Source organism: Crotalus tigris, unplaced genomic scaffold (genome assembly GCF_016545835.1).
Source record: "Crotalus tigris isolate CLP2741 ecotype Arizona unplaced genomic scaffold, ASM1654583v1 scf7180000024386.1433019, whole genome shotgun sequence".
NCBI lineage: Eukaryota > Metazoa > Chordata > Lepidosauria > Squamata > Viperidae > Crotalus > Crotalus tigris.
This window is the reverse complement of record NW_024100556.1, coordinates 384,445-456,533: the sequence shown is the minus strand read 5'-3', so window position 1 is coordinate 456,533 and position 72,089 is coordinate 384,445. Positions and strand designations below refer to the sequence as shown.

The 72,089-nt window shown below is 37.7% G+C and overlaps 1 protein-coding gene across 1 annotated transcript; it reads left to right on the top strand.

Moving 5' to 3' along the window:
• The first annotated feature begins 28,126 nt into the window (after window positions 1-28,126).
• SHOC1 (shortage in chiasmata 1) lies at window positions 28,127-71,836 on the top strand. Its single transcript, XM_039328980.1, has 25 exons — window positions 28,127-28,134; window positions 28,794-28,978; window positions 33,444-33,606; window positions 35,446-35,539; window positions 36,975-37,128; window positions 37,290-37,397; window positions 38,315-38,432; window positions 40,014-40,108; window positions 41,284-41,526; window positions 46,853-47,305; window positions 50,307-50,459; window positions 51,529-51,696; window positions 53,441-53,548; window positions 53,923-54,104; window positions 56,182-56,254; window positions 57,417-57,486; window positions 57,607-57,791; window positions 58,651-58,768; window positions 60,123-60,234; window positions 61,358-61,479; window positions 61,972-62,065; window positions 63,928-64,059; window positions 65,231-65,380; window positions 67,020-67,944; window positions 71,563-71,836. Exons 1-25 carry the CDS (start codon window positions 28,127-28,129, stop codon window positions 71,661-71,663), a joined length of 4,314 nt encoding a protein of 1,437 aa, XP_039184914.1. The 3' UTR covers window positions 71,664-71,836.
• The last annotated feature ends 253 nt before the right edge of the window (window positions 71,837-72,089 follow it).

Genomic DNA, 72,089 nt, shown 5'->3' with positions numbered 1-72,089 from the left:
AATCTCTTTCCACCTGAGCAGAAAGGAAACCGCCCCAATAGCAGAGGAACAAAAGATCAACTCCTAATAGACAAAATGATCTTGGAAAACTGCAAGAGAAGGAAGACCAACCTGAATGTGGCATGGATTGACTACAAAAAGGCATTTGACTCTCTGCCACATGATTGGATAATAAAGTGCCTAGAAATAACAGGAGTCAGTAGAAACATCAGAAAATTTGTGCAAAGATCAATGGCACAATGGAAGACACAGTTGCAGATCAATGGTGAGAGGCTGGGAGAGGTTAATATCAAGAGAGGAATATTTCAAGGAGATTCATTATCACCATTACTATTTGTTATTGCACTGTTTCCTCTGTCAACAATACTGAATAACTCAGGACATGGCTATCAAACATCAAAAACATCTGCCAGACTATTCCACCTCCTTTATATGGATGATCTGAAGCTGTATGGAAAAACATCATCTGAAATAGAATTGCTGCTCAACACTGTCCGTATATATAGCCAAGATATTGTAATGGAGTTTGGCTTGGACAAATGTGCCACACTTACTATCAAACAAGGAAAAATAGTGAAAACTGAAGGAATCAAGATGCCCCACGAAAATAACATTAAGAGTCTGGATGAGGAAGAGTACTACAAATACTTGGGTATCCTTCAAGCTGACAACATCAAGCACACTGAAGTCAAGAAAAAGATTAGAGGTGAATACATCAAGAGAGTGAAGAAGATCTTAAAGTCCAAACTCAATGGAGGAAATACCATAAAGGCAATCAACACCTGGGCAATCCAGTCATTAGGTACACAGCTGGAATAGTGGACTGGACTCAAGCAGAACTAAAAGCAATGGATAGGCAGACCAGAAAAATAATGACAATGAATCATGCCTTCATCCACGCAGTGACATTGATAGACTTTATCTACCAAGGCAAATAGGTGGGCGTGGAATGCTACAAGTACATCAGATGGTTGAAGAAGAAAAAATGGCTTTGGAAGAATATCTGAAGAACAATGATGAAGATGCACTGAAATTAGTATATCAGGAAGGCTTACTAACTACTGGAGAGACCAAACTGGCCTACAAGAAAGACCAAATGAAGAACAGAATAGAGGCATGGGAAGACAAAGCACTACATGGCCAATACATGAAAAAAATAGCTGGGAAAGCAGATAATAATAAAACCTGGCAATGGCTAAGAGCAGGAAAATTGAAGAAAGAGACCGAGGGACTAATTCTGGCTGCACAAGACCAAGCCTTAAGGACAAATGCATACAAAGTCAAAATTGAGAAGACAGCAACAGACAGTAAGTGCCGCCTATGCAAAGAAGCTGAAGAAACAGTGGACCACTTGGTAAGCTGTTGCAAGAAGATTGCACAAACTGATTACAAGCAGCGGCATGACAAAGTAGCAACAATGGTGCATTGGAAGATCTGCAAAAAATATCATTTGCCTGTAAGCAAAAACTGGTGGGATCATAAAATAGAGAAAGTCATAGAAAATGATAAAATTAAACTGCTCTGGGACTTCAGAATTCAAACAGACAAGCACCTGCAACATAACACCCCAGACTTAACAATTGTCGATAAGAAAGACAAAAAAGTCTGGATAGTGGACGTGGCAGTGCCTGGAGATAGCAGAATAGAAGAGAAAGAACTGGAGAAGATAACAAAATACAAAGACCTACAAATAGAAATAGAAAGACTGTGGCAAAAGCAAGCAAGGGTAGTACCAATAGTCATAGGCTCCTTGGGTGCAATCCCAAAACAACTGGAGCACCACTTGAACACCATTGGCATTGACAAATTCGCTATTAGTCAATTGCAAAAGGCGGCCTTATTAGGAACTGCTTCCATCCTGCGACGATATCTGTAATACCATCAAACATCCACATCTGCCTATCCCAGGTCCTGGATAAGGACTCGATAGGTAGACAAAATGCCAAATCCAGTCTGAACATCTGGCTGACTGTGCGATGATCGATAATAATAAAAAAAAAGTTGGAAGGGACCTTGGAGGTCTTCTAATCCAACCCCCTACTCTGGCAGGAAATCCTATACCATTTCAGACAAATGGTTATCCAGTCTCTTCTTAAAAACTTCCAGTGTTGGAGCTTTCACAATTTCTGGAGGCAAGTTGTTCCATTGATTAATTGTTCTAACTTTCAGGCAATTTCTCCTTAGTTCTAGGTCAGTGGTTCTCAACCTGTGGGTCGCGACCCCATTTGGGTCGAATGACCATTTCACAGGGGTCGCCAAACAAGGCTGTCCACCATTTTGTCCCCCTTTTCTTTAGCTGTGCTACTCCCTCTTATTCTATTGGCTTTTGAAAGCCAATAGAATAGACTCTATTCAAGAGACTCTGTTCTATTGGCATTCGAAAGCCAACAGAATCTATTGGCTTTCAAAAGCCAATAGAATAGACTCTCTTGAATAGATTCTAATTCTATTGGCTTTCAAAAGCCAATAGGAATTGTCCAGGCTGTCTCTGCCCTGCTGAGACCGCCAAAAGCCCCAGTCTGCAAACGGTGCTGCAAGGAAAGCTTCCCTCCCTGCTGAGCAACTACTAAAAGTAAGTAAAAGAGGGCCAGGGGTGGGAGGTAGGAGGCCGGTGAGTGCAGGGAGGGTTGCTGGCGCGCGTGGGGCCCGGTGGGTGCCTTACCTGCCTTGGGCTGGGCCAGCTGGTGGCTCAGCCGGTGGTCTCCCTGCGCCGTCGCTGCCGCTTGCCGTGGCCGCCCCAGAGCACCTGGGCCTGCCTGCCGCCACCCCAAACGGGCGGCAGCCAAGGTAAGGCTAGCGGGGCAGTGGCAGGCGCAGGGAGGGTTGCTGGCACGCATGGGGTGTGTCTTACCTGCCTGGGCTGGGCCAGCCGATGGTCTCCCTGCACCGTCACTACCCCTTGCCGGCTAGGCCTTGGCCGGTGCAGGGGGCGGAACCACGCATGCGCGGCGCTCCCGGGCAAGGAAAGTCCTCGACTTACGACTGGTTGGGTAGTCCTCGACTTACAAGCGGTTGGGGGTCGCGGCATTAAAAAAGGTTGAGAACCACTGTTCTAAGTTGTTTCTCCCTTTGATTAGTTTCCATCCATTGCTTCTTGTCCTGCCTTCAAGTGCTTTGGAGAATAGGTTGACTCCCTCTTCTTTGTAGCGACCCCTGAGATATTGGAACACTGCTATCATGTCCCCCCTCGTCCTTCTCTTCATTAAACTAGACATACCCAATTCCACAAGCGTTCTTTATGTTCTAGGCTCCAGTCCTTAATGCAGGCCTTAATGCTGATTATTTTTTTAATTTGGGAGGGTCTATAACTGCAAATTTTCAAATAAATTATTTGCTAATTCTTCTAACAATGTTTAACATTTTAACATTTAATTTTCAGAAAGAGTTTGAGAACAGGCTGTCTTCTACAACTTCTTTATGGAAAAAGCACAGCAAGGAGAGGACTCAATTATCTTTTTTGCTCTGTTTGGTTCAAAAAGAAATATCTAGCTTTCCTAAAGTAAGGCAATCAATGCTCTGTATCTTTCTTGGAGTATACCTTTCTTGGAATGAACCTGAAAGATCAGATCTTCATTCTGTACTGTATTTGGGGCAACCAACAGTTTTCAGCACATCAAGGACTGAAAAGTATACTGTGGTATATTGTAGTGATACCATATGTCTCAATGTGCTATATGCCTGAAATAGCTCTATGTGAGTATTAAGATACCGTAAGAATATTTTTGTTCTAACTGGAAAGACTATGACATAGTTACTCTTTCCTGGAAATCTCAACAAGGAAGTAGATATTCTTGGCATAATTTTCCAGTTCATAGTTAGTTAACTTTGTGTGTGGTTTATTGTGGCCTATCTCATGAGTATGCTAATAATAGCAATAAGTTTTCCTTCCCATTTGACTTAGAAAAAGCACTCTCCCAACATTTCCATTGCTTGGCAAGAATAGACATCTGGATGCTATCCAATTGGCTCAAATTCTGTTTAAGCAAGATGCATGAGAGGGAGACTGAAATAAAACAGCTTTCCAAAAACCTGGCAATCAACACATCTGGCTTTCTGTCATTCATTGCTATCTGACTACAACTTGATCACCATTTAACAGTAGGAACAAACACGCTGTTCGGCATTGTTAAATGGATAAAGTACTTCATGGAAGTTCATGCCTCCTTCCTTTATCCAAACGAGTACAGCAAGAGAGGGAACCATGAAATGTAAAAATAAATACAACTTAACAGGAGCCTGCCACTTAATGGCCTAGCCTTCAAAATTTTAACAGAATAACAAAGTTGGAAGGGACCTTGGAGGTTTTCTAGTCCAACCCCCTGCTCGAGCCCTATACCATTCCAGACAAGTGGCTATCCAGTCTCTTTTTAAAACCCTCCAGTGATGGAGCACCCAAAATGTCTGAAGGCAAGCTGTTCCATCAGTTAATTGTTCTCACTGTTAGGAAGTTTCTCCTTAGTTCTAAGTTGCTTCTCTCCTTCATTAGTTTCTATCCATTGTTTCTTCTAACATGTCTTTCTATACCAGTGTTTCCCAAACTTGACAATTTTAAGGCATGTGGACTTCAACTCCCAGAATTCCACAGCCAGCATTGCTGGCTGTGGAATTCTGGGAGTTGAAGTCCACATGCCTTAAAATTGTCAAGTTTGGGAAACACTGTTCTATACTATCACAACAATATAGACAAAAATATTCCAAATTTGGTCCTAAAGATCTGGAAACCATAGAAAAGATGTTCTCTTCCAATGAATATGTTACTGGATCAGGCTTCTTTACATGTCTCCTACAAGACTATTATAGGCAGTCAGACAGGTGCACTATTTCTGTAGCTCCTGTCTCTCTATTTTAGTGATGGTTCAGACTCCAAGAAGTGACTTGTTATAGTTCTATGGACTTGAAGTATATATGTTTCCAATAAGGAGTGTTAGGCTAATCCCACAAAAGGTTCTAGATTCGTAAGAGTTTATTCTTTTTATTTTTTTTAAGAAGCTTATGGGTACATATCTGCAGTTCTATTCAATTTTTATTTCCCAGTGAATCATCCTGTGAGCTAGATTAGTTTTGCTAGAGAATGATGGTGATAAAGTCACCCAACATCTGAGATTTTTTTCACATTTAAACCCAATCAGACATTATGTGCGCTCTCTCTCTCTCTCTCTCTCTTTCTCTCTCTCCTACTGCATCACCTTTCATTCTTTTTATTTTTACTTGCCTTTTTATTATTTTTCTCTTTTATGTTCTTTACATACACAATCAAGAAAACAATGTGATAAAAAAGAGGATCTACATAGTAAGTTACATCTATCTAACCTCTTTAGGGAGTAAAGCAGTCTAAACATAAAAACAATACAAGATAACAACTCATTTAAAATATAAAAAGATGTCAGAGGTCAAGAATGTGAGAACAGGTAGAAGTGGGAAAGATCAGTTGACAGAGCAGAGAAGGTGTTTTGCATCAGATCAGACTGTTATCATAAAACTAGAGGGATCACAGTCAAATACAAGCTGTTCAGCATCAAAGTTTGCCTCCTATCATTGAACTATGGTCTCTGCTTCAGACTGATTTGTTAAGCATGTGGATGGCAAAGTTTTATTTAGTTAAATTTAAATGCATAACTTACATTAAAAGCATTCTTTAACTAAATGTTTTTATTTAAAGTGAAAACTGATTGCCCTCCTGATGGGACAAAAAGCCTTTGAAATAAGGGTGATACCTAAAAATGTTACTTAAAGTGAAGATTCTAGTATTCTTCTCATTCAACAATCACATTTCTTTCCTATACCAAATCCCAGTCCAATCCCAAATAACAGAGTTGGAAGGAACCTTGGAGGTCATCTAGTCCAACTCCTGCTCAGGCAGGAAACCCTATACCAATTCAAACAAATGGTTGTCCAATCTCTTCTTAAAAACTTCACCACTTCTGGAGGCAAAAAAAATAATTGGTTTAGTGTCACTACCAGAAGTTTTTCAACGCTGGCATCAAGACATGAGTAGCTGATAACTATCCTACTTTTTTCCCCCCAACTCTGGATTAGGTTTTGTTGTTTTTATTGTACCAACGTGAGCCGGATCTAGTTCTTGCTTAATTTCCTTGTATTGCTCAGTGTCTGTGCTTGCACAATATATCTGTGGATAACTGACCAAATTGTCTTAATTTTTATAACACTGAGTCATAATAACTATATAGAGTTATTAGATTCATACAACATGCAAAGCTAAAATAAAAACAGCAAGATGGGTTTAGCTTTTTGTATGAATATAGCAGACTTGGATTACTGTGGAAAATAAAAAAAAAGTCTAACACAGCTGCTCAGTGCTGCTTGTAGCATTAATTTTACAACCAATTAGATATTTTACACAGCCCACTGATATAAGTTCCATGGGAGAACAGTTAACCTGAACATATTCAGGTAAGCAACTAGGGAACTATTAAATTTATATTGTATAGATTCACTTAACTAGGGTAAATATTATAGATATGAAATGCAGGTTTAATATATAGGTAGCTAAATTATTGGATCTTTTTTCATTAGCCCTGGATCAGATTGGCATAGAGACTTCTCAAAGAGTCTTTACCTGCTTGCATTTACATTTCCATGGGTGAGGTTCCCATTTGCATTGCTTCCTAAAATGTTGGGAAAATTGCATGTTTGTTGGGGCGTGAGAACTATGTGAAGGAATTACAAAGAATGTTTTGGCAATTTTGTCTTTGGGTTAGGCTCAGCACAGCCTACACATTCTGGTTGCAACTGCTTGCACAATGTTTTTATGGGTAGCCTTTAATTGTCATACAATTGAAAAAGTCTTACTGCTAACACTAGGAAATACACTGCTACCTAGAAACAAATGCATTCAATGCACTGAAGAATTTCTTTCTTAATAAAACAAGAGGAATTTCTTTCTTAATAAAACAAAGTTAGCTTTTATAATATGCAGACATAATTTATTTAATGTTTATTTACTATAGTATATTAAATCAACAGTAACAGCTTAGCATCATATACAAACTATGTATTTATTTATAACCTAGCCTTGTTCTTTTTATAAATAACTGAAGGCGGCAAATATAAGTAATATTCCTTCCTCATCCTATTTTCCCCACAATGACTCTCTAAGATAGGGGTCTTCAAACTTGGTCCTTTTATGACTTGTGGACTTCAACTCCCAGAATTCCTCAGCCAACGTGATTTACATAATACGGACGTTGATAGCTTGACAAAAGTTGTAAAAAAAAAATCCAACAAGCTCCGCAAGCTGTCTAATAGGTGCTTGATACATTTTACATTTTTAACACATAACAATATATATTTATCTGTTTTTCTGTATATTCATGCACCGGATGTGCCTGATTATTTACACATACAAAACTAGAACTACATACCGATATATATCTGATCATTGTATATAGAGAGATTTGTCCCACGCCTTTTCTCATTGCTAACATCCTGTTCACATTAAATATATATCAGAGTTCATATCACCACACATTAAGTATACTACATAATCCAATGGGCTTGGCATATCAACCTAACCTGGCCATGTTCAAGACTATAGATGTTGAGAACTCAAGAAGATTGCTGAGTTCAAGTAGAGAAATTTAGCTGTCTTTGGCATCCTTCACAAAGAAAACCCTGCGGATGGGGCTTCACTTGTTTGCACAGACCTGTTCTGGCATGCCACAGACCAGTGCCAGTTCATGGACTGGGGATTGGGTACCCCTGTTCTAATCACACAGGAAATTAAAACTATAGGTATTAATACTACCTTCATTATAAGGTTACAATATCACAATTTTGCGAGTCTAGAAGTAGTTTCCTCCTCCTTGTCTTTACCTTCCAGAGAACTAGGGACGATCCCTTCTGAGACATTTTCTCTACCCCATCCCTCATTTGGGTTTAGATTTCTCTTATCAAACCATTGTCTAACTGTAGTTCTTCCTCTTGTCTCTAAGGTTATTCTCACAGCCTCATTACAGCTATTTAGTCATTGATTGGAAAAGGTTTGATATTAATAACAATAATCATATGCTCTTCTTTTCAGGCTGAAGAATATGAATATACTAAAAAATATGGGTTTCCTGCATTACATCAATTGAGTGTCAAAGCTAATCGGGTGGGTCTGACACAAACTGACGTGGATTATATCAACTCATACATCAGGTTGACACTATAATGTAATTCATTGCTGGGTGAATCTCTGATAACCATCTTCCCCTTAACAATTGGATCAAAAGGTGCAGCATTACTCACAGGAAATGCCAAGCCGCTTATTTTAAGTTACCACAACAGACAAAATTTCCCAACTTTAGCTTAGATAGCATTTTCGTAAGTCCTCTATTTTGTCCATTCCTTTAGCATTTGATCAGGAACAGAAGAGTTTATAATTTTCCCATTCCTACTTTCTTCCTTTTTTATACATTCTATGTATTTATTTACTTAATATTATGTTTACATCCCACCTTTCTTTTGTACAGTTCAACCCAGTGTACATAATACTACCACCTCCATTTCCTCCCCACAGCAATAATCCTAAGAGGTAGATTGGTCTGAGAAAAAGTGACTGGCCCAAATTCACCAGCCAGCCTTTATGCATAAGAGGGTATTAGAATTTACAAAGTCCTGTTTTCAGTCCAGCAACTTAACTATGAATTATTAATATAAATTCTCCTCACATAGCTCTTAAGCCCACCCCCAATTACTTCATCTGTTTTACAAAGAGCTTATGTCTAAAACTTCCACATGATGTATATATCTTCTATAGAAAAAAGTAAGAAAGCACTATGGTAAATATGTTTATGCAGATAAGAGTTAATGTGCTCTTTAAGGAAGTACCCTGATGTTTTTCCTAATAAATTAACCTCGTCCATACAAATGTAATTTTGAGAATACTGAATATGCATATTCAAAATTAATTATTTATTTATTTATTTATTTATTTATTTATTTATTTATTTATGAGACTTATATACCGCTTTAAGTGCAAGCACTCTCTAAGCGGTGTACACCAGTAAGCAATGTATATATATATTTACATTGCCCCCAACAATCTGGGTCCTCATTTTACCTACCCCGGAAGGATGGAAGGCTGAGTCAACCTTGAGCCGGTGAGATTTGAACCGCTGACCTGCTGAACACAGTCAGTTAAAGTGGCCTGCAGTACTGCACTCTAACTGCTGCGCCACCTCTCTTCAAGATATATGTGTCTGTATGTGCACATACAAAAATGTGCATACACGTACATACTGTACATATAGATAGATGCCATTAATTAATACTTACATTTGGAAGAGGAACATAAGGAATGTAGAAGATTGAGGGAAGACTCCTAGTGAAAGAATACACGTCAGCAAAAATCAGGTATTACAATGTATGGATATAACTGTTTTAACTTCAGGCGACAAAACTAAATCAGGTTCACCTACATAGTATTAGAAGGTGTGGAAGAGGTCTTTTAAAGGAAATGATATTGAGCCAAATGGCTTGAATGTAAACCAATGCCCATATTAAGATTCCTTTTGTAATTAAGGAACTAATCTCAAGTCAGGAACTATAGTTCATTTCAGTTGAAAACCAAACACATTAACATATTTGTTATACAAGTGAAATATAAATTAGAACTATATCTTAATGTATGAGGATCCTATTAGCACATGAAACCAAATTTTATGCCAAAAGAGTAGAATTCTGGGAGTTACACACTTTGGACATGTTGTTGCAAAATATATCTCTAAGGACAACATAACAGAGCAGTGGTACACTCCCATCTCTACTCCCAAATCCTGTTCAAAAAAAATTAATTTTTGATGGGAGAGATGTCATAGAAGGGAACATTATTAAATCCATGGAAATAATTATTTATTTTTATTTATTTATATCTGCTTTTATTATTTTTATAAACACTCAAAGCAGCACACAATACTCCTCCCTCCTCCTATTGTCCTTACAACAATAACAGGGATGGCTGAGAGAGAGTGACTGGGCCAAGATCACCCAGCTGGCTTTCATGCCTAAGGCAGGACTTGAACCCACAGTCTCCACAGTTTCTAGCCTGGTGCCTGAATCACTAGACAAACTGGCTCTAATTTTCATATTAATTTAATATTGATATTAATCTAACAATCATAGTAATTGTAGATTGTTTAAGCTTTGATTTGGTTCAATCACATTTCATTTTTATCCTGATTCCTCCCACTTTTTGGAGTTTAGCCCTGATATTTCACTCAAAGGACAAGCGCAGCCTTTAAATTGGAAAAAGTTGTTAGGGGTATTCACATAAATAAGGTGACCAACTTTTTTACAATGAAAAGGAGGACACAAATAAATTAAAGAAAAAAACATTGTAAATAAAAGAAACATTTTATTCATTGCAACAATAATACAGAATACACTATAATATGATAAATGCATAATAAAAACATTTGTAACAATAACATTTTATATTGTAATTATGCTTACATACCACGCCCCCGCCCACAGCCGCCCCGCCAGCACTGCTGCCTCGCTGTGTAGAGTGGGCCCCGCGGCTCCCAAAGCACCAGCTCTGCTGGCTCCGGCCCCGGGGGGCAGCCCACCGTCGACACATCCTGCCTGCAGCTGCCCTGCCAGCACCACCCCCCACCCTGCACAGCCCCGTGTAGAGCAGGCCCCACGACTCCCACAGCACGGGGGGCAGCCGGCCACCGCCGCCCCTCACACCCCCACCCGCAGAAGCCCCGCTGCCCCTGCTTCTTGCGCCTGCAGCCATTATTGCCCTAGCAGGGCCGAAGATCAAGAGAAAATTACCGTGGCATCGCCACTCCAGTCTCCTCCAGGTATCTTTGGGACTAACTAGGAGTTAGTCTCAGAACTACTGAATGATATTTTTCAAAGATCCTGGAGCACAGGGGAACTACCAGAGGACTGGAAAAGAGCTGATGTAGTTCCCATCTACAAAAAAGGGGAAAAAATGGACCCAGGAAATTACAGACCTATCAGCCTGACCTCAATACCTGGGAAGATTCTGGAAAAGATAATCAAACAACGAATCAGCGAACACCTAGAGGCAAACAAAGTCATTACTAAAAGCCAACATGGATTTGTCAAAAATAGATCATGCCAGACAAATCTTATTGCATTCTTTGACCAAGTGACAAAATTAGTGGATCAGAGGAATGCTGTGGACATAATTTACTTGGACTTCAGTAAGGCATTTGATAAAGTAGATCACAACCTACTACTCAACAAGATAGAAAAATATGGGGTAGACAGCACCACCACCAAATGGATCCGTAGCTGGCTGGCTGGCTGTACTCAGCGTGTGGTCCTCAATGTAACCTCCAACGTCCCTTCCAACTTTACTATTATTATTATTATTATGGTGTAGTAGCAAGGAGGGGTGCAAAGTTCCTGCCAATTCGCCTTTGCGGCAGACAATTTACATGTGCAAAGTTTGCCGGCTGGGTGTTTTGGCACACTCAGCAGCAATTCCTATTGGCTTTCGAAAGCCAATAGGGGGAGTAGCACAGCTCATGCAAAAGTTGAAAAAAAAACCATTAAAAAAAAGGTGCCGGAACGCCTTTCTGAGCGTTCTATAAGGAAAAAAAAGTCCTGCAGATTAGTCTTCAAATATCAAAAAGAAGGACATGTAGGAGGACACTTTTCGAGGGAGGACAGAACTTAAAAAAGGAGGACTGTCCTCCCTAAAGGAGGACGGTTGGTCACCTTAACATAAATATTTCAACACATGCTAAATTTAATTGTGACTACCGTATATTCCGGTGTATAAGACGACTTTTGAGAGCATCAAAACAGCCTCCGAACTCGGGGGTCATCTTATACGCCAAGTCGTCTTATACGCCGGAAATAAGGTAGTTTCTGGCGTATAAGACGACTTTCTAGGCATGCGACTCAGTGTCGATCGTCTTATATGCCAGAAATAACGTAGTTTCCGGCATATAAGACGACTTTCTAGGCATGCGACTCGGTGTCGATCGTCTTATATGCCGGAAATACCGGTAGTTTCTGGCGTATAAGACGACTTACTAGGCATGCGACTCGGCGTCGATGGTCTTGCAACTCGGCATCAATCGTCTTGCAACCCGGCGTCGAACTAGGGGGTCATCTTATACGCCGGGTCGCCCTATACGCCGGAATATACGGTATATGCAAGTAATTCAATTGCTTGATTTGCACAATACAATAAACAAAACCAATGTCACTAACCTAGCTTCACACTGAAACTACAAAAGACAACAACCACATTTACCACATTTTAGCCATTTTTTCTGGAAGCTATATCTGGGGTTTTATAAATCATCGATGAGATGGAGCAAGCAAATAAAGATAAGGACTCATAATGCTAGAATTTAAAGTAATCTGATGGAGGATGTGAAAGACAGGCCAAAAGAGATCTAGTGCAGTTAAAATATGCTTCCACTTGCATATGAAATGGTAACTCCTGATATTAATTTAGGTAATTTTAAGGCAACATTAGGCAAATGCATTGGGAATCCAGATTATCAATAGCCACAGACCCTAATCACTATGTACTATCTCTGCAAGCAAAGACAAGACCCTTCTTTTCATGTACTATGTTTCCCCGAAAATAAGACCTATCCCAAAAATAAGATCTAGCTTGATTTTTTACGTGTGCACCTAATATAAGTCCAACCCCCAAATAAGCCCTAGTTTGGGGGCAAGGGCCACATGTAAAAATCAAGCTAGGGAAGAGGTGGGGAGGTGGAGTTCTCCACGCGCCCCACACCTGCTTACCTTACGACAGACATGTCAAACACAAGGCCCAGGGGTCGGATGCAGCCCGTGAAGTGGTTTCATGTGGCCCGCGAAGCCATCCTGGAAACAGTGAGGGAACAGCCCCTGCTGCCTTGGCCCAGGCCCAGGCCGGCCGGGAGCCAATGTACAATTTTGTGGTGGCTATCTATGCTGAAATGCATTCAGTCTTAGCTCCACAAGGCCGTCTGGAAACAGCAAGGAACCAGCCCCTGCTGCATCGGCCCCGCCCCCTGGTGCATGCTGGGGAGGTATCACTCTTTGTGAGGAATGAAGAAATGCACCATCGCCTGGAAGTGGCCAGGAAATGGCCCTTGCCTACTTCACATATCTGGCTTGATAGGCTCTGGGGGAGGGGTTTCGGCAGGCAGCGGGGCACTCTCCTCACAGCACAAAGAGCTGAGCCGGGTAGCACGAATCTGATGAGAAGTGCAATGCTACCTAGTCCCCAGCCTGCCCAGTTTCCGCAGGCAGCAAGGTGCAAAGCTGGCAAGTTTTGCACTGCCCGGCTCAACCTCTTGGCGCTGTGAGGAGAGCGCCCCGCTGCCTGCCGAAACCGAGCAGGCTGGGGGCTGGGTGGCGTCGCGCTTCTTTTCAGATTCGCACCGCCTGGCTCAGCCTCTCGACACTGTGAGGCTGAGCCAGGCAGGCTGGGGGCTGGGCAGCATTGCGCAGGTAACATTGACTCTCACACTGCTCATGGCATCCCCTCCCCCAGAGCCCACCAAGCCAGATATGTGAAGTAGGTGAGGGCCATGTGCTGGCCACTTCCAGGCGATGGTGCATTTCTTCATTACTCATGAAGGGTGACACCTCCCCAGTTGCATTTCTTGCCTGTTTTTCTCCCTCCCTCATCTCAAATATTTTCCCACCACTCTGTACTTAGGAAGGAAGGAAGGAAGGAAGGAAGGAAGGAAGGAAGGAAGGAAGGAAGGAAGGAAGGAGAGGGGGGTCTGAGGGAAGTCCTGTCTTAGTCCTGCCCTGCTGCCCTTTTACCATTCCCTTGCCCCCTCCTCCTGGCCTATCCTGGGGGTCTCCCATCCTATTGCTAAGTTTGACATCCCTGCCTTGGGAGCTCTGCAGCCAGGCCTCCCATGCCCCAACACCTGTCGCGCCACTGCTCGAGTTCTTCTGTGGCTGCTTGCAGCCGCTCATGACTGGACACCATGTGGCACATCGGGCTAGTGCTCATCATGCCAATGCCACCGCTCACGGCAGGCCGTGCAGCACATTAGTGCTGCCATTTGTGTGTGCCACGTCACAATGCGCCATCAGCACGATGAGTCATGCTGCCTCCTGCTGTGAGCAGCAGCATCAGCGTGACGAGCCACATGGCCTCTTGCTGTGAGCAGCGGCACCGGCGCAATGCACCACATGGTGCCCAGCCACAAGCAGCTGCAAGTAGCTGAAGAAGAACTTAGGCAGTGGCGCAACAGGTGTCGGGATTGGGAGGCCTGGCTGCAGAGGTCCTAAGGTAAGTAGGTAAGGCATCCCACAAAAATAAGACCTGGTGCCTTTTTTGGAGGCAAAAAAAATGTAAGACTGGGTCTTATTTTCGGGAAAACACGGTATATAGGAGAGGGCTTTGGCCCTCACTTTCACATTTTGTTTGTAGGCTTCAGTGACTAGTGAATAAGCACATAACATAGAGCCAGGCTGGTGTAGTGGCTAAGGCATCAGGCTTTGAATTCTAGATCTGCCTTAAGTGTAAAACTCATTGAGTTTGGGCCAGTTCCCCCTCTGCCTTTTGCCCCTTCTAAAAACTGCAGAAGGCAGTTGCCAAAAGTCAAAAAATGACTATAAATTGCAACTTTTAAGCAGCTACAGGTAGTGCTCATTTACTGTCTTGTTTGGCAACTATTCAAAGTTACAATAATATTTAAAAAATAAGCTTTGCAACCAATTCTCACGTTTACAACCATGGTACTATCCAATGGCCAAACAACCAGCTTGTATTTACAACCATCACAGTGTCCCGTGGTCAAGGATTACCATTTTTTTGCTTCACAACCACTTTCTGACAAGCAGAGATTAGACGCAGAAGTAAAATCACAAGTTGCACACCTAATGTCTCCCTTAACAACCATGATGACTTGCTTAATGACCAAAAGCAAAAGTGGGTGATAAACCCATCATGATCATGTGATATTTCACTTAGCAAACATAACACTTAGCAACCAAGTCGCCGATCTCAACAGTTGTCACTAAGCAAGGATTACCTGTATTTGAAACACTATTATGCTTTCTAATTCCTATGCTTTCAGCAATATGCAAATATTTTAACATGTCACTATTGCCTGCAGTTGCAATTTGCTCATATACTCATATTATGGTGCACAAATTTGAACATGGTTTGGGAAGAATGCCACAGAACAACTTTTTCTCATACATGCCATGTTAGAAATTAGAGGGAATATTGGTGAGAAGTTTATAGGACAAAATACTATGTAGGAATTGGTGTATGGACTTGGTAAAAGCAAGGATAGTTTGCAAAGGTAAGAAAGCACAGAGCAATATATTATATCAACTGAACATAAGGTAGACCAGGGGTAGGCAACCTTGGCTCTTTTATGTCTCGTGGACTTCAACTCCCAGAATTCCTGAGCCAGACTGGCTCAGGAATTCTGGGAGTTGAAGTCCATGAGACATAAAAGAGCCAAGGTTGCCTACCCCTGGCTCAGGAATTCTGGGAGTTGAAGTCCATGAGATATAAAAGAGCCAAGGTTGCCTACCCCTGGTCTAGGGCAGGGATGTCAAACTACTGACCCGTGGGTCGGATGCACCCACTCCATTGCCGGCAATGGAAAAAAAAGTTGCAATATGTCGCAACACATCACGTGACGTTGCGAGTTTGACACCCCTGATCTAGGGAGAAGGAAGGCTAGGAGGGTAAAAATGGCACACACCTTAACTCCCCCTCCCAGCACTCCTAGAGCTTGAGGGAACTAATTGTCTAAGGGTATTCCTGAGACATAAACAAAACATAGGGATCTACTCATGGTTCCATTTCCATTTAGATTGGCCTTTTTTATCCTTTTTTCATGATGACATTATAGAAGTGTATAAGCACAAAAGGAGGAAGAATTAAAATTCCAAAGGCCAAATAAAAACAACAGAACCAAGGAGAAACACTGGGCAGGAGAATTTGGTGACACATTCCCCCTTCCCTTTTCCCTCCTTTTCCTCCAACCATTAGCAGCTACTTACTTATTTATGCCTTGCCTTTCATTTTCCATAGTATCTCCATTTCACCTGTTGTTTTTCTTAAGTCTTGGGATTCTTTTCTTAGGAGCCAGATTCCAAAATGTCTAAATTTAATGTGTTATGTTAATATAGGGAAGCAATCCCTACTTAAGTCTGGTTATTTTTTTTTTACATACAGACAAACACAACACATACAGTTTTCAACATTGCAGGAGCAAGATCCTGATTCTCCCTCAGACCACAGCCTTTAACGGATAGGCCGAGCTATAAGAAACAGAGCCAAACGCTGCAAGGCCTCTCACTAGGAGCGATTTGAAGAGACGTAATGTTATAGTCCAGGGTTCTTCAAACTTGGCCCTTTTATGACTTGTGGACTTCAACTCCCAGAATTCCTCAGCCAGGCACACTGGCTGAGGAATTCTGGGAATTGAAGTCTACAAGTCATAAAAGGGCCAAGTTTGAAGACTCCTTGTTATAGTCCCTCCTTCCAAAGCTTTTTTTCTTCAGAAATATTTAAGGATTCAGCTGAGCTGGAAGAGAGAAGGTAATTTAGGCCTTAGCTAGTTTGTCACAGCCTTATTGATTTAAAAGCAACCATGGGAACACTTTAGTCTCATGATCAAATCTAATTAGAATGGTAAAACTATATGTCTATGGGCCTAATGACAGTATGTGAAATGAAGCCTATGTGGCCAGTAGCATTGTGCCAATTAAATGAGGATTATGCTAAAATATGCCTGGAGCATTTTAAAATTAAAATTGTTACCACATTGTGTGTAATCCTGTTTTATCTGTAGTAGCATGAGAGATTTGAAATTATAAAACTAATTTGTTAATGTGCTTGCTGTAGCGTTCACCAATTTACCACATGAAATGTTCAATGGGTTGGGCGAGTTTTTAAATTTCAGGTAGTCCTTGTTTAGCAACCATCACTGGCTAACTCAGTCTCAAGCAAATCAGTCACTAAGAAAAATTGCAACTGTGCTTATGATTTTACTTCAGCTATCCTTTGCTTTTTAGATCTGCAAAAGTCATAAATATGATTGGTTGTAAAGTTACTTTTTTACCACAATCCTAACTGTAAACAGTGGCTAAACAAGGCAGTTGCTAAACAATAACTACCAGTATTACTGCTATTAACAGCCAATATGGAAAGAGGCTTTAGAACTAGGAGTAAGACTTAATTAATCCTTCTAACAACACAATACTGTCTTGGCAAAAATCTTTCCAAGGCAGTTTTTGGGATTTTCTATTTTTGTTTTTTTGTTTTTTTGTTTTTTTTGTTTTGTTTTGTTTTGTTTTTTGAAGAGCATGCAATTCTGAATTGTGGGATTCAGCAAGCAGCTTTTTCAAGGAATTGGGGAAACAAAAAATTCAACTGCCTTCTCTAATTGAGGAACCTTTTTCATTCATTGAAAGCTATTTCAAAAGGCTTCCTCACCTCACGCACAGAATTATGTAAGCAATGTGGTTATTACTGGCCTGTGGTTTGACTCCTAGGCTGTGGTTTATCTTTTATAATATATTATGTTACGGAATTGCTTTTAAATGTTGTCAACTGCCCAGAGCCACTCTTATGAGGCGGGTAATTTTAGAAACCAACCAAACCAAATAAACACATAAAACTAAAAAGAGCTTTCACAAAATAGATAGGTAATATGAAAGAGACCTCTCTTTCTCTTGCAGATATTTCTGCCTTAGGCAGACTAGTGTTAATTAGGTTGAGAAAATAATGATCTTTTGTATACGCTAGGTCAGGGGTGTCAAACTGCCGGCCCGTGGGCCAGACGCGTCATCCCAAAACTGCGCCCACCCCATTGCCGGCAATGGAGAAAAAGCTCCGATACATCGTGCGACGTCACGTGATGTCGCAAGTTTGACATGCCTGCTCTAGGTCTAGGGCAGTGGCTTTTAAAGGGGGCAATATGGGCCTCTCTTGGGGGTAATGGAGTAGTTTATAATTGCTTGTTTGTGATTTGAGGAATCAGTTTGGGATTAACATTACCCAGATCCTTAAGTAAAACAAAAGTGTCTGTGGTATGTCTATGAAGATTCCCAGCCATCCAGGTCATGATTGTCCCAAAGGTGTTTTTTCAAGAGGCAAGTGGATTTTCTTTGTTTTTCCTTGAAGACGTTTCCCTTCTCCAAAAAGCTTCTTCAGTTCTTGAAGAATAGGAAGGACCTGAAGAAGCTTCTTGGATGAGAAGCAAAACATCTTCAAAGAGAAAAAAAGAAAGTCCATACCTCTTGAAAAAGCACCTTTTGGACAGTATCTGCAGTATTTTTGTATGGGTAATGACATTATATGAGAGTGGGGAAAAAGGGGTAATTGAATCGTATAATTTCAGAATTATTGCTCTAGAGGTGGGTGTATTTTAATTTTGCATCATGTAATGCAAAAAAACACAGGATTTTGATAGACACTGTGATAAAGTGCTTGATTTATCCTACCTAAAATGGTTGGCTGCACCAAAAAAGCAATATCAATACTGATGAGGAACGGAGAAAAACATTAGTTTTTCTGTCTTCCTTTGCAGCTGGATTCAGATGTATTGCAACTGGGTGGAAAAAGAAAAAGATCATTTCCCATTGCCAGAACCTATCATCTTATCAAAAATTGTTCTCACTTGCTCAAAAATTAATTTTAAAGTAAAACATAGAATATGCTACACCTTCACTTTAATATATAAATTAACTCTGTTTTCTAACAACAGACCAGAACCCAATACAGGTAATCCTCGACTTACAACAGTTCATTTAGTGACCATTAGAAGTTACAATATCACTGGAAAAAATGACTTATGACCATTTTTTCATACGTAACGACCGTTACATCATCCCCATGGTGACATGATCAAAATTTGGATGCTTGGCAACTGGTTCATACTTATACACAGTTGTAGTGTCCTGGGGATTATGTGATCATCTTCTGACAAGCAAAGTCAATGGGAAAACCTGATTCACTTAACAACCATATTACTAATTGCAGTGATTCACTTAATGACTGTGGCAACAAAGATTGTAAAATGAGACAAAACTAATCTAACAACTGTCTTACTTAGTGACAGAAACGTTGGGCTCAATTGTAGATGTAAGTCGAGGACTATCTGTACTCTTAATTTATTGGCAAGGAACTAAAAATCTTCCTTCTAAGGAAAGAATTCTAGTATTCTAATACTGTATTTGGTGCTAATGGTGCTCCAATTTGAAAAGGAAGAAGGCTGTAATTAGCATTTCTTTCTTCCATAATTGTCATATTAATTAAAACCAAAATTGTGAAACATTTTGAAGCTCTTCAGTAAGGAGTCCAGCCCAGTGAACTTGGGGATCATTTACTAGCCTTCTTTTCTATATGTAAAAGGGGAAGAATGCAAAGTGTTTGATTGTTCGTTTTTAAAAAAAAAAAATAGAAACTACATATCAGACCTACTGCCATCCTGTCACATCAGCCTTGTTTATCTAGATGTCAGACTGTCATAGTAATGGGGGATGAACAGTGTTGGGATTCAGATATGTGAACAACCGGTTCTCTGTGTGGATGCCGCTTCCGGAAGTCCATTCTGGGCCTGGGCAACAAAAAAATTAGCTACCGGTTCTGCCGAACTGGTGCAAACTGGCTGAATCCCACCACTGGGGATGAAGAGCTGTGGATTGGGCGTGGGGGGGCGGGGAGGAGCAGATGAGAAAAGGAAAGTGAAAGCCTTCGTACCATCCTGTGGAGGCTGCAGCCTGTTCCAAGGTCACCTAATGGAATACAACACCTTCACATCACTCATCTGGGGACCAAAGCAATTTATTTCAAAGGAATTGATCATTCACTGATAACAGGGAGGAGGGTGGATTGCAAGGAGGGTGGATCGCAAACTAACTGCTTAGTTTGGGCACCAAAGGCTAGATTTGGTTTGCTACTCTGTAACCACTTGACCTTACTAAAGTCAGTGCTTTTTTTCTAAAAAAAAAAAAAAAAAAAGTGCAGGAACTCACACACGTCATACAACCCGCCTTGCCTACCCTACAAGGTTTCATCCAAAAAAGGTGCCGGAACTCCGTTCTGGGCATTCTATGAGAAAAAAAGCCCTGAGTAAAGTATACTTTTAACTGCCGTGGTTGTGGAAGACTTTTCTGTTGACCAAGCTGGGGTACACTTTCTTGGTTCCCGCCATATTTAAAGTAACATAATGGTAATGTTTCTTATAAAAATGATTTAATTGTATTCTTGGTTTTGTATGTAAAAGATCTATTAGAAATTACAAACTGTAAAAGATGCTTAATTTATGTACAGGATTTTCTGATGGCCATCTTTTCTATTTTCTTATTTCAGACAGTTAAACTTGAAAATGTATCACAAAATAAGAAATACTATATTTTCACCTGTGAAATACCATGCAATTGACTATTCTTATGAGGTATAGTATCAAATTCTAAACGTCTTGGAATTTCAAAAATATAATTGGAATAGAAATAGAAGAGAAAGCACATAATTAAAACTTATTTCTAATTTTGTTAGTAATAATTTTAATAAAATTAATAATTTCATTAGTAAAAGTAATTTTATTAGTCTGAATTTTTTGTTTTTGATAATATATTGTAATACAAAAAACTATTTATGTAATCATGTAAAATCATATCATTTTAGGAAATCTGCCAGAGTACTGAAACTGATTATTTTTTTTCTAACTCCTGTGTATCTTACTTAAGAACACATTTTGACAGAGATTTTTTATTTAATATTTGCTTTTTCTGGGGAAGCATACAGAGAGTGAGGAGGCATTACATTTATTTTATTTTGGTTTAGAGAAACTAGCCAGCATAACCTAATCCAAATTTTAAAAAATGTATTTATGCTAAATCATCCTATTTAATATATAATGAGAACTACAATATTAAATATACTCAACTGAAAAGCAAGCCCCGCTAAACATGGTTAGCCGTACTTAAAAGTAACATGTAAAAGTTATAAAAGACCCCAGTGGGCCTTAAATTTTAGCTTTACCAATCTATGAAAATTAGGAGCTGGGTGTGAATTTCTGCATTTGATCAAGTTGGTTTAAGAGCAACTTGGAAAAGCTTTACTCAGGATCATGTGATCTATTTTCCTTCTGCAGAAACTGACAAAACAGAGAATTATCTTTCAGTTGTTATCAATTCACATCCCTTTTAGTTTATACCAGGATATACATTACTATCATGATGGAAAATTGGCTGATAATAAATATAGAACACCCTGGACAAGAGGTATGTTATATCTAAACTTTCACTTTTAATTTATATTTTTTAACTGTAATAGCTTTGGTGCAAGAGAAAGTCAGTATACGCTTGTGCATTCTTTGACCAAGTGACAAAATTAGTGGATCAGAGGAATGCTGTGGACATAATTTACTTGGACTTCAGTAAGGCATTTGATAAAGTAGATCACAACCTACTACTTGACAAGATAGAAAAATGTGGGGTAGACAGAACCACCACCAGATGGATCCGTAGCTGGCTGACCGGCCGTACTCAGCGAGTGGTCCTCAATGGAACTGTATCTATATGGAGGGAAGTGTGTAGTGGGGTGCCCCAGGGCTCTGTTCTGGGCCCAGTACTCTTCAACATCTTCATCAACGATTTGGATGAAGTGATAGATGGGGAACTCATCAAATTTGCAGACGACACCAAGCTGGCAGGAATAGCCAACACTCCAGAAGACAGGCTTCAGATACAGAAGGATATGGACAGACTTGAACACTGGGCACTAACTAACAAAATGAAATTCAATGGTGAAAAAAGCAAGGTTCTACATTTAGGCAAGAAAAACCAAATGCACAAGTACAGCATAGGTGGCACAATGCTCAATAGTAGTAACTGTGAGAGGGACCTCGGAGTCCTAGTAGACAATCACTTAAATATGAGCCAGCAGTGTGCTGCAGCTGCCAAAAAGGCCAACACAGTGCTAGGCTGCCTTAACAGAGGGAGAGAATCAAGATCACGTGAAGTATTAATACCACTCTTCAATGCCTTGGTAAGGCCACACTTGGAATACTGCATCCAGTTTTGGTCACCACGATGTAAAAAAGATGTTGAGACTCTAGAAAGAGTACAGAGAAGAGCAACAAAGATGATTAGGGGACTGGAGGCTAAAACAGATAAGGAACGGTTGCTAGAATTGGGTATGTCTAGTTTAACGAAGAGAAGGACAAGGGGGGACATGATAGCAGTATTCCAATATCTCAGGGCTGCCATAAAGAAGAGGGAATTAAGCTATTTTCCAAAGCACCTGAAGGCAGGACAAGAAGCAACGGGTGGAAACTAATCAAGGAGAGAAGCAACTAGAACTAAGGAGAAACTTCCTGACAGTGAGAACAATTAATCAGTGGAACAGCTTGCCTCCAGAAGCAGTAAGTGCTCCAACACTGGAAGTTTTTAAGAAGAGACTGGACAGCCATTTGTCCGAAATGGTTTAGGGTTTCCTGCCCGAGCAGGGGGTTGGACTAGATGACCTCCAAGGTCCCTTCCAACTTTACTACTATTACTATTACTATTACTATTAACTTGTGGAAGAAATATATTTTTTCAGTAGTCTATAACAGCCCGTAACTCTCACATAATCAAAATAATTGTTCCGGATACAATATAGCTATCCTTATTTATATAAAGTTCTAGATGGGACCCACTCTGCTGTTTTTTAAAAGAGCCATCCACCTACACCTTTGATGAGAATGAGACCCCTTGCTTTGTTTCCATCTGGTCTGCCATTGCTATCTTGCCCTCTATTATCTTGATTTATCTCTTTTTATTGCTTTTATAGGTATTGTAATTTCTTTTCATTGCTGTGATCTTCCCAGATTAGGCAGCATACAAGTTATCATATCATATCATATCATATTATATCATATCACATAATCATATTATTTGTTGGTATGTTATAGATATGTTACATATGAATTTCCTAACTAACTGAGCTAACTTTGGGACATAGGATTCTATCTCTAGCCATTCTATTTATTCCACAGGATAGATACTATTCATCTATTATGTCTTCTAGCATCATCCGTTATTGAGGCAATGTCCACATTATTATTATTTTGACACTACAATGGTTGGATGGCTCTAGAAAATGTTGCAAGTCACTAGTGGGGTTTCTGCCTCAAAAAAGTTTTTAAAAAATATTTAGTCTGAAATTCCATGAGCAAAGAAAAACTCTCATCATGCCATTATTTTATGCATAAATTATGTACTACAAATTGATTCCTGAATATGAATTTTTTTAAGAGATAGTGGCTAAGACACTGAATTATGCTTTTGTTTTAGAACAAAAAATTGTGCAGATTAAAGCATCAGAGATAGCATATGTGCCAGGAAAAAAAAACAAGATATGTAGAAAGATGTCTGTACATTTATATTTATATAATGCACTATGACTTGCTGCTTCTTGAAGTGATTAGTTTGGCTGTCCTTATTTCATAGATGGGTGGACTAAGGGATTGGGGTTGCCAATGAATAAGCTACTGTTTTTTATTTTTTTCTCTTTAATTTTTTGGATTTTCCTTACTTGCTTTCCCTAAACTTCTGTAGAATCTGATCCATTCAACAAATTATAATGAAATATTGTTTTCAGACATGCATTTTAATATGCATTCAGAATGGTTCATTATAGTAATTTTGTGAAAAAAGCGAACACCATTCTGTAGCTATCAGTCTTTCATTTTTTAAATCAGTCATTTCTTTAGTGGGACAATAAAGAGAAACACAGTTTCATATACTCTGCTTTCATTGATTTAAGAGCTGTATTTCATTGACTACAGTACTAATAGTTATAGTCCTTCCTACTTGTTCACTTGCAACTGCACAAAATGTGCAGATTATTTAAAAATAGGTTACATTTCCAGAATGTCAGAATATTATAATGTCTTCATTTTGAGATTTGCTCCACACCATGTGGCTAGAAGAATGTTATTTCTAAGTTCATAGAATCTCTGTTAACACTGTGAACATTACTCAAACTAGCTATATTTCTCTATCTGGAGGATTCCGTAGACTATCCTCATTATAATGTTTATTTCATCTTTTAGAATTCCTCCTTGAAAGATAAATAAAGAAATAAATGGTTACCGTATTTTTTTCTGTTTTCTTTTTTTTTTTTTTTTTTTGCTCTAGCTTCAGCTGATTCCACTATGATGAACATTTCAGTACTTGATATTTGGAAAAAGTATTTCTTCACTGAAGATCTCTTAGAGAAGTGAGTCATCTTTTAAGTTGGAGGCAACACTCAGTGTTGGCTTCCAAGTTAATTTACACAGGGATTTTCCAAATGAAGGTGCCAGCTGATCATGGGACAAAGGTTACTTGAGGTTAGGGAAATGCTGTTTGAAGGTGGCAAATACTAGTTCAGAAAAAGCAACAGTATTGCTGCTTTGTGTTTGAAGGGGAAATTCATGCCTCTATTGGAGAGGATCCTTGACTTGTTCTGTCTTTTAGTATCTGGTTGTTAAATCAGCTGGTGTAGTTTTATAAAGTCTTAATTGCAGAATTACTACCATGCCAAAATTAAGGATTAGGAATGCAACAAGACTTGTTGCCTTGGTAAACGGGAGGATTTTTACTGTATTAACGTCCCTTATACAGCTGATTAAACTATATGCTAGTTGTATAGCTGTGGTGGAATCTGGACCTCAAGTGAAAGGAAGAGTGAAAATACTGGCTTGAATTGCTGATGGGGAGGAAGCAGCGGAAAGCAGATCCTTCCTAAATGGTGCAATGCTTATCTAGCAGTTCCTGTAGTGAGTGTATTATTATTCTGGTGAGCTTCCTGTCAGTAGGCAAGTAGTGATGAACATATTCTGATCAGCTCCCTGTGTCATCCTAGTTCCTTGTGCTTGACAATAGCCTTGTTCAAAGGATGCAATGTAAAGATTTATATCTCAAAATAAAATAAAAAATGGAGAAGACTGTCATAGCATTTAGGACCTCTAGCTATTTCTGTATAGGCAAATGAAAGGCAAAACAAGATGACCTTATTCATTTACAGATAATTATAAATTTTTTTGCTAGAAGAAAGACTATTGAGCATAGAATCTGAATCCAGCTATTTAAATTAATAATTTTCTAACATTGATTTGTCATTAATGGAAAAAACTCTTTGCTCTTCAAGGTTAATATATTATAGTAAAAGGTAATTTTTAAACAGTCAGTTAAGCTGAAGTCTTTACAAATGGACAACAGATAAGCTAAAATAATTAATCCATTGATACTTTTTTATGTTTTTGGTCCTCTTGTTTTCCAGAGATTATATTGATTTTCTGCTGACATTCCTGTTATTAAGCCAAAAGATTGATTGGAGAGTCAAAAAATTTTAATTTCAGACATACAGTACTAGAAAATTAAATAGAAATTTAAAAGAAAAAGGAATGGTTTTTAAATCTGATCTTTGTTAAAGAAAATGTATAGGCAAAAAAATATATAAAGCCATTAGTAACTTTTATCCCATTCAGTGATTATTAGAGAGGTATTTTCCTATTGCGTTCCATTTCCCATCATGAACTTCAAAGAGCTATATACTATAATCTAGTAATTATTATATATCAAGTAATCTAATCTTCCAAAATTTGGAGTGGGCAGAAATCCAGTAGGGCCTGTTTTAACCATCAGAATATGTCTGGATTCAAATCACTACGCTGCTCAACCACCACATAGCCCAGTGTTTCTCAACCTTGACAATTTTAAGGCATGTGGACTTCAATTCCCAGAATTCCACAGCCGGCATTGTCAAGGTTGAGAAACACTGACATAGCCAGACTGAGCTTCTTCAATCCTTTACCTCAGACCAGGTTAGTTTTCCTCCAGTTGGTTTCAATGGAAGAGGTAATTTAACAGATTTTTTTTTTCTCCTAGCATTTTCCCACAAGTGTGGGGTACAATTTGCAACAGGATTTGTCTGACCAGCTTGTTTCCTGGGCCTAACGTTGTGAGTTGAAAGAGAGTGACTGGCCCAGTCATCCAGCCAGCTTTTATGCCCAACATAAACCTAGAACTCACAGTGTCCTGATTTCTAGCCTGGTACCTTAACCACTTCCATGTGCCGGACATGTTCACGCAGAGGTTGATATCCCCCTTCAGGGATGGTTTAATTTAGACTCCTATCCTGAGTCTAAATCCTGTATGATTTAAATGACCTTTTCCAAATTTGTAACTTTGAGGAGGATTCTACAGGGCACTATTTGCCCTTCCTAATTTCCCAAAGCAGTTTGAAGCCGGCCTGCTCTTATTTCCACTCCTGCCAATCTTGTTACCTTCAGAACATATTGGGAACCCAATGAGCCAAATGGTGCTGTTGCATACACTCCCAGGTTCAGCTTATAGTCATTTGATCATATGCAGATCTCCCCTTGCTCTCTGCCTGGGTGTCCCAGGTAGATGTGCCTACAATGTACAAGATAGATAGTGTGGGTCAACAGCAAGAAAATTATTTAGAACACACTAATTAGAAAATTAGGAAAAATAATTAGGAAATCATTTTCATCCAAACACTGAGGCATGTCGGGTTCTGATGAAATACACAAAACCCAAATAATTCACAATGATAGAAAAACTATATTTGTTAGAATGTATAATTGCTCTCTCACACACTCATGTGTTCATACCCAGTTTCTCAACTAGATTGCCAGGCTTTAGATAGAAAGACAGAAGCCACCAAGTCTGGCTCCAGGATGACTCCAAGAATGGTGGGCTTCAGGATTTTTTTATCACCGAAATCCTTGTTTTGTTCTTTCACAAGTATGGTAGTCACAGGCAATCTCTTGCTCAGGATAGGAGTCCAAATTAAAGCACCCCTGAAGGGGGATAACAATCTCTGCCAGAACATCTTTTAAAAGTATGTTGCACTTTGTTGATTCACAACTCTAGTAGCTGTCAGTGGAATTAAGAGATGCTTTTGGTATGCTCAGCCTCCTTTTCCATTTTTAGGTGGAACAAAGGATCTTTTGATAAAGCTCCTGGCTTTTGCCTTCTTTGCATTCATGTCTGCTGCGTTTTTAGATTATGATGCCTGAACTGCCAGTCTGGAGAATCAATTACTACTACCCTCATAACTTCATTGTCAATACATCTTATGTAGAGTTATGAAAACTGCGTCCTTGATAGGCTATGTCACTTCATCAAGACATATCTCTGCCTTATTTGGAGATATAGGTGCATCGCTTCATTTTAATGAAGTGTCAGAGGGGATCCAATCTACCTTGATTAATAAATCCATCCCGCTATCAGCAGCTGCTATGCACTGACAGAAGCTACTGTGACCAACTAAAACAAAAAAAGCACAGTTGAATTATTCTATGGGAAGGCACATATTTCACCTTCTGTCCTGGCCACTTTTTACAGAGGCACGATTGAAAGCATTTTAACAAACTGCATCACTGTCTGATTTGGTGGCAGCAGTGCCTCAGATAGAAAGTCCATACAGAGACTGGTAAGGATAGCCAAGAAGATCATAGGAAGCTCGCTTCCTGGTATTCAGGATGCTGCTTATAAGCGCTATGTGCTTAAAGCTCAGAGCATTGTTAGAGACTCCACACACCCACTTTATGGTCTTTTTTCTGTTGCTCCCCTCTGGGAGGAGGTTTCAAAGTATTTCTAGCAGGACTACCCGACTCTGTAATAGCTTTGTTCCCTAGGCCATCCGTCTGGTAAACTCACAAGATTCGTTTTTCTTGCCATGCACATGCATGCATAACCCGAACTAGACTGTTGTTTCTCTGTGTCATATAACATATGTGGATATATGCATAATTCTGTATTTATTTATTTTTGTCATATTTATGTAATGTATATCAGAGGCGGTGATCCTTTGAGAGCTGTATGCAATGAAATTTCATTTTAATGTATGTGGATTAGTGTACATTCAAAGTGGCAATATAGTTATCATTCTATTCTATTCTATTCTATTCTATAAATGAGGTGCCTTCAGTTTAATATCCAATGATACAAAGAATATCTATTAAAATCTGCATAGCAGTTTTCTTAGCAGGATTGCCATAGCCTCCTCCGTAGAGATGAAAGAAAGCGGTTGGCACAAAGTCACCCAGCTGGCTTTCTATCTAAGATAAAACTAGAACTAAGAGTCTCCCAGTTTCTAGCCTGATGTTCTAACCACTATACCAAACTGGCTCTCAGTAGTGGGATGAAAAGGTTTGTTTACCAATTATTAAAAGCCTGCTGAGAATTGTGAAAATGGAATGATACTATGTCATCAGCTCTGCACTTATATTCTTTTCCTAATTTCTTTCAACATGGGTATAGGCTATAGCACTGGCTAGGGTGGGGGAGCAAAGGTGACATGTTTTCCATAAAGCACATTCTTTTTAAGTTACAAAACTAGAACTTTTGTATAGGCTCTTCCATAAAAATATTACTGTTCCTCAACTGGAATAATCAAAATTTCATTAAGCCCATCTACTTCTCATAAAAGGGAAAAATATTTTAAAAAACCAAACAACCTAATATTTTGCACCATTGCTATTTTATACCTACCAAGGGAAGGTAAAAAGAGACAGATATTTGGACAATTTGAGTTAAACATTTGACCAGCCAAAAATAAATTGATTGAAATGCTGAGCACAGCCAATGTTGTGGGACCACAGAGACTGGAACTATTTTTGAATTGGCATAAAGTCTTTATATAAGTCCGGATTCTGTCTTTACTGGGATGTAATAGATGTTATTATTATGAAGTAGCTAGGTAAGTAACTAACTGTCACAGCACTTTGCAAATCTATCAGAAATAAGTAACCAGTACAGATCGTTAATATATTTCATGGACTAAAATATTTTAACTTTTCACTATTCAGGAAACCCATTTCAAATACTGCCTTCCATACTCCTAGTGAAGATTTTGAAATTATTCCAAGTTCAAATCCTTGTTCTCAGTTTAGTACAGAAGATTATATGCTTATGAAAGAGGAACTTGACAAAGAGGAACTAGCTGATAGAAATCGACTGCAGCTGGATTATTTTCCAGTTGCACTTAAAGAAGGTAAATTGCATTCCATATTTCATACGTCCAAGACTTCTAAACTACTGTGGCGTGGCACACAATTACAAAATTGTACATGCCTGATACTTTTTTCTCCCCCTGAAGTAAAATTAGAGTCACATTCTACTCTTGTCATTAGAGGACACTATTATTTTGTGACTATTGTGATTATTGTTCTTGGTTGGAAATACACAATGAGAGCCTGCTGAGGCTTTTTCTAATAGAATTAATTAAATGTACACTCAAGATATAATACTCTTAAAGTGTGTAGGTCTGAGCGTGGGGAGAAACATTGTATTAATTCAAAAGCTTATACCAGAGGTAGTCAACCTGGTCCCTACCGCCCACTAGTGGGCGTTCCAGCTTTCATGGTGGGCAGTAAGGGTTTTGTCCGATACTGAAGTACTTTCCTTTTTTTTAATTTAATTGACTTTTAAAAAAATTTTCATAGCATTATTTAAAAGCATTTTCATTAGGTTTTCATAAAATTCCCCATGACAATTTAAATTTCTGAAAATATACTATTTGTATCGCCCGTGCATAAGTTTAGTTCACGTTACATAAGTGAAACTAAATGGCGTTATAGTGCGACCGCAAACAAAAGAACTTCATCTCAGAATAGCTCGTGCATCTCCCCCCACACCACCCAGCTGTAACAGACAAGCAGAGCTGATAGCCGGCGCCCCCCCAAACCCAATCCACAATGCGTGAGAGACATGCGCAGATGACAATACATGGCACAGGCTCTTTTGTTTGTGGTCAAACTGGTCAGTACGCAATTAGATTTGTGAGAGTGAGCACGTGCCTACAGCTTCAAACAAAATATTGTGAGTCCATGTCTCAAAAAAAGAAATACGCTCGTGGCTATTTGCCAGAGTATCTGAAAATAGGTTTCATAGAATCTGTTGTAAATAAACAACAGCCAATGTCATAAAACATTATCCAATGAGGCAATGAAGCCAAGTCGATTGCGAGAACATGTTTCTACAAAGCATCCAAATCAATGGTTCTCAACCTTTCTAATGCCGCGACCCCATAATACAGTTCCCCATGTTGTGGTGACCCCCAACCACTTATACATCACCGGGTGCCAGGGGCATGGCCAAAGAAAAGGGAGAAAAAAATGGCAGACAGCCTTGTTTGGCGACCCCCGTGAAATGGTCGTTCGACCCCAAATGGGGTCCTGACCCACAGGTTGAGAACCACTGATCCAAATGATGACAAGCCCATTGAATATTTTCAGGAAATATATAAAAAAATTCAAAATCGTTCAACAATCGTTGCATCATTTAAGAAACAACATTCAGCAAACGAAGATGGATTGCCACATCACATTTCACAATTAATTGCAAAAAGTGGTAAAAGCTATAATATTGGAGAAACTGTAATAATACCCTCTATAAAAGAATTTATCTCAACAGTAATGCATCAGGATATACCTGAAATTTTAAAAACGTTGCCCTAAGCGATAGCACAGTAAAGCAACGAATTGAAGAAATGGCAGTTAATGTTGAAAAAAAACTGATAAGTATTCTCCAAAACTCTTCATTTTCCATGCAATTGGACGAGTCTACTCTTGCAGATAATAATGCTTTATTGATAGCATATGTATGTTATTTTGATGAAAACAATACATTACAAGAAGAAATGCTATTCGCAATAAATCTCATTACAGATACAAGAGGATTATCTATATTTAATACTGTGAAATCATACTTTACAAAAAATAATATTCCTTTGAATAATATTGTTGCATGCCTACTGATGGAGCACCATCAATGGTAGGTTGCTATCGTGGATTTGTTGCTTATTTGAAGGAAGAAGTGCCAAATATTTTATGTATTCATTGTGTGGTGCACAGACAACATCTTGTAGGAAAACATCTAAGTACAAGTCTCCATTCATCATTAACTATAATAATTCAAGCCATAAACAAGATCAAATCCAATGCAAAAAATGATAGAATGTTTCGACAGCTTTGTCAGGACAATAATGAAGATTTTATTACGTTACTTTTGCACACACAAGTTCGGTGGCTGTCAAAGGGTACATCTTTGGCTCATTTTGTAGCATTATATGATAGTGTCATACAATTTTTTGAAAGTAATAATGAGACCAATCTGTGTCAACAGTTAAAAACAGTAAAGAATGATGCCTTTTATTTGGCAGATATTTTCAAGAGATTTCATGATGTCAATTTGCAGCTTCAAGGAGCTAACAAAACACTTATAGGTTGTCAAAGTATTGTGTCATTATTTATTGACAAACTTGAACTACTTCGTTATAATCTATTGAAGAGAGGATTTCATCAGTTTCCTGAATTATTATCTATAAAAGATGATGTAACTCCAGAGTATATTGACAGATTCAGTAGCCACCTCAACGAACTTAAATTGGACATGGAAAAATGATTTGAAGATATTTTGAAATTGAAGGTGTATGACTGGATGAAAAATCCTTTTACCGCAAATATTGAAGAGGCTGATACAACTTGCCAAGAAGAACTGTTAGAAATTAGATATGATGAAGAAAGTAAACATAAATTTGATAGTGGTGGATATGAAAACCTATGGCAAAGTAAAAAAATGCCTGTGTTATATCCAAATATGTGGAAAATGATATTCAGTTTATTGATACCTTTCCCTACCTCATATCTTGTGGAATCAGGCTTTAGTGCTATTAATCATATTATGACCAAAGAAAGAAACCGCCGAATATTTCCGAAAGAGAAGACCTTCGTTTGTTCCTTACAAAAATTGAGCCAGATATCCAGTATTTAGTTTCACAGCATCAGCCTCAAGGATCTCATTAATAATTTAATTAATTAAATGTAATTTCATCAGACTTCATGCTTCTATGCATGCAAAGTATAAATAAAAAGATAGATTTAACTACAGTAAGTTGTTTTATAAAGATTTATTCTGCCAAACTTAGCGAAAGTCCGACATAAAGTATTTGGTAAGTAATTATTATTATATGCTTTAACTTGCTGTAACTCTGCTTTATAAATTTTATAAAGTAAAGTTACTTCCCTACTTTATAAATTACCATTACTGTGGAACCGGTGGGCAGTTAGAAAATTTTACTATTAACAGAGATACAAAAGTGGGCGGTAGGTATAAAAAGGTTGACTATCCCTGGCTTATACTGTTGAAGTAACTTTGCTGACTCATCCTGCTTTGACCATATCTGCATGTTGACTTGAAGATGCTATCTTAATCAATCTCAAAAGATAAGCCAATGTGGTACAGATTTCCTTTCATCCTCAGACCAAGATTAGATACTTTTTTCCCTGAGGGAAAAAATACTTTTTTTTACTGAGGTTCTGAGGAAAGAATATGACTGAAGTAATCTTAACTCTCAGTACCCCCATGTAGCATATTGAATGGGATGCAGGCAGCCATATGGATGAGGAATTTCCCACTAAAAAAAAGAAGGAACCTCCTTTATTAGTTTTCCTCCATGCCTCATGGAGGTGAGGTTTTAGAGGCAAAAACTGATACATGGGATGGGTGAAGGCTTCCCAATACACTAAAGCAGGATCAGAAACTCTCAACATACCTTGCAGATCAAGTTCTGATGGTTGGCTAAATCTATCACTCTAAATTTGATTCTTCCCCCAACTCCAATTCATATTTGGGGGAACGGTGTATGTTTTGTTTGCCAATTGCTGCACTTCAACTTGGTCTATGCTAAACCGTTCAGATCGCACTACTCATTGCCTTCATTAACAAGAAAGAATAAAGGCCAGCATGTTCATGCTGGTATACTTTGTGCTGCTTGGAGGATTGGAGGATAGTGTGTTAAATCTACTGTCTGAGGAATCCATTGGTTTTAATAGGAATATGACTTTTGCCTAGTCTTAGTGCAGTAGTGCCACTGCCAGGTGTTAAGGAGAAAAAAATAGTTTTGAATGATAATTTGATAATGATTAATTTAATCTTTTTTAAAATTAAAGGAAAATGGATACATGTGACTAGCAAGGAAAAAAAAGAGAGAAAAGGAAACTCTCATGCAAAAGATTTCAGCAGACTAAAAAGATCTTTTTGTTTTCTTGGAGCAGCAAATCATCAGACAACATTGCAAACATCTGTGAAAATTCTCTCCCAAATCTGTTTGCCATGCTGTACTGAGCACTCCTGTCTGAGAAAAACAAGTGTAAAGCCTCCTTTGGACTCACAGAATTAGTATCATAATTCTTTCAAACAAAATAATTTTGAGGAACAGGAATATTTAATATCTGCCATGTGCTCATAAATGTTAATTAATCGTTCCTGAAAGTAAATACATTTTGATTGTAATTTTGTATCTCTGAAAATGTGGTAATTTTTAACTACAGGAATTAATAAGTTATGTAACGTGTCCAAAATACCTAAAACTGCAGCCACTATAAATAGTTCACAGATACATGCAAAATGATTGATAAAGGTGTCACATTGATATTTTTCATTGTTATATTATTAAGGTTTATATATTGAAGAAGAACTTGTTTTCACTAATAATTTGACACAGTCTGCTAAACGTCTACCTACTCTGCAAACACTCTTGAGTCGGCTAAGTGTTTTCCAAGTACAAGATCCCCTTTTAAATTTTAAAGGTGACAGTTTCATAGAAGAAGACATATTGAGGTATTGCGCTACTAAATGAGATGCAATAAAGGTTGTATATGATTATTATCTTAATTTTTGTTTTTGATTTTATTTCTGCACATTTTAATGGTTACTTATGGCAAAGTAGGACATCACTTTGATAAATGTTTGTGACTTATTAGTTATAATAGCTATACTGTAGTTTTACATAGTGGCTTGTGCTAACATGGAACAATAAACTAAAATTATAGAGAACTATTGTAAATATGCTGCATGGTAGTGTGAGACTATTGCCATTTTTTTATATATTCATTCTATTCAGTGGCTCCCAATGCAAAAATTCAGTGGCTCAAGAATGCAACAGTGCTTATGTGTGACTCTTGAAGAAGTCATTTTCAGCCAGAGCTTCATTATCTGTCTTTTTGGGAATCCCAAGATTGGGGGGAAAATATTAACAAAATACTTATTTTTGTCTTATCCACATTTATTAACAAGAGGAGCCAAAGAGAAAAAAAAACTGAAGGCACATTAATTAGTTGTTGGTTGCATTTCAGACCCTAATTTGATGCCCACCCAATACTATTAGTAGCAATGCTGATTGGGGATGATGGAAAATGCTGTTTGACATATCTAAAAGTACCAAGCAATGAAAAACTTCTATATACAAATGACCCATTCATCCCTAAGAAGCTTATTTTCAAGTTGTGATTTGAGTGGAATGTGCTAACTTTAATGGATGAATAGATAGATTCAGATTCAAAACTGTAACTAATTATCAGTGAATTTCTAGTTTATTATAGGAAGCAAAATTACAGTGTGCAACTGTACATGAAGGAAAGAGGAAATACTTGATTTTTAAAACTTAAGAAGATGAACTAGCTTCTGAGTTGTTCACAGACAAGTGTGCCTGGGATATAATTTAAAAGTTCATTAACCTATTATTCTTCAAATTTATGGAACATTTATTTAATGAAATACATGTTGCCTTAACAATTAAGATATATTTTAACATTCCTAGAGAACAGCTTCACTAAAATGCTTTGGACATTATACTATTCAGTTAAAGTATTACCGCCTTAATCTTTCACTTTTTGGTGTTAATATATGGAAAATGTTTTCTAAATTATTAAAATGAAATCATCTTCTAATCCCCTTTGAGGAAGATAGATAACTTTGATAAATAAAAAATATTCAATAACATCATGCTGACATGCTCCACATTTATTTTTCAACATGTCTTCACTTATATATAACTGAGACTGCATATATTTAATACAAAGAGTATTATTCTGATTAACTCAGATTGTTTTCTTATCCTGTTACTGCTGAATCTAAAAGTAGCCTCAAAATATTTCTGATATATATTGCTGGTTTGTGTTAGTCAAATATTTAAGATGCCTAATAATGAATGTTAGGATTTTTAACATAGTGTGTACCTTACATTTTGGAAGTAAATACTTCTAAAAACTTGTTTTGTTTTTTCCTCATTCCTCATGTTTTGCTTACTTCGTATGAAATAAACTTATTGTATTTCCCCTGAAAAGAAATATTTAATGAAGTACGAATTTTGAAAAATTCCTCCTTCCTCCAAACCAGCAGTCTTAAGCATAGTTGGATGGTGTGTGTGTGTATATATATATATATATATATATATATATATATATATATATATATATATATATATATATATATATATATATATATATATAATTATTATTAATCATGATTTTCCAACCTGGAAGTAATTAAAACTCATTCTCCAGATTAGAACAGATTTTAGGGTTTTACAAGTTGAAAACATGCCTCTATATTACTATATTATTGTTGAAGCAAATAATACCTAATACAAAGTATATGCTTGTGTTTTCATTTTAAAAGGGAGTGCTTGACTTTCAGAAGGAGTGTGACACCTCAAGAAAAAGGGATGGAATTAAGTGAAGATTTCTGCAAAGTTTCTTTAAAGGATGAAGAGGTACAAGAATGATTCAATAAATTATGCAGAGTGTATCAAATCACTTTGCAGTTCTATTATAAATTAAATTTTTCACAGAAATGTAAAAGAAAATACTGACAAACTATGACAACAGAAAACAACATTCTCACAAAGTGTTCTTTAATCAAGTTTATTTTAAAAAGTATTGGATTACAGACATCTCAAAAACTGGATACTTTTATTTAGCACCAGGTTATTTCAAAGCTTGTTAGGGTGGTACTTTTAAATTCTTATACGAGCAATATTTGATCAACATGGGAAATAGCTACCTATTTTCCTGATATGGAGTGCTGTGCAAATGTCCTGGCCTATTAATATTTAATGAACTGTTATCAATAGTTTCCAAAGCTATTGTTCTTCTGTATTCAGTGGAATATTTCTACTTCAGTAAAGATCTCAGTATAGTCTAGTTAATAAAGAGTTTTCTAAAAGTCTGCAAGTTTTTAACATATATTAAAATGTTTTTGGAGGGGGAAGCATACAGTGGGTGACAATATTATTTAAATAATTTATTATTTTCTTAAATAAGAAAATATTTTTATTTAGTTCACAACATTTAACCTACTTAAATCCTAGGTGATTTATATGGTATATTAATATCTTTAAAAATGAATCAATCGACCCCATCGTTAACAAAGATGTTAAAAAATGTCCCTGCACCACAAACAATTTTAGATTCTTAAGAGTAAGTTGGGAAAATACCGTTTTTAGCACTTTCCAAAATTTTAATAAATTGATGGCCAACTTGATATCAGTAGGTAATTTTTTCCAGAAAGCGAGATTGCCACTTCTTTCAGAGATCCTGCTTCTTTCAGAAGAAATTATAGAAAAAAACCTCAGCAGCCTTTTCAGAATCACTCAAAATAGTTGGTCAATGCTTTTTAATGTACTCTACAATAAGAAACAAACTTAAGAGATTAAAACAGCCAGTATCAGGTCAATGATAAAAGTAAAATCTATGCCCTTGCACAAGTAGTATGAAATATAGAATAGAAATTAGGGGATTATGTTTAAACAATGAAGACAGAAAAACAATAATCTGGAGGCTGATTTGGGGCATTTCTTCTATGTGGAAGAAATTGCTAATCATAATATGAGCAGGCCACTACAATGCAGGAGCATGAGAGGCCTGGGCGAAAAATTATTAGTTGACAATTGATAAGTGCACTGATATCATATCAGTATATATCTCAGTTGTGCCTGGAGGTAAAGTTTGGCCATTTGAGAAAACTGTGGGGCTCTGGACAGGATGAGAAAGATGAGAAAGATCTGGCATAAGAGATTTCTTGTGTCTTCCACAATGGGGTATTTCCACAAGCTACTAAGAGCTGACCTCTTAAGAAACTAGATAGAATACAAAAACTTTGTATCTACAAGCTATTGTATCAGATATTGTTCTTGTCTTTTTTCCTAGATTCCTTTATTTCTTGTTAATTTTCAATTCTGTGAAGCAACAAATGCAAAGCTGGATAAGGAGATTCTCACATGTTTAGCCCTAAAATCTTCATTACAAATAACTCCAGAAATTTTAGAAGATGAAAATGAATGTGTCAGAATAACTAATGAAAGTAAGAATTACAAAGTGTTATATTTTGGCACCAATTCTCATATTTCACATTGCCCATTGACATTTTATTTCTGTTCCTTTTACTAATGCAATTAAACATTATGCATATTCTCTAGGGAAAGGACATTACATTATTCAGTTTTGTGTTAATATCTTTTCCAGAACTTAACATGACAATTATACCGGAGATGATAAAGAGCTCAAAACATTACTTTACTCAAGAGGTTTATTCGAGTCAGGGCAAAGATCTACCAGAATTCAACAATCCAAGTAGGTACATCTGTACTAGGGTTACTGGACAACCAGCAAAAGGAGGACATATTCTCCTTTTTTGTCCTTGTGTTCTTCATCCAGAAGGCATAGCCTTAAAGTCAATTGGTTTCTTGATTATCTCTTCCTGAGCAGCTTTTCTCTGCAGCACAGCACTTTTCTAATAACTGCTACTGTAATCACAAGTTAACAAGCTCACTCTGTGACCTTAGCTATTTATGGGTCTACTCTATGACAATTTACTGCGGCCAACTTGCTGTGGGCCAACTCGCCATAGGACAATTCGTTGCGGGACAAAAGTTACACTAATATCAAAGAAATGATGGAAAAGAATCATTAAAGAAAGGATACAAAAAGAAGGACAGAATGAAATGTGAATGGCAAAAATTAAAATATTTTTTATTTTCTTTTAAATAATTAAATAGAATTGTTAAATTGTCCCGCAGTGAGTTGTCCCATGGTGTGCTGGTCGTGGCGAGTCGGCCATGGCAATTCAGCTGTGGCAAGTTGTCCCATTCCTGTTATTTCGTGCCCTCTGTCTGCTTACCCTGATGCCTGAAAATTGACAACACTTTAATTAGTTACATGCTGAAGGCTTTTGCCTCCTAAACTGCTCTAGCACATTCCTGCAATTGAAAAACTAGTCTTTCTAATGCTGGAAAAAAGAATTGTATATACATGTACTAAGTATTTTTTTTTTTTTTTTTTTGCAGTTTTTCACTGCAGGTTTTGTCATCGATGTCAAAAAAGTTAAACAGTGTATCTTCCTTGGTTTTATTACTATCATCAAAGCCTGGTTAAAATGCAAATTACTTCCATCTGTATTTCAGATTATTGTATTCTTAATATTGAGAAATACTGAAACCATTGTACTTTAAAATCTTTTTCTTTTTTTTTTTTTTTTTTGAAATTGCCAGTAAATTACATTGGAGAACTTGAGGTGCCATTAACTCCTCTATGTAGGAAAGAAAATATGCACATGAATTCATTGTATGTCCACTTAAAACCAGAACCTGTTTCTCCCATTAATAAAAGGTAAGGGCATTTTTGTCTTTACTATATTTTATTTGCTCATTGGGGGGGGGGGGAATGAGACCTTTCGATGCTGCTTCCCCCATTGCATTCTAGTTTCAGTCCTCCTTAGAGCAGTGGTTCTCAACCTGTGGGTCGGGACCCCATTTGGGGTCGAACGACCATTTCACGGGGGTCGCCAAACAAGGCTGTCCGCCATTTTCCCCCCTTTTCTTTGGCCACGCCCCTGGCACCCGGTGATGTATAAGTGGTTGGGGGTCACCACAACATGGGGAACTGTATTATGGGGTCGCGGCATTAGAAAAGTTGAGAACCACTGCCTTAGAGGAAGGTGATTTAATTGTAATTTTACGTGTGTGTGTGGGGGGGGTGTATTAAATATGCTTTTTTGTTTATATTTCGATGGTAATCGTTTCAAGTGTTAGGTTTAGTTAGTTATTTTTCTATTATATTGAATTTATTTATTAAGATTATTTTCCACCTTTACTTCATAAACCCCAAGGCTATTTATATATATCGTTCTCCTTCCTCCTGTTTTTTCCTATACTCGCAGCACTGTGACAAAGTTGGGCTGAGAGAGTGAAGGTAGCCCAAAGTCACTCAGTAAGCTTCTGTAGCTGAAGCTAGAGCAGAACTGCATCTCTAAGCATCAGTCTAACACTTTAACCACTATACCATACAAGGTCTTTCTAATTATTATAATTTTTTTTTAAAAAAATAGAAAAAATATTTAGGAAAGTAAATATATTAGTTTGAAAAATACATAAAGCTCCTATTATAAATTCACCTGAAATGGTTCTGGTTGATTTATTAAATGTCACTAGAGTTCAGCAACCTCTGAAGAAATACACAGTCTCTGTTTTTGTTTTCTAAGCACAAATATGTGCTGATAATTTCTTTAAGCAATGACCATGACTGATCTGGAACAACAAAATATTTTCAACAGGAATACAGTATACGGCTTATTGTGCCTAGGGGATCAACTGCTGATTGTGTAATTGACTAATGAACTGCGTTTTGGTTTAGTGCAGTGGTTCTCAACCTGTGGGTCGGGACCCTATTTGGGGTCGAACGACCATTTCACGGGGGTCGCCAAACAAGGCTGTCCGCCATTTTTTCCCCCTTTTCTTTGGCCACGCCCCTGGCACCTGGTGATGTATAAGTGATTCGGGGTCACCACAACATGGGGAACTGTATTATGGGGTCGCAGCATTAGAAAGGTTGAGAACCACTGGTTTAGTGGGTCAAAAAGATATAGCAGCTTAATTTTTCTCTTCTCACACATATAATTTTCTACCCTGCATTCTAGCAAAATAACCAAATACTTCTAGTAAGTGAGTAGATTCTTTGCTTTCAACTCTGTTAAATAATTATTAGAGATATTCAAGCTGCACGAGGAAAAAGAAATTAAAATTTCTGTGTTGGTGTAAAATTATAGTTCTTCTGAGTTTATGTTTGCTAAAAATGAAAAATTGGTGTAGAAAAGAGACAGTATTTATATGTTAACTTACATCTATCTGTTTGTTTGTCTATCTGAAAACAGGATACAGAACCTAATGTTTTTCCTGTTTTCTTTTCCCTTAGTGATTTCATTACAGAATCTACTTCAAACTATTTGGAAGGGCTTATGTGGCAGTCAGAGAAATACCAGAATGCTATGACTTCACTTTTCCTAATAGGTAATTAAGTACAATTTCTGAATTTAGATTTAGTAAAGGTTCACATACTTTTCGCGCACACACAAATATGTATCTTTGGATTATTTTCCCCAATAAATAAATGAACAAGTATAATGTTTTTGACTCATTTGTTTGACTGGGTCTTTTCATGTAGTCTTAGCACTTGTGTGGAAAACTGATAATCTTTTAGGTCATATTTATGCAGAAATATTAAAGGTTCAAAACAGTTTACAAATTTTTAAGTACTATTGTATCTTGAATTGATAGAACAAATCCATGAATAACCATAAGCATTTGCTTGCATAGAGAATGCTATGTGGTTTGGTCCTTGACATCTTTCAGGCAGAAATAGACTCTGAAAAATATCCTTGAAACTTTGGAGAGAAACTGCTAATATTTTCAGTGTTGACAGTACTGAGCTAGATTGATTAATATGAGTATGAAACAAATTTCTGTTTTCCTAAATAAGCTTATTAGATAATACTTTAGATAAGTATAACAAACTGGAAAATCTGTCTCTTGGCCATTAAATAGGTTTTTCTTTCTATTAAAATGTATTTTAATGAGAAAGTTGTATGTAATCAATGTAGTCAATAGAACTGCACCTACTTGGAAAATTATTTAGAAGACATGGTTCAGAATATGCAGGAAAATGCAATCAGCATATCTTTGAAGCATCCACATCTTTTTTCTCACTTTTCCCTAATTTTGAAACAGACAGAGCTCTTTTAAGATCACTCCTTTAATGGGCCAATTCCTTAAAGCAGACAGATCTATTTTCAAGATTACAAGGATGCCCCAAAACAGATGTGGCTGCCTTAAATCAGTGTTGTATTTGGGTACCTTATGCTCCTGTACAATCCAAAAGATCTTTTCCAAATAATTTTCAAAGTATATTCAATTGCCTTACTGATAGTTAAGTAAGATTTGCTTCTTAAGGCTATAGACTTAAATTTGCATCTTGCAATGTACCCATTGATCTCATTCAAATTTACTTTTGAGTAATATAGTGGTGATTTCTCAGAAGGAAGAGTTTATATTCAGGAACTTTTCAGTCCCATGAGGATAACCAGCACGATATATTTGACAGCTAAATATGCACAGATACAAATGTATGATAACTTAACTGGAACGTAGGGATGAAAATAAACTGTATGTCATTTATTTTTTTACAGTACCTCAAACTTCTATGGCTATATGTCAACAGTTGTCAGTCACAGAACTGAAGACAAAGTTGTCTATACATGAAAATTCCATGACTGCCGGACTCTTGGAAGAAGATGAGTGGATTAATTTAAGAGAAAACCTGACTGTACCGTGTGTCTTAGAAGCACTGAGCATAAATGTAAATGATGAGAGAAGACTTGATAATATGAATATTGAAGATTTTTCCAAAATTACTAATTTCCAGTTAGACAGTAAGTATTTTAAATTTTATTTCAGTTCTTTTTAAATGAAAATAAGATATTTCATTTCCACATGAATTTGTCTAAAAGATATTAGAAGATATGGGATGAGCATGCTAGCTCCCCGCATTCTATTAGTGCTATGGCACTATGGGAAAGGTAGTACGGCATGCAAGTACATTCTATGATGGCATCATTATAGAGAATGTTGGCGCTGGAAATATGCTGCTTGAGGCAATATTGTGTCTGCTCTACTGTCCTGGGAACTATAGCTAACTATACTTATGACAGAAATGAGTCTGTCAAGATCATGCATATTTTTAACTACTACTCCCTTCTTTTATTTGAATAAGTCTTATCCTTTTCATTTTAATTCTTTTGCTTCTTGTGATAACTTGAAATTGAACTGGATAGATACCTAAACTCAATTTGAGAAGTTCATGTGTACAGACTATCAAATGTATCTACTATGAGTGCTTGGGACATATAGAATACAGAACAACAGAGTTGGAAGGGGCCTTGGAGGTCTTCTAGTCCAGGGCTTTTGAACCGGTGGTACGCGTACCACTTGTGGTACGCGAACCACTTGTGGTACATTAACAAGTGGCAGGTGGTACGCAGCCCTGCCTAGCCAAGTGTAGTCGGGGAGGGAAAGAGCCAGTGCAGGCAAGGACTTACTATGAGAGAGTCCTCTGGAGCTGCAGAGTGGCTGGGGTGAGGCAAAGGCCCCAGGCTCACTTCTGGCTCACCCTCCCCGATGAGAAAGGAGGACGGAGATAGGAGAGGCTATAAAAGGAGGCAGTTTGGGCGGGAGAGGGAAAGAGAAAAAAAGCAGCAGCCTTGGGAGGAGGGGGAATCAGCTCTATCTGCACCAAAGGGAAAGAAGAAGGAGGAGGAGGAGGAGGGGTGCGGGGGAGAGGAGAGGAAATCAAGCAGGGGCCATGAGCCAATCTACAACTGCTGTGGCAGCCATCTGTGCTGGCAGCAGCAAATAGGCAAGAAATGCAGTGGGGGAGGGGTCGCCCTCTAAGAGGAATGAAACAAGGCAGCAATGGCTGGAGGTGAGGCACGGAGGAGGGAGGAAAGGAGGGAGATGGAGAGTGGAAGGATTCTTATGTGCTTTTGTGACTTTGAAGTTCTGGGATTTGTGCAATGTGGGCTTTGTGTTCTTAAGGACTGTTTGGCAATTTCTATTTGGCTGATGGCTGATGTCTCCCATTAGCTTCTATTGCTCTGCTATTGTTAGCTGTAAGTTTTACTGCAACGGATTTTGAAGTATTTTTCTCCTGAATGGATTTTGCCTGTAGCATTCCTTTACTTATGAATGGAGCCATTTGGGGAGACTGCCTTAGCTGGCAGCCAATACTTACTACATTTTTTTCTTCCTTAAGTGCTGGCTGCACTCCTTAACTTTCCTTTCTAGCCAGTAGCTAATTCTTAAAGGGGAATGTGCCTTTTTAAGCTAGCTCACTCAGCAGTTTGTCTTTTCTGTCTCTGGAGGCTTTTCCTTATTTGATGAATATATGGAAGAGAGAAAATATGGGGGGGGGTTCAAATTCTTCCTTCAGAAGGAGGTGGGCATGAGAAAGAGGGAGGGAGGGAGGGAGGGAAGTCCCGCCTCAGCACTTGGCCACCAGCAGCCCTGCCATTGACTTTGCTTGTCAAAAGATTGCAAAAGGGGATCACATGACCCTGGGACACTGTGACCATCATAAATATGAATCAGTTGCCAAGCATCCAAATATAAATCACATGACCCTGGGCATGCTGCAATGGTCATAAGTATGAAAAATGGTCATAAGTCATTTCAGTGCAATTGCAACTTTAACAGGTTGGGTTTTTTGTTTTTTTGTTTTTTTGTTTTTTGGTCATCAAGTTTTTGACACCTTGCTAGGTGGTACTCGAATATTGCCATATCCTAAAAGTAGTACAATCAGTGAAAAGGTTGAAAAGCCCTGTTCTAGTCCAACCCCCTCCTCAAGCAGGAGACCCTATACCATTTCAGGCAAATGGTTGTCCAATCTCATTTTAAAACCTCCATGGTCGAGCACCCCACAACTTCTGAACTTGATTGTTCTCACTGTCAGGAAATTTCTCCTTAGTTCCAGGATGCTTCTCTCCTTGATTAGTTTCCATCCGTTGCTTCTTATAATAATAATAATAATAATAATAATAATAATAATAATAATAATAATAATAATAATAATAATGATAAAGTTGGAAGGGACTTTGGAGGTCATCTAGTCCAACCCCCTGCTCAGGCAGGAAACCCTATACCATTTCGGACAAATGGCTGTTCAGTCTCTTCTTAAAAACTTCCAGTGTTGGCGCATTCACCACTTCTGGAGGCAGGTTGTTCCACTGGTTAATTGTTCTAACTGTCAGGAAGTTTCTCCTTAGTTCTAGGTTGCTTCTCTCTTTGGTTAGTTTCCACCCGTTGCTTCTTGTCCTGCCTTCTGGTGCTTTGGAGAAGAGGTTCACCCCCTCTTCTTTGTGGCAGCCCCTGAGATATTGGAAGACTGCTATCATGTCACCCGTAGTCCTTCTCTTCATTAGACATCTTATCTGGTTTAAATTCCAAAGTCTGTTCATCCCATTTCAGTTGTCTGTCATCTGTTAGGAGATACACCCAAAGCAGCTCGCTCTGCCTCTGAAGATGCTCGCCACAGCTGCTGGCAAAACGTCAGAACAAAAGAAAAGTAGACCACAACCATTCAACCCCAAAGCTATTTGCTGCTTTGTTGTGTTTTTGTCTTTTGTGATCAGAAATGCTCAGCCTGTAGTGAGCCAACCATCTCTGGACCTTTGTTGCAACACTTTTCAAACAGATTTGTAAAACAGGAATGTCAAATTTGAGCTAAAATCCATGAAGTTTATTTTTTCCTAGGCTACTCAAATTCTTCACCTTCTGATTTTGTTATTTTAGCATTTCTGCCTTTTGCTACTATGTTTACTATTTCCTCAAATTTTGTTTGTCTTTCTATGTAATAGAATAGAATAGAGCTGGAAGGGACCCTGGAGGTCTTCTAGTCCAGCCCCAAGTCCCGCAGCCATTCTTCGTATGTTTTAGCCTCCAGGCCTTTGATCATCTTAGTTGCTTTTCTCTGATTTTTTTTCCAAACTTTCAACTTCTTTTTTGTGATATGGTGACCAAAATTGGCTGCAGTATTCCAGGTGTAGTCTTACTAGAGTTTTATAAAGCAGTATTAGTACTTTGCATGATTTTGATTCTATGCCTCTGTTTATACAACCCAGGATTGTATTAGTTTTTTTAGTTGCTGCTGCACACTGTTGGCTCATAGTCAAGTGATCATCCACTCCAAGGTCCCTTTCCATTGAGTAATTGTCATCTTCGTTTTTCTCCTTCCTCATTAACACTTTTTAATCTCCAAATCCACGCATCATCAATTCAGTATCTTCTGTTTCAATAAAAAGTCCATATAAGGCTTCCAGTCTTTTAAATAAATCTTTATTGTTTTTTCCTAGACCATAGACAATATTGTTTTCTGGAACACAAATTATTAGGGTGCAAGAGGGATTGTTACTGCTTTTTTCATTTTATTTTTTATTATGTATTAAATCATCGATTCAGCGTATAAAGAATATAATCAAAGATCTCAAGGTAACATATAGCTTGCAGCCCTGGTTTTATTCTGTTTGTATTCAATAGAGGCTTTGATCAGTAGATCAAAGAAAAAGCTAATGTTCAATTATTGTCCTTCTGTAAAAGTGTTGGTAAAAACAGATCTTTCCATGTAGAGATAGGGGTCAGGTAAAGGTCGTGAGCAGCAAACTGCCCCTCCAAAGCCTGCATGCCTCTTCTCTCTACATGATCTCATCCGTTCACATCACCATGGCAATGTAGGGAAATACCCCAGGCTGGTACATGATATCACCTGGTTCACATGATATCAGCTTACAGGTTACATCAACAGGATGTGGCAGAAAACTGCTCCCTCGCTGGGGCCTTCTAGCTGGTATATTCTTAAGGATTGGCAAAGGGTTTCACCAATAGAAATGCTGTTGCTATGCTGATGCCATGTTACTTTATGCTATTTGGAATACCTGTATAAAAGGCAATAAACACTGCAAAGGCAGTCAGCCATATTTGCACCCTTCAATGACTGGTCACTGATTCCTTCACCTCCAAAATTGCAAATGGTGATCACATGATTGTGGGGCACTTGGCAACCAGTCAAAAATGCTTCATAGGCTATAAGCACCCTTTCTGAGGCCATCATAACTTCAAATGATTGTTAAGTGAGGACCACTTGTACAAAAGTGTGTTGGGAATGGAGATGAATTCCCTTCATTCTTATCTTGCTGACAAAGGCTTTTTCCACATAAAAAAAGAGTTCTGTTTTCAGAGTGACCTTAATGAGATGTAATCCAGTAACACCATTTTGATAGTATGGAAAAGTAGAATTCCCTATTTCTAATCCCCCATAGTTACAATATTCATAGACATAAAAGGGGATATTATAGTCAAGTTAATAACACCATCCAAATTTCTTGGGCTACAAATAGTGTGCTGACTGGGAATGAACATAGCCCAATGCATCGGATGGGAATCAGATTGGTGAAAGCTACTCTAATAACATGAATAATTCCTTGGAAAAGCTATATTACAGAAAGCTTGTGCTTTTACTAAAATATTTTAAATTGTTGACCTTCTAGAAAGCTTTTAAAATATAGTTCTGTCAATTATCTTGAGGATCCCATGATACAATGGAGCTTGCTAGATAACTATATGACAGTTAATATAATTCTCTCTTTGTGTGTTTTCTACTATTCTGCTTCTTTATTTATTTTTATTTTTACTTTAAAATGCTTGTTTATTGGTTTTTTATGTATTTTGTATGTATTTTGATTGTTTATTATCTATACCATCCAGAGTCATCATGTGAGATGGGCAGCTATAAAAATGTGATTAAATAATAAAATTATGTTCTCTTAATCACACCAATTGCTTTGCAGGTTAGTACTCATTTAGCAACAGTTTGTTTAGCAACCATTTGCAGTTACCACAATTATGAAAAAGTAACTTTACAATCCTTGCATTTATGACCTTCACAGGGCTGTAAGAGGAAGCAAAACTGAAGTAAGACCACAATGCTGTTGCGGTTTCATTTGCAAACCACTTCAGTTAACCACTGAATTGCTGCTTGCAACAGTCCCTATGCAAGAATTTTCTGTATATCCTAATTTCAAAGGATACGAATAACTGTTTGGATTGATTGTGATATCCCATAATAATTCATAATATGTTTTTGACTGAGCTGTGTTCAACTGAAAAATAAATACATAGATAATGGATGAATATTTGTTTTCTTTTCAGAATGGCTTGATGACAAGAATCCCTACTGCGACAGCAACATGAAGATTTTCAGTATCCCTCATTATACTGGGACCAAGGATTTTTATTCTCCTAAAAAAAATGAGACTTTTTCTTTACTACCTCTGACACCTACTTCACTACAGTATGGTATTTCTACAGCCAACAACAATGTATCTACTGAAAATAATATCAAACAAACCAAATCACAAAATGAAATTGAAAAGCCAGTGCAGATTGAAAGCCATGAAGTAGAAAAAAACAATCAATTAGTCAGTTGCAAGAAAGTCTCTATCTCAGCAAATAGTACATTAAGAAGCAATAAGTCAGCTCTATCTGAACAGCCTAGAAAATGTAAAGATGACTTTGATCTTTTGAGTAATTTTATCATGCTGAGATCTAAACAGGTGATCAGCCAAAGTGAGGAAGGAAATAATGTGGATATTCAAGAAGAAGGTAGTTTTATTGCTTTTCTTTAGCTTTTAAATCTTGTGTATGGGCTGTTTGTAAGCACAGCGTAGCTTAGGTTAAAATGTTCTTTTCTGATTTAAAAAAAAACTACAACTGTATTAGGAACTACCCATGTAAACCAATGAGGTCAGAAAGGATCAGATGGGAATGTAGGAATACAGTATTTAGGGTACTGTACTTAATAAGATAATAATAATAATAGTAGTAGTAGTAAAGTTGGAAGGGACCTTGGAGGTCATCTAGTCCAACCCCCTGCTCGGGCAGGAAACCCTACACCATTTCGGACCAATGGCTGTCCAGTCTCTTCTTAAAAACTTCCAGTGTTGGAGCATTTACTGCTTCTGGAGGCAAGCTGTTCCACTGATTAATTGTTCTCACTGTCAGGAAGTTTCTCCTTAGTTCTAGGTTGCTTCTCTCCTTGATTAGTTTCCACCCTTTGCTTCTTGTCCTGCCTTCAGGTGCTTTGGAAAATAGCTTAATTCCCTCTTCTTTATGGCAGCCCCTGAGATATTGGAACACTGCTATCATGTCCCCCCTTGTCCTTCTCTTCGTTAAACTAGACATACCCAATTCTAGCAACCGTTCCTTATATGTTTTAGCCTCCCTTACCATAGGGCAGGGCTTTTCAACCACTGGTACGGGTACCACCTGTGGTACATTGGCACCTGGCAGGTGGTACGCGACCATCCTAGAAAAGTGGTAGCGGGGGAGGGAATGAGCTGAACCGGTGGCAGCACCGCACAAACCTGAGCGAGAGATGGCTGGAGCTGCAGGGCTGTCAGGGCTTAGCGGAAGCGCCAGGATCAGCACCAGGCTCTGGCTGGAGCTCAGCGCTGATCCTGGCACTTCTGCTGAGCCCAGAAGAAGTGCCAATCAGCTGGAATGTTGCAGCATCTCCAGGGTCTTGTGATTTACATTCAGATGCTTGACAACTGATTCATATTTATGACGGTCACAGTGTCCCAGGGGCATGTGAAGTGACCAAAACCTGCTGCAACCACCCAGCAGACAGGGGGAATAAAAACCAAACACCCCCGCACCCCATCCCCACTGCCAGTCTTCAACAGAAATGCTCACAACAATGAAAACCTCGGACAGGAGGAAGAGCACACCAGGTGGGCAGGCAGGTGTCTTGCTCAGCTGTGGCTTGGGGGGCACTTTTTTCAGTGCCATTGTAACTTCAAACAGTCATTAAGTGAACTATTGTAAGTTGAGGACTACCTGTACTTTATCACTTTTTTGGGGGGGTCATCAAGTTTTTGACACCTTGTTAGGCGACTGGTGGTACTCGGATGTTGCCATATCCTAAAAGTGGTACAGTGGGTGAAAAGGTTGAAAAGCCCTGCCATAGGGAACATTTTGATCTATATGGGGAAAGGAAAATTAAACATCTCTAATAATGCATTTTCTAGTATCTGAACAAACAGTAATTCTTAAGAGCGTTTAGAGTTAGTTATTGGAGTATATTTTATGTGGTTTATGCACATGCACATTTTACTCTGTGTGCCTATATTGGGAAGCTACACGCAGTTCCCATCAAATGGTCACTTGGGGAGAATATCTACAGTAGTAAGCAAAAAATAGGAATCAAATTACAGTCTGAACAACTGGGCAGCATGCAGTCAAGTGCTTTCTGGGTTGAGCTGTAATATTACAGAGGTTCTAATTTTTACTTTAAAATCAAAGTAATTTAAATGTACAATGAAATGAACCTTGGCTTAAATAATGCTGTAAAAATTGTGCTTGCTGATAGAAACACACTGAGAGAGATCAATCAAAATGTGCTGATACAGTGAAGGGGTACAGATATAATTTGTATATGCTTTGGCTAATGGATGTCAGATTAGATTGAGGGTGGGGTATTGTGTGTTAATCAATAGCTCCGTGTACCACTATCACAAAAATATGGAAGGATAATATAGTTCCTCCCGTTATCACCCTTCCACTCCCTTTGGGTTTTTCCACTGTTGGTTCTCTTCTCCTGTTTTCAGAATGGAAAGCATATGCAATAAAACTCATTGTATTTAATTACATATCTTATTGACCCTTAATGGTTGGTAAATTCTGCTCTCAGAAGCATCCAGCTCCACCTTGTTAAATAATTGTGTTAGTTAATGTGTAATTCAGTTGGGATGCAAGCTAACTAAAAAGCATCTCGATATATTTAATTAAAAAGAATTTCCACTGGATGAATAATTTGTTTGTTGTGTAGAACCAGCACAGATGATAAAAATGATGTATGTCATAGATATAACAGAATTGCCATGGAAGTATTAAATTCTTTATGTTCACATATTCAGACCCTCAAAGCTTAGACTTTAATTAAGTTTCATGAATAGTTTCAATACTTATTTACTAACAAGCAGCCTCAGTTACTTTATTAGATTTTCATTGTTTATGAGAATTGTAGAACTAATAAGTCCTATAGTACAGCACATCTTTTTTTAGTCTTATGTTACCATCTAGTGATCTCACACTAAAACTGCAATTGTATGTTACATTCTGTATATGTTTTAGAATTTCTCTGTAGAAAACTTCCCTATGATTTCTTTTACAGAAAACAAGAAGCACAATAGCAACCTACAGCCTCTTGAATGTGCCATGCAGCTATTATAGCTTTTCAGGTTTTCATTGTATAAGAAGCTATCATTTTGGGTGCAGGCTGCATTCAGTTCCCCAGTATTGGGTACACTTCTACTTCTTCCTCCCCAAAATTGTCATTGATCTATGATTTTTACAGTTAGAAAATGGGAATATTACTTTATACAAATAGTATCGTAATGAAATAAACAAGAGAAATATTAACAGTATTTAGTTAACTACACCTGGAAAATTTAGTATTGTCCTGATCTCGTTCATGAATCCATTTATTTTTTGAATAAATATACCACTCAAGGGTAGGTCTTGATCCAAAGAAAGGACATCATTCAGTAAGGAATTAGACTGCTTTAACTTATTTTGTGAACATGTTTTTGTATTTCCTAAGTATTTGATGCTGAGGAAGAACAACCTTCACTTGAAAGCCACAAAAGTCCTGGTGTTCCTGGCATGACAGTTCCTGTGGAAAACCTCCATAGACATATGGAAAACCAATCAAAAGACAATCATACATTAGCTTTCATCAAAATTAAAACATCAGGTATTAAATATTTTAAAGCCTTGTTTTAAAGTTTATTTTATAACAGGAACTCTGGATTTCAGATTCTTTTATAATGATCTCAAAACTCCCCCAGTTATAAAGAATCAACAATTATATCTAGGCAGAATTCTGTTCAGAAAAGATGGTCAAATTAATGCACAATTATGAGGGAACTGGTTATATCAAAGAAGAAGAAGAAATAGAAAACATCATAATCTTCACAGGATGCTACTTATGTATCCTACTGAAAATTGAGTGTCTCCCCAAGTTAGCCAATTAGATTGGTACACATTGTATCACAATTGACAAATGCTGCTTTTTATGTAGAGAAGCACATTTTAAAAGTCCTATAATTTTTAAATGATATGTTTGCCTCTGTCTGCTATCTAAGAATTAACTCTTGATGGACCTCTTATTCCTAGGAATCTTCATTTTTAAGAACCATAGGTTAAGAGTTGTTAGGCTTTCAAATACAGAATTGCATTCTATGTGCCATTAAAATAGAGGGAAATGACCTGTGAAATAGGTCACATGGCCATATTAGATCTATACAGAGAAAGATAGAAAAAGAAAGTCACTCTCTATTTTTCTATGCACTGATTTGAATTTGAAAAAATAGTTAAGTAGTATCTGTTAGCTCCTCTTTAAGTATATGTTTTCCTGGAATTATACCACAGTTACAGAGAGCAGAAGCACAAGCTTCTGCAAAGAGTTGCTGACAGGTGGTTATGTAAATGTCCACAAGCATGCCAAATCATCTTTTCCCATTCAAATCTGGATTACTGCTAGCCTAATTCATGGGTCTAAAATGTCTGAGGTTGGAAAATAAAGAAGTCCAAAAAGAAGCTAAAGCAGAAGCAAATACTCTGTTGTACATATGTTCTAAAGAAAACATGAATTTATCAAAACATGATCACAATGCCTTTTAGTGTTAATGAAAACTATCTGGTTATCAGAAAACTTCAGTTTCAAAATCATCGATCATAAAAATATTGATTTATTTCACTACTTATTTTGTTTTGCAGGACTTTAAAAGCATTTTGTTAAATCTTTGCTTTGTTTTAACCAGAGTGTCAGTCTCAGGCATATCATATCCTGGAAGCTGCAGCGGCTCCAGTTTTGAAAGAACTTATAAAGCTTGACATGCAGAATTGGAGATTTGCCACACTTAATTCTGATAATACTAGGTTTTTTTTGAAACAACAAGAGAAAGTGATCGGTGACACATTGAAACAAGGTGGGACTGCTGCATTTTTTTCCTAAAATTATATATAGTTCATATTCTATATAGTAGAAAGGTACAATTCCATTTTTTTATTCATTTCTTTTTCCTTAATGCCGTCTTGCAACAAAGATCTTTCAACTTAAGATATTGGAGACTGAATCAGGAATCTTCTTCATAATAATCCATGCTTTAATTTATTTATTTTATATAGACAGCCTGTCAAAAAGAATTCAGAGTGGCATACAATTAAACTGGTGTTTCTCAGTCATGACAACTTTACAATGTGTGGACTTCAACTCCTGGAATTCCCCAGCCAGCATGATTAGCTGAGGAATTCTGGGAGTTGAAATCCACACATCTTAAAGTTGGCCAAGACTGAGAAACACTTGAATTAAATGTATATGCAAACACACAATATAAAACATGCAATACAGTCTGCTAAATCTAATCAGCAATCAAAATAATCACATTGGACTGGAACACAATTATCCTAAAAAAATTACAGATCATAAATAGCAAGCAGCATCAGGGTCATCTGGACTTCAAGAGCAGGGGAAGGAGAGAAAATAATATTTGACAGGACATGTGCAGCAACAGAGAAGGCATCTCTTCTGCGACCCATGAAATAAGTCTGCTTAAGAGACAGAAGTGGGACTGAAACTTAATGGGTGGGCATAAATTGCAGGTAGCCCCACAAATGATCAGATCCTTTGCAAGAATTATTTTAGATATTATAGTCAGCACCCTGAATTATACCTGGAAGCCACTGGCACCCAGTGTAGCACATAAAATAGTTGTGTTACATTGCCATGCTGAGATTTGCCAGTAACCACCTATGCATCTACTTTACAAGATGGATCTGAACAAAGATGGGATAGAACGGTAACAGGAGCATCTGAGACACACCTGATTTTCAGCCAAACATCTTGGTCAAAAACTGCTGTAAAAAAAGCTAAGAAACATAAAAAAAATATTAACTAAGACCATTTACAGGACTAGAATGGAAAATACAATATTAGAAAAAGTATTGGGTGAACTATCATTTTAATTCTATTTCCAAATAATTATGAAAAGCAATGCTTTTGAATTGCTAAAGGGTACTGATGTAAAAGGAAATCCCAACCTTTTCCCCATGGCACAAGTAGCCATGGCATAAGCATCTCCTAGCAATGTTTTTTTTTCTGATGTTCCCACTATATACTTTCATCTTGACACCAACCTTAAGTCATCTGTAGCTATACCAGTATTAAAAGCATATTCCACACTTATTCCAACACCATATAGCAATCCCCTCCAGTGTGGGTAAAGTAAGTTAGGCTTTGCCATCCTTCATCTTGAAATGAAATTACCTGGCCACAGTGATTCGAAACAGGAACACTAAATGTGGGATTAAGGTCAGCAATGGAGAGAGGAAGTTTCAAATCAGTGTAGTTTTCTACTCACGCAAGGAGGGATGATAACATTTTGACTCTACAGCAAAAAAAAAAATCCCTTGACAGCATATTTAAGGTATGCAAGAGGACATGCGATTTACATTGAGATGTCAAATTGCTCTATATGTCAAATTGTCCAATTTAATGGTCAGAATTGCTCCATTAAGTGCTAGATGTCAAAGTGATTAAATTTAATAACAGGATTTTTGTGCCTGGGCCTTAATCCCACCAAACTAAATATAAGCAATGTTATTGTGTTTACTAAATAGTTTTTGTAGTTCTGGAAGAATAATCTCTAATATTATTTTTCTCTTTTTTTATAGGTAGCAAAGAGGCAAAGTATATTTTGGCATTCAGACATGCTGCTATTCTTCATTTGCTGGTTACAGTTCGTGATCTTTTATTAACCTGTAACTTGAACACTGCATTAGGTAATTTTTATACAGAGTTGTAGTCCTATATTGGTTTACTGAAATACAGCATTCTATGTCTACCATAGATTGGAAGATGGAAAATCCATTTATATTTTGTACAGATTTTATTGCCAGGCTACATGTAGTGAAACCTCTTTAATTTTTAAAACAAATATAGTAGCAATGGAAAAAAAAATTACTATGAACATTTAAAAAAGTAACGTTTTACTTTGAATGAGCAGACCTTGGGCATAAATCTTGATTTTAGTGTTCAGCTTTAAAATGTATTAAGAATCATTTAAAAAGGGAAGACATAAGGGAGAAAAATAGGATTTGAAACAGACTTATGTGAAATATGTAGAACATGTGATAAATAATGTTTATTTGAACAGAATATCTGTCCAAGACAAAAGATTATTATAAAGATTTCCAAGACTATGACCTGGATATTATTTGGAAACAGCTGAAAATTGTGGAATTTGTTGTGCAGGAGCACAAAGTCAGTCCCAAAGTGACAGAATTACAGCATCAAATTTCTAAGTGGTTACAGAATAATGTAAATGATCAGAATAAGGTAATAACACCGAAAACTTGATATTTTTTTTTATTATTGAAAAGTTTTATACAATATACATCCCAAGACCCACCCACCCCTATCCCCCCTACCCCACTTCCCAGAGCTGAGTACAGAGTTACAAATAAACAATCAAACTCTAAAAAAAACATTACCCAACTATACAAGTAACCAAGTCCATAACGCACTTTAACTCCCTTATAACATAAATATAAACAAATTAAAAATAAACATAATAATATAAACAAATCAATATTGTTAAACCATACTAAAACTAATAAAAATTAAAAAAGAAACTATTAATAATACTCTAAAGTTTACTCATAGGCTAAATGAAACTTTTTAATCCCATATTTATTCTGAATATAATCTATCCATCTTCTCCAAACCGAAATATATCTTTCTTACGAGTGATCCTTCAAATAAGCAGAAATTTTTGCCATTTCTGCTACAATCTTCTATTGTAGGCAAAAAATCTTTCTTCCAATATTGCCCTACTAATAACCTTGCCGAAAACTTGATATTTGTGGGGTATTGTGGAGAAAGTAGTCAAACTATAGCTGCAGTGAACACTGGGAGAAAGAAGCATTTCAGTCAGGTTTCAAGCTGAAGTTCAGCACAGAGATATTGTTAGTCATATATCTAGATTATATCTGAAAGCACCAGGATAGGGTTTCCGAAACCCTGCTCAACCTCTGAATAGCTTTCAATACAATCTATCATGGATTTCCTGGGTTGGGAGTAGAGGGCACCGTTTTGCAGTAGTTCCCCTTCTTTCCGAAGGAACAGCTCCAGTTTGTGGGGGTATGTGGGGGAAAGACCATGCACTTGGGCCCCTCTGTTGTGGGCTTAATAGTCTGCCTACTCCTATTCAACACCTACATGAAACTGTTTCTTCAGTATGTTGTTGAGACCAACTCCACATGTTGATTCCTGACTGAATATATGATGCTGCCAAAATGCTATCCAGGTATTGGAAAATAGCCTGGGTGGAGAGTAACAGGTTGAAACTCAATTACTGAGTAGCTTTAGGTCTGAAGGATCACCAGTTCCAGTTAGATTCCACTGTAATTCTGAATGGGACTATACTCCTGATAATTGGTTTGCAATATGAGGGTTTTCTTTCCCTCATAACACCTGCTGGAGAAGATGACAGCTATAGTGAAGAGGGCTTTTGCACCAATTGCAACTTTTCCTGGAATAGAAAGGGTAATCACTGACAGTTCTGTCTTAGACAACTATAATGTGCTGTATATGGGACTGTCTTTGAAAACCATTTGGAAACTATAGCTGGTCCAGAATGCAGTAATTCAAATAGTTATGGGTGCACCCCAGGCATCCAAGTAACACTTCTGTTTCAAGAGCTGCTTAGTTGCCAGTTGATTTAGAAGTACAATTCAAGGTACTGGTTTCACTTTAAATCAGTGGTTCTCAACCTTTTTAATGCCGCGACCCCCAACCGGTTGTAAGTCGACGACTACTCAACCGGTCGTAAGTTGAGGACTACTCAACTGGTGCAGCAGAATGGGACTTTTGGCGGGCTCAGCAGGGCAGAGACAGCCTGGACAATTCCTATTGGCTTTTGAAAGCCAATAGAATTAGACTCTATTCAAGAGAGTCTATTCTATTGGCTTTCAAAAGCCAATAGAATAAAAGGGAGTAGCACAGCTAAGGAAAGGGGGAAAAAATGGCGGACTGCGTTGTTTGGCGACCCCCGTGAAATGGTCGTTTGACCCCAAATGAGGTCCCGACCCACAGGTTGAGAACCACTGCTTTAAATCCTTCATGGTTCAGGACCTGATTATCTATGGGATCTGGTTGGGTGGGTTCTCATTAGGATCAGAGAAAGGGGGAACCCTACATATAAGCAGAATAATCTTTAGTGCAGTAAAAAGTAAATAACACTGCATTGCATTTTTCCACATTAGTATATTCTTATTTTTTCCCGTTTATTGTTACTTCAATCCTATAGTCATGGAAATACTCTACCAATGATTCAGGTTACTGTTAGAGCCCTTAAATATCAAATGGAGATTGTTAAATTGTTTAATTAAAATGTTTTTTAATGCTGTATCAGGTAGTAATTGTGATTAGAATGGATTTTGATGAAGAAACAGAAGTCCTGATCAATACCATTAATACAGTGCAAGGTAAAAGTTACTTTTAATTTTTAATATTGCTTTGAAAGCTGACGTTACCCATACAACAAGTGTATTCCATATTTCATTTCCAATATAATTGATCAGGGTACCAAATCTCTAATAGTATTCCATTTTGGTCACCACAATGTTGATGTTGAGACTCTAGAAAGAGTACAGAGAAGATTAGGGGCAGTGCTTTTTTTTCTTAAAAAAAAAAAGGTGCCGGAACTCACACACGTCATACAACCTGCCTTGCCTACCCAACAAGGTTCCATCCAAAAAAGGTGCCGGAACTCCGTTCTGGGCATTCTATGAGAAAAAAAAGCCCTGATTAGGGGACTGGAGGCTAAAGCATATAAGGAAAGGCTGCTGGAATTGGGTATGTCTAGTTTAATGAAGAGAAGGACGATGGGGGACATGATAGCAGTATTCCAATATTTCAGGGGCTGCCACAAAGAAGAGGGAGTCAAGCTATTTTCCAGGGTGCCTGAAGGCAGGACAAAAAGCAACGGGTGGAAACTAATCAAGGAGAGAAGCAACCTAGAACTAAGGAGAAACTTCCTGACAGTTAGAACAATTAACCAGTGGAATAACCTGCCTCCAGAAGCGGTGAATGCTCCAACACTGGAAGTTTTTAAGAAGAGACTGGACAGCCATTTGTCTGAAATGGTATAGAGTTTCCTGCCTGAGCAGGGGGTTGGACTAGATGACTTCCAAGGTCCCTTCCAACTTTATTATTATTAGTAGTATTAGTATTATTACTATTAGTATTATCATCATCATCATCATCATCATCATTATTATTATTATTTCCACTTATTATAATGGAGCTAGCAGAGTAACATGCATCAAATATGTATCTACAGCTTGCAGTAAAAATACTAGCCAACTGCTAAAAAGCATGGTATAAAAATATGGTCATTTAACCAGCTTTAACAAAACGTACTAATTTAACAATCAACAGATAATGCTATAGGTTTAATAAATAACTTTGTTTACAAAATGTTTTAAAAGATTTCAGCATAGTTGTATAAAGACAGCATAAATTTAATAATGTTATGCTTTTACTAATTTATCCACTCAGCCGGATAAATAACTAATCATTGCTCACATACCATTTTCCAAACTGCGAATGAATGTTTAATAATATATTATTTCTCTCTTTATATAGGCTTGAAGGCCATATATTTGAATTCTAAGAAAAGAGGAATGTTGTTTGAGAGTAAACATATAATAAATAGGTAGGTATAGTTAATTATTATTGAAAAATATTAATATCTTGAAATTATTTCAGAAAAGTATTCAGAAGATGTCACTAAAAATACATATATTAAGACTTTTTCTTGACTTTTCATTTTTAGTTTGGATGTATATTCTTGTATCATTGTAAATAATCAACATATTGGGCCTGATTTCCCCTGGACCAGTTTTTCATTGGTGATAGAGTACAACTACAATGAGAATTCCTGTTGGATTGATCTATGTAAAAAAATGAATATACCTTACTTAATTTTTCAAACAGTTCCCCCAGAAGCAATTGAAACTGGTATGTGAATGTTTCAAATGCAAAATTGAAGAGAAAATAAGATAGAAAATTAGAGCTTGCTTTGTAAAATAATCTAATGTTGGTACATAATTATTTTCTAGAGAGAGAAAACTTAATTTGTAAAATTGTTTTTAATTATTCAGCTGTAGATAATTAGTCTTTATGGTGAACTATTTGTGTGTTAGTTTTTATAGAATTGTATATTACATTATTCAACTTGAAAGTTGTTTATGTCTATTATCTCTGCAATCCTTGGTGTTACCTTGAGATGTAAATTTTATAAATAAATCCAGGGGAAAAAATCATGTAACAAAATATTAGGTTCATTTTTAATACTGATGAGTGCTGAAATTGACTGCTTGTAGTTTTCCAAAAACAACCTATTTGAATTAACAGCAAAAGGTTAATTTGGTTAGTTTCCACCTGTTGCTTCTTGTCCTGCCTTCAGGCGCTTTGGAAAATAGCTTGACTCCCTCTTCTTTGTGGCAGCCCCTGAGATATTGGAACACTGCTATCATGTCCCCCTCGTCCTTCTCACATGATCTTGATTCGATCCCTCTGTTAATGCAGCCTAGCACTGTGTTGGCTTTTTTGGCAGCTGCAGCACACTGCTGGCTCATATTTAAATGATTGTCCACTAGGACTCTGAGGTCCCTCTCACAGTTACTACTATTGAGCAAGGTACCCCCTATACTATACCTGTACATTTGGTTTTTCTTGCCTAAATGTAGAACCTTACTTTTTTCACCATTGAATTTCTTTTTGTTAGATAGCACCCAGTGTATTATTTTTTTTAAAAAAAGATTTTTTTTGCCTAGTTCTTGCTTTTAATGAAATGTTGATGTTATTTGTTTTTTAGAAGAGTTTTTGTCTGAGAATCTTGGATATGATCTTCTGAGGTTGTCAATTCCATATGTTTTTTTGACATCTGAAGGACTTCTCAATACCCCAGAAATCCTTCAGTTACTGGAATCCAAGTAAGTAGTGAAACTCCAAGGGCAGGAGAAGTTCAAATTTTCAGATCCTTTTCATTAGTGCATGTTCCTTCCAAGTCTCATGTAATTTTACATTTGTCTTGCCTTATATTTGTCAATTTACTTTTTAAAACACTTTTATTCCTGCATTAAGACCCACTTAGATTCATCTTACTTTTTACTGAGAAGTAGCCAAAAATACAGAGTGATGTGTGTATGGACTGGACCTTGATTTGTGCTTCAGCATTAGGCACCTAAGCGCTGCTTGATCAGGGTCCGTAGTATTGTCAGGGACTTTACACAACCTTTCCATAGTTTTCTTTGTTGCCTTCTGGGAGGAGGCTTCATGTTATCCAAAAGCAGAACAACTAGACCAGGGGTCTTCAAACGTGGCCCTTTTATGACTTATGGACTTCAACTCCCAGAATTCTGGCTGAGGAATTCTGGGAGTTGAAGTCCACAAGTCATAAAAGGGCCAAGTTTGAAGACCCCTGAACTAGATTCTATAATACCTTTGTTCAATATAGTGTCAACCTTGTTAACTCTCAAGATACTTTTTTTCCACTAAGTATTCAAAATGGACTGTGATTAATATAAGTTTTGTGTCAATAATTTTGTATAACTTGGTATTTTTGGTGCTGCTGCTGTTATATATTATTACTGTTATCCTTGGGATGGTGACATTGTTTGGTGGGTGGCGTCCTTGTTTTGAGAGCGAGGCACTGGAATTTCATTTTAATGTGTGATGTTGTAAGGCCAGTAAATGACAATAAAGATTTTCTTATCTTACACAAGTTGCAGAAGGCATGAGAGAACTGTACTTAGCATATACCAGTGGTGGCGAATCTATGGCACGGGTGCCAGAGGCGGCACTCGGAGCCCTCTCTGTGGGCACACATGCCGTTGCCCCAGCCTCATCTCCCCCAGACCCCCTCCTCTCCAGCAGCCCCTCTGAAGGAGAGTCGCCCCTGAGCGTGGCCCACGCAGAGCAGCTCAACCAAGGACATGGCAGCCAGACAGCGTAGACAAGACTCTGCCATCACAACCCATCATGCACAGTTGATGCTGCAGGGCGCGGGCAGAGGGCGTGACCGCCATAGCACTGCTGGGCTGCCTGGGCGATCTGCGGCAGGCTCTGGAGGTGATGAGTGGCCCTGCGGGCAGGCGGGGCAGGGAATGGGGGGCGGGGCAGGGCCAATTTTTGGGCACTCGGTCTCTAAAAGGTTCTCCATCACTGGCATATGCTGTAGTAAGTCACTAGTGACATAAGCAGGACATGATTGTTGGAAGTTGGATTGTGGGTACAGCAGAATTGTAATATATTCAGTGGATTACTGACAAGAACTTTCACATGCAGGTATAATATTACTTTAATTGAAAGAAACTGCTGTGAGGCCTTAAACTATTTTGGAGGCACAGAACATTATGTTGTGATGACTATAGATGAATGCACAGCTATTGTTATGCAGGTAAAAATATTATTACAATACTATTATCACATATCCCTATATATAGTTGCCTTGCATTCATATCACAGGCACATATACATTTTTTAATTATTTGATAAATATCCACAATATGTGTCATAATATATATATACTAGAATTATTCTCACTTTTTTACAAAGAGAAACTGAATAATCTGTCTTGCATGCAATCTGTATCTTGAATTAAACGTTATTGAGATATATCAGTGTTTCTCAACTTTAGCATGGTTAGGAAATTCTGGAAGTTGAAGTCCAGACCTGTTAAAGTTGCTAACATTGAGAAACACTGGGCTGTTCTGACAGAATCTTACAAGTCTGTGTCCCTCCCTCTCATATCCCATTGAGTAAGGAAGGAGTAGCCTTCCTCCTACCTAATATTATCTTCTTTCCCAGGACTTAAAGAACAATTTTGTCCTTGTTTTTGTAATGGTTTATGTCCAATGGTGGGATTCAAATATGTGAACAACCGGTTCTCTGTGTGGATGCCACTTCCGGAAGTTTGCTCTGAGTCTGGGCAACAAAAAATTAGCTACCGGTTCTGCCGAAGTGGTGCGAACTGACTGAATCCCACCACTGTTTATGTCCCCTTCAGTGCCATTGCCATGGCTTTCTACAGTTTAGCCACTTCGTGCATGTGATAACACTCATGAAAGCTTCTACCCTTAAATAAAATTTGTTGGTCTGAAAAAATACTATCAGCCTCCAGAAAATATGTGATTTGCCAAATTTATGGTTACAATACTGAACAGTAAACCTTCAGTCACCAGTAGGTGGCAGCATAGCATTTTCTTGCTGCCTTCTAGAGGTTTTCCACATTTTTGCAGCTCACATTTTTGATACTATACCAAATTGTTATAGTATCAATCATATCTTTGGCCAATTATTTTATAATACTACACATCAGTTTATTTACCTGCTTCATGGCAATTTTATTAGTAGTAGCAGTATTTGTTTATTTGTATCCCACCTTTATTATTTTCACAAATAACCCAAGGCAGTGAACATATCCAACACATCTTCCTACCTCTGTTTTCCCAACAACAACCACCCTGTGAGGTGGACTAGGTGAGAGAGTGTGACTGGGCCTTTTTCTCATTTTGTTATAGAACATGGAAGAACTCAATTATGAAAACTCCTCTAATAATATTGTCTTAAGACTGATGGCGCTATCACTCCAGTATGCCTCCTGTTGGATTATTTTATACTCCAGAGAAAGATTAAATTCTAAGTAGGTAAAAAGCTTTAAATTAATTCTTAAGCTTAAATTTTGAAGTATACATTTTTTTAAAATAAAAGTTAGAATTGTGATATTCTTGCACAATTGTTGCCGAAACAATGGAGATATTCTGGAATACCTTAATAAATTAAAATTTGTAGTTGTTAAAATGCAAAGCAAATCATGGAAGCTGTACTCTCGCTTGTTCAAAATAAATCTGTATCTTGTGCTTGCTTTGTTATAATTGAAGAAACACAAGTGTTTTTATTACTATTTCATGCATTAAAATGTTTGAAATTACTCAGGTTTCATCTATTCTGTCTTTATCTACCTCTCATATCCCCATGTATCATTAACCTTTCTCATCAAAAAAACTGTGTGTGTTTTGTGTGTGTGTGTGTGTGTGTGTGTGTGTGAGAGAGAGAGAGAGAGAGAGAGAGAGAGAGAGAGAGAGAGAGAGAGAGAGAGAGAGAGAACAATAATAAAATATGCTGTTTTATTTAGATACAGCCTAACTGGAAAATCCCTGCATCATCTTGCTTTAATTTATGCAGCCTTGATTTCTTTTGCACAGAAATCAGAAGACTTTGAAGTGAAGGTAATTTGTGTATAAATGTATGTGTCACTATGTTCCTATATTAGAAATACTATAATCATTATGTCTCAGACAACAAAGGATTATCATATATGCAGCATTCATTACCCAGATTTGTTCTATATAAGAGGGCAATTTAGAAATAAATCTCTGTTTGGTCATCAATGACAAACACTGCAGATACAGAACTTTTATTATACACATTAGAAAATTACATTACATTACTTTTTGACATAATCGGCATTCAAATTGAGGCATTTGTCATAAGGTCTTACAAGTTTGAAATGCCTTAGTAGTAGTCGCTCGGCACCAAATCTGGGCTATGGGGGGAGGTGATCAAAAACAACCCAATGCTTCAAAAGTTCTTGGGTACGTCTAGCGGTGTGCGGGCGAGCATTATCGTGAACCAACACACCAGAAGTGGTGCCATAGAAAATCCCACAAATGTGAAGATGCCAAAGGAGTACTGCTAGTGAAGTCCATGGAGCGTGGGTTGACCATCAATTCAGACATCTACTGTGAAACATTATGAAAACTCAGATGATCCATCCATAACAAGCGTCAGGGCATGCTGACTTCAGGTGTGGTGTTGGTTCTCCCCCCCACATAGCCCAGATTTGGCGCCAAGCGACTATTACTAAGGAATTTCAGACTTGTAAGATGTTATGACAAGTGCCTCAACCTGAATGGCGATTATGTCAAAAAGTAATGTAATGCTGTAGTTTTCTAATGTGTATAATAAAAGTTCTGCATCTGCGAGTGTCTGTCATTGATAACCAAACAGAGGTTTATTTCCGAATTGCCCTCGTACATTTTACTGGTCTTCTCACTACCATCCCAATCATGTGATTCTAAATTTGGGAGTCAGGATACTTTGAACACATTTGACCCCTGGGATTTTGCATTTTTATTCTTTTACTAAAGTAATTCAGACTGTGTAGGAGAAGAACAGGCAGAGTTGGGAGGTGGAGTGAAGTGAGTCATCAGCTAGAGTCATTACATTCCCACAAATGGTAAGGCCAACTCCCCCCTTGAATTCCGTTGAACTTTACTTGGTGCCAATTTAGCATTGAATGTGAATTGACTAGATTAATATCAAGCACAAAGGATCAAGCCATTGTGGCACAGTGGTTAGAATGCAGTACTGCTCACTCCAGGAGTTCAATCCTGAGCGGCGCAAGGTTGACTCAGCCTTCCATCCTTCCGAGATCAGTAAAATGAGGACCCAGATTGTTGCGGGCAATATGCTGATTCTGTAAACCACTTAGAGAGAGCTGTAAAGCACTGTGAAGCGGTATATAAGTCTAAGTGCTATTCTTATTGCTATCAATATCACACATAAGTTCCAGTTCAGAAGATTTATTGCTCAAGTCCATACATAAGAACATAGGCAACTCACACTCAAAGCTAAATTGGCACCAGTTAAGGGTCAACAGAATCCAAGAGGGATTGGACTTAGACCATTTGTGGGAATGTAATGACTCTAGGCTCATAACTCCCTTAACATCACCCCTCAGCATTGCCTGCTATTCTCCTATAGGCTGGTATAAACAGTATTTCCCTCTATCTACCTTGCTTTTGCATTCTCAAATATGTGTGACAAGACTCAGCCTAAAGTGCTTATGAATAGATTCATACAAGATAGCTTAGTAATGACTAATCTCTCATTCGTTCAGCCACATTCTCTCTTCTTTCCTGTGGAGAAGAATAGTATTTAAAAAAGCTTTGTCTTACTACATTTTTCCAACTAGGCTAATGTGATGAACATGCAACATCACTTGGGCATTAAACTATCAAGGGATTATTCTTGTGCTTTCTATTTCATATAATTTTCATTCTAAATTTAAAAGGCAAATATATTTTAGATGGCCCTTACACCAGGAGTTGAAGAAACAGCACTTTTGGTTCGCCAGATAGCTGACCACGTATTATTAGCTTCTAAACAACATCCACAGGAGTGGCTAAACAAGTCATGGCTTTCTGTCCTGCTATCAGAAGTAAGTGATTTGGCTTCATTTTGTTTACAGGATACCATTATTTCTAGCGTTAATGTCCTGCCGCTGAGAGGCCACTTAGGATATGTAAATCCCAAGAAGTGTTAGTTTAGTTCAGCATTTGTTTTGGATGGCAATCCCAGAGAAACTGGCTGATTTTCTTCGAACGACTAGGGATGGGGGAGTTGGTTGACAAAGAATAAAAGTGCTCTCCTTTATGTGGAACAGCAGCTCCTTGCTTCAGGTTCCCTAGGGAGCTGATTCACAGAGATAAATTGGAGATCAGGAATAAAAATATCTTCATGGGAGAATCAGTTCAAAAGCAACTGAACAAAACAACTAACAATGGCTGTACAGGGAAAAACATTTGAGGAGGTTGAACAACATTTAACTGAAGCTCTGGTAGAGCTGGTTCTGTACTATTGTGATAGCCAGTTAAGACCAAATCCAGCAAAAACTCATGTATGTACCTTCCCTCTTCAGCATAAGCAGGCTGCTAGGAAGCTGCTATTACATGGAAAGGGACATTACTGAAGCATTGTTATAGCCCTACGTATTTAGGGGTCGCTCTAGATAGGGTCTTAACATAAAAGCAGCACTGTACCAACATTAAACTGAAGGTCAATGGATAAAATAACATCCTCAGGAAAGGATTTGGAGAAATTAATGGGTTTCTATTTTGTGAGATGAATACAGCAGAAATTGTGGATTCAAAGAAGTGTTATATTTTGGAAATGAGTCCAAGCATCATCCCAAATTCGAGACTCTTATAGTGAACTAGTTACCTATAATTTCTCAGATGATAGATATTTCTGCAAACTTGACTGTTGATCATCATTTATCCTATTCATTTATTCATCCAACCCCTTTTTTCCTACTAAATCTTGGCAGTAGATGATTGTAGCGACAAGGTAATTTCATAACCAATCAATCCACTTTCATTTGGTCATAGACCAGCACTTAAAGCCAAAAAAATAAAAACCACAATTAGTTAAAATAAAAAAAAGAGAAACACATAAAATTCTAAACTATTTCAGAAAAATTGGCTAACCATCCAAACTACAGTTAGCTGTGGTTAACAAAATAACAACATATCTTCAGTTGCCTGGATTCATTTATGGTGGAATACCTAAACAAAATGTAAGTCTAATTCTAGTTCTATTTTTCCCTCTAGGCAGAGAAATGCTTGCTTACATTTCCATGCATGAATCCACTAGTTGCTCAAGTCATGCTAAAGAAAAGTTCTTCACTGGGATGGCTACTGGCAGCATCTTTTGCTGAGCTTCAGGAACTTCTGCCTGAGGTGCCAGAAAAGGTTTTGAAGGTCAGTTGTCCAGGATATAAGCATGATGCGTACAATTCAGTTATGTTGTTGCTTTGATTATTGTTAAAGCAGGAAAGAAACCAAAATAGCTCCTGAGATTGAATTTGTCTGGATTTTTTTATTCATCCTTAAGCATATTGGCTTATTATGCCAATACAATTACAAAAAAAACCTTTTGCATTAAATTAAAAACAAACATATACAGTATTGCAGTCGTTCCTAGTCCTTTGCAACCACATACAGAAAACGCTGCTTATCGAGAAAATTATAAATCAGCAATTTGCATGTGTTGATATTAATTCAGATTAACATGATACACAACAACCATCTCTGTAGTGTTCCTGTAGAATGGTTTAGGATACCCTAGGCCAGTGCTTTTCAACCTGTGGTAGATGTACCACTGGTGGTACTTCAGCACCTGGCAGGTGGTATGCATACGATGGGTTGAAAACCACTGTAAAAAAAAAAGTGTGAAAAAAGTGTAAAAGTGTAGCAGGGGAATGAGTTAAAGTGACAGCACTGCCACACAGGCCTGTGAGAGAATTAGCTGGAGCTGTGGTGTTGCCAGGGCTCTGCTGAGCACCCAGGATCAGTGCGGGGCTCCAGCTGATTGGCACTTCTGGGAGGAGAGCGCAGCCTTGGGGAGGAAGAGTCAGCTGGAGCTGCACAGAAGAGAAAAGGAGGAGTGGGGAAGAGAGGAGAGGATATAAAAGGAGGCAGTTTTGGTGAGAAACGGGGAGGAAAAAAGACAACGGGGGAAAAAGAAGAGGACGGAGAAAGAGAGATAGAGAAGCGTGCAGCCTTGGGGAGAGCAGTCAGCTGGAGTTGCTGAAGAGAAAAGGAGGAGGAGAGAGAGAGGAGAGGATATAAAAGGAGGAGGTTTTGATGGGAGAGATATTTTATTGTTCTATTGTCTTATTTATGATAGTTATTGGCTTTATTATTGTTGTGCAATGCCCACTTGCAGATCTCGGATGCTGTGTTCTTATAGCTTCCGAAACATTTTTGATGTATGGCAAGGTGTGCCACGTTGTTGGTTTTATACCTTGTTTCCTCCTTTCTCGCCCCACCTTATTGCTCAGACATCTTGTGACAAATGATTGTGGAGACCCATTCTGCTTGAATTGTTCACCTTCATTCGTGAAATATATTATGGCATACAGCCGTCAAAAGGAGCACTTCTGGTCTTTTCCAATTGTTAAAGCAGTTACATCCTGACCCAAGCTTGTGGGCTTGCTGTGCACATGCGTGCACTGCTACTTTGCTTGCATTTCCCAGTTGATGAGAAGTATGTCTTTCAAACAATGTTCACAGCTCTGTTGTGCAACCTACCAAGGGATTGGCAGTATTCTATAATGCTGTTCTTCTTCCTAAAAATTCTTCTTCTTTCTAAATATTTTTTTTAAATGTTGCAGTTTGTCTAGGGACAGAATGATCAACATAACACTATCAGCATTTTTTCCAGTCCATAAGCTGTTCTCCCTTATTCCCAAAGCTATATTCTTCTTTAGGTGTTGATAACACTTTTGCGCAGCTTGGAGTTTCTGTAGTAGTTGTTACATACCCATTGAACATTCACACTAAAAAGCTGCATGTGTTTTATTATTATGGACTCAGATGTATTTCTTATTTTTTTCAGACTTTTAGTGACATCACATCATTATACATCTTCAAGCCACTAACGCAAAAAGAAATTACGCCTCTTCAAGGAAATATTAATTCTGCCACCAGCTCTCGTTCTCAACTTCCATTTCTTGAGGCTTTGTTCTCCAGATTTCAAGGACATAGTTCCTTTACTGAGTATTCAGAAGAACAGAACAAAAACTATTCCCCGGATATCGGCCAGAATGGATCTTGTGGCTCTCTGAAATCAACTGAAGAACATAACTTAGATCTACCTTCAATATCATATGGAGACACCTGTCCCTTTCAGGATAGTGTAAGAGTAGAGAGGCAGCTTTATCTCCCATTTCTGAAAAAAGTGGAAACGGAAACCAGAATAAATGCATCGCATTTAACACTGAATAATATTGGAGGATCTTCCCATAACAACAATGAAACCACAGTGCCATATTTGCACTGTAACCAGGACTCTGGCCCTTATATTGAGAATTGCCCACTAAATAGAATTACTGTTTCAAAAGTGGACACAGGCAAACAGCTAGATATCTCTGAGTTCTTGAAGAAGCCTATTTATCATGATGCTAAAAATGAACATCTGGGAAAAATTCAACCTCTTGTGCAACAGCTGAATTTTTTCCATGATTTCAAGCATTCTCCTCACTTCGTTTCTAGTAGAAATGATGTTCTGTTCCAGCAAAGCTCAGGCAATTTTTTAGAAATAGGAAGAAAAGCAAGCAGCAATCCTGAAACAGAGGAAAGATATTGGGGTAACCCCCCATTCATACAAGCAATGGATTCTTTTCCCTGTGATTCGCACGCAGGCAAAACCATATCCAGTCCAGACAGGTTCATGAACTTGGATATTCAGTTTACTGGAGAATATAGGAGGGGGAAAGGATCTAATTCATTATCAGATGAACAAAGACAACAAGACGTTTCAGGTAAGAGCACAAAGCAAAATGCTACTGTTTTCTAAATTTCAGAATACTAAGAGTTACCAGGGAACCTTCAAATGTTGTCTTTGTTCTAACGAGACGTACCCTTTAGTAAATATTTTTAAATTGTTCTTTTGGCGTTCCCCCATTGAGGGCTCAATGCAGGGCTCAAAAAAGCATCAGCAAAAGATCAGCCAACCACTGAATCCAACCATTTTTCTTCCTTCCCTAGGGCAAGTGGCAGAGCTTCCCACTTGGGGAGCACTTCCTTTTGCATCTGAGAGCTGAACCATCCTGCTTCCTGAGAACAGGAATTATAGCACTCTTTTATTCTAGATCAGTGATACGGAAATCTGCAGTTAACAGATCGTCAATAGTCTGTAGAGGTCCACCAGTGGCTTCTCCACAGCCTTCTGCATTCATTAGCCAGAATTTGCTTGTCAGCTCATTCCCTGATACTTTGCATTCACATCCGATCGACCTAGCCCAGGGATAGGCAACCTTGGCTCTTTTATGACTCGTGGACTTCAACTCCCAGAATTCCTGAGCCAGCCATTCTGAGAGTTGAAGTCCATAAGTCATAAAAGAGCCAAGGTTGCCTACCCTTGACCTAGCCAGATCAGCACCCGGAGTTGTCCTTTCTGATTGGTGCAAATGCATCAGTGGCTAAAAAGTGTTAGCATCTTGAAACACTGAAATCTAGAAAACTGACAATAATGAACTACTAGCCTCAAGGGCAGTTAAGAGTCCATGTGCACGGTCATGGTAGCTGCCCTTTTGCACCAGCACAAACATGTTGACTTGTTTCACATATGTGCAAGAGTGGCAGGTATCCTGTTGTTCTATGAAAATTATTACTGTTTTGTTGCAAGCAAACCTGTGTTGAGAATTATTATAATATTACATTACCGAGGAAACAAAATAATTCAGGTGATTAATAAATACTTAATTTGAATTTAAATGTTTTTACTAACAACATATTAAAAAGAGCTTAGAAATTAAGGGGATAGAAAGCATTGAGTAGCACAGCTAGAATTATCTTACTGAAAATATGAACTCCCATGCTCTTAAAGATGAAACATAAAGTGGGATTAATATTATTTAATCCAACGGCCATGCACCTGCAGAAAAAAATTAAGAATTTTGTTTTAGATAAGAGCCTTCCTGTTACAAGAGACAGAAAGCATCTTGTCTTTTTACGTTCATTATTCTAAAAGAAAATATTTCACTTCAGCATTTTTAGCTTTGCATTTTTAAAAAATCCGGGTTTTTAGACCAAGATGAAAAAGAGCATTTTATTCCCCCCCCAAACCTTCAAATATCTAAAACTTTGTTCATAATCATTTAGATATAGGGAGTTGCTACGACTTTTGTAAATCCAACATTATGGAAAGGGGGAAAAGATGGTGGCAGCCATGCATGTACACATGTCAAACAGAAGCAAAATGTTTGCCCATGCACAAAATGGCAGCTACCATGTTTATACATGTATGTCTTGTACAAAAATTGGTCTACAGAAGGGTTCTTGGAACTTTTACGGCCAAGACTCCCTTGACGTTGCGCAGCTAATAAACTTGAATGATGAATGAATCAGTCAATCAATCATGGCATCATGTATCCTGATATAATTCAAGTGTTTTTAGGGTAACCCACTTGTTGACTGATATATTTGATCCAGTGCCATCTCTGTAGAATGCAGATAGGAGGGCCTATTTGTATTAGAATCTGATACTATCTTGCTTTGATTACAGCTTCCAATTTGCTGTTTCAAACATTGTCAGGCTGATTAAGGGAAGCTTGGGCTGAATAGAGAAAAGTTAATTGAAATGTTTTGGACAGCTCATATTGTCAAATCCTGGGGAGCTAAGACAATTGTAAGAGAATTGTAAGCAATACTGTCTTCTATTCCATATGGAGTAAAGATGATATTCAAAAATCCATACTTCTACATACCTTTTTTAAAAATATTTTCTAGTGAAGTGGTGCTATTCTGTAGTTCTTAAAATGAGAAAGAATTATGAAACATTTTGAAGACTATTTTAATTAGGACAGAGGCCTTTATGGACAAGGCTTTACTATCAAATGCATGAAAGATTAAAAATGAATATAGAAAGAAAAAATAGTAGTACAACGGGGAATGAAGTGAAAAATATTTAGACTGAATATTTTTGTTCAAGGTTAAAACAGGGACATGCATATTTTTCAGGGCAAGGAGCAATACTTCACTGTTGGATGGCAAGCTTGGAACCATTCCATGGAGTGAATGACTGATCAAATAAAAACTAACATTGGTTAAATTTAATTTAATTTCGTGAAGTTACTTTGAAAGTATTTCAAGAGTTCCTTATTTTAATCTGTACATTTATTAGTTTCATATTAGATTCAAAGTATGAAATGTTTCATTTGCTATTTGCATAAAATGGCAAAATAACAACTGAAATCGTGTTTTATTTTATTAAACAATTGAGAGATTAACCCATATTAAAATCACATTTAAAAAGATATACAAATGATATTTACAGGTTTTCTATAGGTTAAACTTCTTAGAAAACAAAGATTTGATCCAAGAGAAGATATAACGGTTAGAGTTGGGGTTATCTATAATGAATTTTCTAACAAGTATTGATTTTTTTTTCCCCTCATTTATATCAGATTAAAAGGGAATTTGGTAACATCTCGAAGGTTTTAGCCACCACATAACATCCTGAAACTTCAGATTGTGTGCATCTGGCTTAGAATGGCATTTGATATTATTTCTCTAAAGCAGTGGTTCTCAACCTGTGGGTCGGGACCCCATTTGGGGTCAAACGACCATTTCACGGAGGTCGCCAAATAACACAGTCCGCCATTTTTTCCCCCCTTTTTCTTAGTTGTGCTACTCCCTTTTATTCTATTGGCTTTTGAAAGCCAATAGAATAGACTCTCTTGAATAGAGTCTAATTCTATTGGCTTTCAAAAGCCAATAGGAATTGTCCAGGCTGTCTCTGCCCTGCTGAGCCCGCCAAAAGTCCCATTCTGCAAACGGTGCTGCACCAGTTGAGTAGTCCTCGACTTACGACCAGTTGGGGATCACGGCATTAAAAAGGTTGAGAACCACTGCTCTAAAGTATAAGTGACATAAAATGCATAAATATACTTCTTAGGAGAGCTCAGGTATATTTCTCCTTTGGAAGATTAGGCAAAACCTCTACCAATCTTTTAGTTGACTTTTTGTTTCTTAGGCATGAGCATGCACTAGGAAAACAAGCTGGGGCAAATGTTGAAATACGCATCACGTCAACTCCTCCCCTTTTGTACTGGTGTCATCACACAACATGCATGTAAATGGGTAGTGCTTTTGCTATGATGTCACAATGTTTTGTCATTGTGATAAAGACTCGTCTTGCTGAGGATATCCTGTTCTTTGAATGTTCTTTCTGAGAAGGAAGGCAAGCATGAATCTAATAAATGTACAGAATTAAGAACTTTTGATATAACTTCTGACAATTAGACTTTAAAGAGTTGAGAATATACATTTTATCTTATTAAGAGATAGACTATATAAACTAAATCTGTATAGTTATAGATTGCTTATTTGATAATGATTTATTCTTTTTTAATTTTATTTCTCTTTTTTTTTGGCAGGTTCGGAAGTTATGCAATTACCACAGCTTAAAAAAAGACGTTTAACATTTGAAAAAGATCCTAGGAGGCATGACGGCCAAACACGTCTCAAGTTTTTTTAGAAGAAATGGAGGCTAACACTTTTAAGAATTTTGTTGTGTACAATACATAAAAACAAAGGTAGCAGACTTCATCTTCTTTTATAGCAGGGGTAGTCAACCTTGGCTCTTTTATGACTCGTGGACTTCAGTTCCCAGAATTCCTGAGCCAGCTTAGCTGGCTCAGGAATTCTGGGAGTTGAAGTCCATGAGTCATAAAAGAGCCAAGGTTGAGTATCCCTGTTTTATAGTAACTTGTTTACAATTTGTTTCAATCTTATATGTAATTATTTTTTAAAAAATAAACATGGACTTTTTGCAATTGTAGGGAATAGGATAAAAGTTAAGGGTTTATTAGAAAAATTGATGCTATTTATGACAATTACATTAAAATACTAGTTTAATTATGCATAATTTATCTAATTCATTTATATACACTATACATAAGAG

Bases quoted from the DNA above. Each gene is read 5' to 3' on its own strand.
- SHOC1 (XM_039328980.1), top strand. The intron at 33,607-35,445 runs GTATTGCGCTAC...TCATTTTAAAAG, and splicing joins ATAGAAGAAGACATATTGAG to GGAGTGCTTGACTTTCAGAA. The intron at 62,066-63,927 runs GTAATTTGTGTA...AATATATTTTAG, and splicing joins CAGAAGACTTTGAAGTGAAG to ATGGCCCTTACACCAGGAGT.